This window comes from Oncorhynchus mykiss, chromosome 10, assembly GCF_057628025.1.
Source record: "Oncorhynchus mykiss isolate SJ-2025 chromosome 10, ASM5762802v1, whole genome shotgun sequence".
In the NCBI taxonomy this organism is placed as follows: Eukaryota; Metazoa; Chordata; class Actinopteri; order Salmoniformes; family Salmonidae; genus Oncorhynchus; species Oncorhynchus mykiss.
The window spans coordinates 26,258,147-26,329,345 of NC_143031.1; the positions used below are offsets into that span (position 1 = coordinate 26,258,147).

General features: G+C 42.7%; 5 protein-coding genes and 1 pseudogene across 10 annotated transcripts in view; 4 read left to right on the forward strand and 2 right to left on the reverse strand.

Moving 5' to 3' along the window:
* LOC110533547 (protein yippee-like 1) overlaps positions 1-8,312 on the forward strand; it is a 17,144-nt gene extending 8,832 nt beyond the window's left edge. The window contains exons 2-5 of one of the 2 annotated variants that reach the window (XM_021617875.3): positions 1,622-1,901; positions 4,242-4,285; positions 4,424-4,532; positions 5,057-8,312. In XM_021617875.3, coding sequence (XP_021473550.1) covers positions 1,794-1,901; positions 4,242-4,285; positions 4,424-4,532; positions 5,057-5,146 — 351 coding nt within the window. In that variant the 5' untranslated portion in view covers positions 1,622-1,793 and the 3' untranslated portion in view covers positions 5,147-8,312. Of the gene's footprint in view, positions 1-1,608; positions 1,902-4,241; positions 4,286-4,423; positions 4,533-5,056 lie in introns of both variants that reach the window. The other variant, XM_021617876.3, reaches the window with a different exon arrangement.
* Positions 8,313-23,211: 14,899 nt separating this feature from the next.
* LOC110533548 (nuclear envelope pore membrane protein POM 121) lies at positions 23,212-34,071 on the forward strand. 2 transcript variants are annotated; one of them, XM_090186220.1, is made up of 13 exons: positions 23,212-23,274; positions 25,393-25,608; positions 25,795-25,962; positions 26,096-26,176; positions 26,374-26,545; positions 26,793-26,884; positions 26,990-27,069; positions 27,215-27,327; positions 27,422-27,521; positions 27,607-27,882; positions 27,994-29,433; positions 29,614-29,721; positions 30,152-34,071. In XM_090186220.1, the coding sequence occupies exons 2-13, from the start codon at positions 25,406-25,408 to the stop codon at positions 30,250-30,252; spliced, it is 2,934 nt and encodes a 977-aa protein (XP_090042346.1). In that variant the 5' UTR covers positions 23,212-23,274; positions 25,393-25,405; the 3' UTR covers positions 30,253-34,071. The 2 variants fall into 2 exon arrangements, with proteins under 2 accessions (XP_090042346.1, XP_036845851.2); XM_036989956.2 differs by lacking the exon at positions 23,212-23,274 and adding an exon at positions 23,677-24,659.
* Positions 34,072-39,209: 5,138 nt separating this feature from the next.
* On the reverse strand, positions 39,210-40,539 carry LOC110533551 (28S rRNA (cytosine-C(5))-methyltransferase-like; annotated as a pseudogene). Its single transcript, XR_016484023.1, has 4 exons — positions 40,334-40,539; positions 40,068-40,203; positions 39,771-39,885; positions 39,210-39,513 (listed from the first exon to the last, which is right to left on the reverse strand). The product of XR_016484023.1 is annotated as a 28S rRNA (cytosine-C(5))-methyltransferase-like (transcript).
* Positions 40,540-41,930: 1,391 nt separating this feature from the next.
* LOC110533549 (transducin beta-like protein 2) lies at positions 41,931-47,607 on the forward strand. The gene is made up of 7 exons (XM_021617879.3): positions 41,931-42,404; positions 43,462-43,577; positions 45,589-45,773; positions 46,162-46,313; positions 46,476-46,602; positions 46,688-46,840; positions 46,970-47,607. Exons 1-7 carry the CDS (start codon positions 42,275-42,277, stop codon positions 47,427-47,429), a joined length of 1,323 nt encoding a protein of 440 aa, XP_021473554.2. The 5' UTR covers positions 41,931-42,274; the 3' UTR covers positions 47,430-47,607.
* A 2,084-nt stretch (positions 47,608-49,691) lies between these two features.
* Positions 49,692-61,654, forward strand: LOC110533552 (B-cell CLL/lymphoma 7 protein family member B-A). Its single transcript, XM_021617880.3, has 6 exons — positions 49,692-49,878; positions 50,354-50,429; positions 50,497-50,599; positions 52,467-52,631; positions 52,798-52,874; positions 58,478-61,654. Exons 1-6 carry the CDS (start codon positions 49,787-49,789, stop codon positions 58,565-58,567), a joined length of 603 nt encoding a protein of 200 aa, XP_021473555.1. The 5' UTR covers positions 49,692-49,786; the 3' UTR covers positions 58,568-61,654.
* A 1,053-nt stretch (positions 61,655-62,707) lies between these two features.
* LOC110533553 (uncharacterized) overlaps positions 62,708-71,199 on the reverse strand; it is an 83,076-nt gene continuing 74,584 nt past the window's right edge. For all 3 annotated transcript variants that reach the window (XR_016483628.1, XM_090186221.1, XM_021617881.3), the window contains 3 exons: positions 64,258-64,416; positions 63,883-64,042; positions 62,708-63,453 (listed from right to left, as the gene is read on the reverse strand). Coding sequence is in view for 2 of the 3 variants with exons in the window: in XM_090186221.1 (XP_090042347.1) it covers positions 63,353-63,453; positions 63,883-64,042; positions 64,258-64,416 (420 nt within the window). In the remaining variant the exon portion in view is untranslated. The remainder of the gene's footprint in view (positions 63,454-63,882; positions 64,043-64,257; positions 64,417-71,199) is intronic.

Below are 71,199 nucleotides of genomic sequence, written 5' to 3' on the forward strand. Positions count from 1 at the left end.
GAAGCAGACTACCTTTTTATCACGTTGTGTGTCAAAGCAGGCAGTCAGTGGTTGTGACAAAGGGTGTGATAAGTGGGTACAGTACAGCAGTAGTGTACCCTTCCTCCATTTCTGCTTGTCTGTTATCTCTTCAGCACTGGCTTTGCCACTTTAGCCTTTGTGGTGCTGATGTCACAACCCTCTGATCACAGCATCTAATCAATCGCCTGTGTGTGTGTGTACGCGAGCGAGGCTAACCACTCTGCCATATGTTTGATTAGCTCAACAAATCTTTCCTCTCATTCAATTAGCAAGGTAAAGATCTCTTCTTATCATGTTCTTTTTGCTTCACTAACAGTTCCTTCTCTCAATGTGCTTGGTATATTGACGTTGACCACTCAAAAACTATATTTTGGTATTTGTTTCATTAGTCCACTGATGATACAGTCCCAAAATGTTTTTAATGTCAGAAATTATGTTTTCAAGATAGAGAACATTCAAAATGCAGAAAGGTTCACATATGACGTGTGTATAGCAGGTTATGTTTTAATTAGGCCTGTTTTAGAATTCAAAGCCACTGCTAACATTGTACAGGTGGATATCATTCCAGAGCTATTAAAAAGTGCAATGTAAAAGTATTCTAAGAAAAACTATGTTGTGAGTACATAAAGTACTTACAAAAATATTTAAAAAACACGATAATGTACATCAATGTTGACCATTTTGGTGGTGGAACAGTAGCAGGCCACTGAGGCCAGTAGAAGTAGCATTTTACTAGCTCCGCCACTACTGCATACACATCCTGTCCTACACACCTTTCCTTCCCTCAGCTCCTCTTCGCCACTACTGCATACACATCCTGTCCTACACACCTTTCCTTCCCTCAGCTCCTCTTCGCCACTACTGCATACACATCCTGTCCTACACACCTTTCCTTCCCTCAGCTCCTTTTCGCCACTACTGCATACACATCCTGTCCTACACACCTTTCCTTCCCTCAGCTCCTCTTCGCCACTACTGCATACACATCCTGTCCAACACACCTTTCCTTCCCTCAGCTCCTCTTCGCCACTACTGCATACACATCCTGTCCTACACACCTTTCCTTCCCTCAGCTCCTCTTCGCCACTACTGCATACACATCCTGTCCTACACACCTTTCCTTCCCTCAGCTCCTCTTCGCCACTACTGCATACACATCCTGTCCTACACACCTTTCCTTCCCTCAGCTCCTCTTCGCCACTACTGCATACACATCCTGTCCTACACACCTTTCCTTCCCTCAGCTCCTCTTTGTGGGTGTTTGGTTGCCATAATCTATAGACCACACACATACATTTAGCTACACACTCCTGATGGAGAGCATTGTATTGAATTGGGTAAAAATTCACAAACACTTTCCACCATGCTTTAATAAGAGAGAGCCTCAAGTAAGACTTGTTGGAAAGATTGGGTCAATGAACTGGCGTTTTTCAAAATGATTTTCCCACTCCGTGGAGTGTAGGTCTGGATCATTGTGTCTGTGTGCGTTTATGCATGTGTGTAATATTCATATTTGGCATTCTCAACGCAAAATATTTCTGTGCCTTGACGATAAACATGATCTGTTATCGTGGATCCATATTAAAGTGTCCCTCCCCAGGTGTGTGCCTCCCACCCCACGCCCCACCACGGCCCTCACCTGTGTGTTGCGGTGCTTCCCCTGCGAGCCGTCCTGGGCCGGCAGCCCCTTCCTGCACCGCCCCCATACTTCGCCCAGCAACAGCAACGCCGTCGCCCCTGAAACCGCCGCTGTCTCCCAGGCAACTGTCATCATGACGCGCTCCAAGACCTTCCAGGCCTACCTGCCCAACTGCCACCGTACCTACAGCTGCATCCACTGTCGAGCTCACCTGGCCAACCATGACGAGCTCATCTCCAAGGTAGGCTTTTTCGACAAGGACAAAAAAGTTGAAGTACATTTGTGAACAGGGCAGCTATGTCATGTGTATGAAGCTGCATAGCTCTGCAGTTGTAGTTAAACCCCATATTTTAACAGCTGTAAATCCTTATGCTGGCGCACTTCCTAGCATCTACTGCAGGGCCTTAGTGTGTGTGTGTGTGTGTGCGGTTGCATTTGACCGAGACTAGATTCTGTCTCAACGCAATTGCTTCCATTTGCTCATTTGCTTACGATAACATTGGACATTCATCGTGTTCCACCAGGTTGACCCGGGTTCACTTTATTCCACCAGTTGTTGTGGTCATTAACACAGTAACAGCCCTGAATTACTGAACACATGTCAGGATCAAGGAAAAGCCCTTAATCCATTTAGCTTTGTGTGCAACTGCAACAGAGAAATAACGAAGGAAATGAGAGCGAGATCAAACCATAAAAGAGAGGGGCGAGAGAGGTCATCATATTACTGTCACCTCCTGGAACTCTCTAGACTAGAGCATCATGGGTAATATCCCCGGGTGGATGGAGAGTCCAGGCCACAAAGCTCCCTAATACACAGACACACACAGCTTTTCATAGACACTAGTGGGCTTTTAGTGTAAGCCAGCAGCACATCAAAGCAGATTGACTGTGTTCACTCTGCAAACACACCGTTTCCATGGAAGCAGCATGTTTTTATGTCAAACTAAAATAAAGAGGGCAATGATTGCATGTGTGTGTGGGTGGATGATTTTGTGTGTAATGTGTGTTTGTGTGAGAAAGCCAGAGAGAGAGAGAGCGAGTGAGAAAAAGAAAGGACAGTTTGTAGGAGAAAATGTGTGCATGTGTGTGTGTGTGTTAAACCATAGGGGCTTCATGTTTATCTACAATATATTAGATGGCATGGAACATAGCCACAACACAGCTCCACACCAAACACCACACATACAACACAGCTCCACACCACCCCATACATGACACTACACCACACGCCACAGTACCACATCAGCGCTGTCAAATCCAAAGCGACTTACAGTCATGCGTACGTACATTTTATGGGTGGTCCTGGCCTGGGAATCAAACCCACTATCCTGCCGTTGCAAAGCTCCATGCTCTAGCAACTGAGCTACATAGGACCACCCCATACCATATAGCTCCATCCCCCACACTACACCACAGAGATCCATCCCCCCACCATACACACCACAGAGATCCACCCCCCACACTACACACCACAGAGATCCATCCCCCACACTACACACCAGAGATCCATCCCCCACACTACACCACAGAGATCCATCCCCCACACTACACCACAGAGATCCATCCCCCACACTACACCACAGAGATCCATCCCCCACACTACACCACAGAGATCCATCCCCCACACTACACCACAGAGATCCATCCCCCCACCATACACACCACACAGATCCATCCCCCCACCATACACACCACAGAGATCCATCCCCCACACTACACACCAGAGATCCATCCCCCACACTACACCACAGAGATCCATCCCCCCACCATACACACCACACAGATCCACCCAGGCTCCTGGTGGCTACGGAGCTACACACATGTCACATTGCGACACACACTACCAGCTTGGCAAAAGCAGCCAATCGTAAAGCCTTCTCCCTCAGGGCTGTTTTTTCTATGGCCATATGGTAGGGCAGAACTCTGACTCAGCCTATCAAAAGGCTTCTATTATGTGTCTCCTGTGAACTCCTTTGTCGTTGTTGAAAATAAGTTGTCGTTAAAAGCTTGAAATTAATATAGGTTAAAGGTATGTACGGTACATACTATATAAGTGGCTAGGTAGGTATGTACGGTACATACCATATAAGTGGCTAGGTAGGTATGTACGGTACATACCATATAAGTGGCTAGGTAGGTATGTACGGTACATACTATATAAGTGGCTAGGTAGGTATGTACGGTACATACTATATAAGTGGCTAGGTAGGTATGTACGGTACATACCATATAAGTGGCTAGGTAGGTATGTACGGTACATACTATATAAGTGGCTAGGTAGGTATGTACGGTACATACCATATAAGTGGCTAGGTAGGTACGGTGTAGGTAAGTATGTACGGTACATACCATATAAGTGGAAAAACAATACCATGTTAGCATATCATTGAGATGTTTTTAATGGGATAGAGAATGGGATACCTTTGTTTTAGGAACGTGAGTGATGCCATGTGTCTGCCTTGATGCTAGCATCGCTGTGGAAAACAGGTGGAAAAAAACAACAGACCATTAATGTCTACTCCCGTGATTGGATTGTGACTTTTCTCATCCTGTTCTCCCTCTCTCTTTGTCTCTCATCCAGTCCTTCCAAGGAAGTCAAGGTCGAGCTTACCTCTTCAACTCAGTGTAAGTACCTGAGCCTATTTTTATTATTCTCCAAATCAAACCCCCATTTTATCACTTTGCCACCCCTCTCTATTTTTTACATTTTATTTTCTTCACCTTTCTCTCCATTTATCACACTCCTCTTGCTCTCCGTCTCAGGGTGAACGTGGGGTGTGGACCAGCAGAAGAGAGGGTTCTGTTGACAGGGCTTCACGCGGTGGCTGATATCTACTGTGAAAACTGTAAGACCACGCTGGGCTGGAAATACGTAAGTAGCTAATTACATAGGAATCCCCCACAAACAGATCTCTAGACATGCAGGTGTATAACACATCTATAGACATGATAAACAAAAGCTCCACATTGCTGGTGTCCCTGGCTTCGCTTTGTGGGGTAACTATGTGGGTGTGGAGGTCAGTGAGAGAGACCCGGGTGGTACGTGGCCTTGTAGTGTTTTATGGTGTTGCCATCTGTGTGATGTTATTAATATCCTCCACGAGGCCTAATGCTCCAGCACTGTCAAGGGGCCAAAAATGCTGCTGCCGACCTAGTACACCCATCAACAGGGGGATGATAAGCACACAAACACACACACTCTCACCCATGCTTACGCACATACAAGCACTCTACGTCACACACACAAACACACTACGTCACACACACAAACATGCACACTACGTATTTTATTAGGATTACGTATAAAATAACAAGAAAGGGAGATTACCCCAGATAGAAAATCACACTGTTCACATTCACGACAATGCTCCAGTGTGTCTCTCTTTCTCTCTGCAGGAGCATGCCTTTGAGAGCAGTCAGAAGTACAAGGAGGGGAAGTTCATTATCGAGCTGGCCCACATGATCAAGGACAATGGCTGGGACTGAGGGGGCTTACCTAACCCCTAAGGTTTACTGCTAGCTCATCCACATGGCCCTATTCACCTGAGACACAGCTCATGTACTCCCACAATACACAGGTGTAATGGTGTGTGTGCGCGAGTGTGCGTGCATGTGTGTTTACCAGTCTAAAGCATATACAGATATGCACAAACACACACACACAGTTGCACAGAGACGTGTGTTTGTATTCACTCTGCATGCTGAAGCTTTTCCAGGCCTCAGGGTGGACAGGAGCCCACAGGTTAAGGGTTATAGGTCATAGGTTATGGTCTCTCTGGGGGATGAATGAGATGAACAATGACCATGGTAATGGACAGACAAGAATGGACCCCTCCAACCCCCCAAGACCCACTAACCCTACAATGAGGTGAAATTCTGTTCAACATTCCGTTTTTTACCTGCAATCACCCTCACTACCCTACATGGATCCTTCCACATGAATGCATTTTTTGGTTACTATGTTTCAATGGACTCCATTGAATTAGGAATTAGAATCATTTTATAGGATCTCTATGATGGGCAGACTCATGGAAGACACCAACCAACCAGAATCACCAGACTTCTTGAAGCCTGAAATCGTCCAAAACTCCTTTCAACCAAATCAGCACCTTATTGTTCGGGATCGAGTTTGAAACAGATTGTCATAAATCTAATACTGCTTGATTGTTCATCTGAAAAAAAATTATTTGCTGTTCTTAATTTTTTTATTCGAGCATGTGTTTAAGCTATGGATATATTTGTTAATTTATTTGGTATTGTTTGGGGACAATCCCCTTTTCCCCCCTTGTTAAAAGGTAGCTTTGTTGGTTCCCCCCTCACTTCCAATGGTAGCAATCTTAAAAAGGAGGTGTCATTCAAGTTGTCATCCCTTTGCCGATCTGAGTGTGCTATTACCACCCTCTGTGAATGTTTTAGTAATGGCAGTGTGTGAGAGGAACCCAGATTGCACAAGGTTTACATGTCAACTGGGTAAAGGGACCGGGGGTAAAAATGTAGCACCCGTAGATCTTTTCAGTCTCAAAGCAATGCAGACATGAAGGTGGTGCAAACTGATGAGGAAATTAGGCATGTGAAGTGCCCCTTTCCTAGACGCTGATCTGAAGTCAGTGTTGTGTCACCCCCCATACCCCCAGAGGTTACGGTTAGAATATGGAGAGGGAAAGCTGATCCTAGAGCTGCAACTTCTAACACGCACCTCACAGAGACTGATGGTTGTGAACTGGTGGTTCTCTGTTTACCTGGGTCTGCATCCTCCACTGCCTCCTTGCTTTGTTTTGTTGTTGATTTTATAAGATTTGAGAATTACAACATTTAAAATGGACTTTCTACAGTCTGGAACAGGAGAACCAATCGAAAGCCACAGAATACCCAATCAGAGGGTGTCACTCATCCCAGCACAACAACCAAAGACTCCCATCAACAATAAGTTGACCAAACAATGGACCTTGCGATTGATTGCTAGTATCAGGAAGTTGCCGAATGAAAGATTGTGATTGGCCGAGAGCCACTGTCGAACCTTGGCCTTTCTCTGTGAGATAATGCATTGTTTGGTTGCGACAATTACAATGTTAATACCTGTATATTCACTATGAACATGTGCATTATTATGTAACGATAAACAGTATTACACCATGTAAATAGCCATATTCAATGTTTTATTTATTCAATTGATGATTATTTTAGTCTATGCTCTGCTGTCTGTCTTGGGGCCCCTTGGACAGTTAGATTTCCTACTTTTTTACTATTTGGAGAGAGAAAAAAAAAGAAAAAAAGTATTTTGCAAAGGAAGGAAAATTGATGGCAATATACAGTATGGAGACTCAATAAAGATTCTCATTTGATCGATCTGAAACAGAGGCCAAAGTATGTTTTATACTCGCTTGGTTGCTAGTCTTGTACTTTAGCCAACCCCTTTGGCTTTTGAGATGACAACAACCACAGGTAGCCAAGTGGTTAGAGCATGGGGCCAGTAGCTGAATGGTTGCTGGATGAAATCCCCCGAGCTGACAAGGTAAAAATCTGTCATTCGGCCCCTGAACAAGGCAGTTAACCCACTGTTCGCCGGTAGGCCGTCATTGTAAATAAGAATTAGTTCTTAACTGACTTGCCTAGTTAAATAAAATAAATAAAAACCACAAATGAGCTGGCTAAAACAGAAACAGATCTGGCAACCAGGGTCATTGTATTGTACATACAGTGCCTTCAGAAAGTATTCATACCCCTTGACTTATTGCACATTTTGTCGAACCTGGACTCAAAATAGACTCAATATTTATTTCTTACCCATATTCACACACACACACACACACACACACACTACCCCATCATGATAAATTGAAAACATGTTTTTAGAAATGTTTGCACATTTATTGAAAATGAAATACAGAAAGATCTAATTTACATAAGTGAGTCAATACATGTTAGAATCACCTTTGGCAGCGATTACAGCCGAGAGTTTTTTGGGGTAAGTCTCTAAGAGTCTCTAAGTCTCTAAGACACCTGGATTGTACAATATTTGCGCATTATTCTTTAAAAAAATGTTCAAGGTCTGTCAAGTTATTTGTTGATAATTGCTCAACAGCCATTTTCAAGTTTTGCCATAGATTTCCAAGTCGATTTAAGTCAAAACTGTAACTAGGCCACTCAGGTACATTCAATGTCGTCTTGGTAAGCAACTCCAGTATATACAGTATATGTGTTTTAGGTTACTGTCCTGCTGAAAGGTGAATTTGTCTTCCAGTGTCTGTTGGAAAGCAGACTGAAGAAGGTTTTCCTCTAGGATTTTACCTGTGTTTAGCTCTTTTCTGTTTATTTTTAAACAAAAAAACATCTTAATCCTTGTTGATGACAGGCATACCAATAACGTGATGCAGCCACCACCATGCTTGAAAATATGAAGTGATATTCAGTGATGTCTTGTTGGATTTGACACAAACATAAGGCTTTGTATTCAGAACATAAAGTTCCTTTCTTTGCCACTTTTTTTGCAGTTTTACTTTAGTGCCTTATTGCAAACAGGATGCATGTTTTGGAATATTTCTGTACACGCAAACTTCTTTTCACTCTGCCATTTAGGTTAGTATTGTGGAGTAACTACAATGTTGTTGATGCATCCTCACAGCCATTAAACTCTGTAACTGTTTTAAAGTCACCATTTGCCTCATGGTGAAATCCCAGAGCTGTTTCCTTCCTCTCCGGCAACTTAGTTAGGAAGGATGCCGGTATCTTTGTAGTGAAGGGGTTTATTGATACACCATCCAAAGCGTAATTAATAACTTCACCAAGCTAAAAGGGATATTCAATGTCTGCTTTTTTTCTTTTACCCACCTAACAATAGGTGCCCTTTGCGAGGCATTGGAACACTTCCCTGGTCTTTGTGGTTGAATCTGTCTTTGAAATGCAGTGCTCAACTATAATTGTATGTGTGGGGTACAGAGATGAGGTAGTCATTCAAAAATCATGGTAAAGACTATTATTGCACAAAGAGTGAGTCCATGCAACTTATGTGACTTGTTAAGCACATAAAATAAAAATAACAAAGGGGTTGAATACCTATTAACTGAAAACATTTCAGCTGTTAATTTTTAATTAATTTGTTAAAAAAATAAAACAGTGGGCCTCCCGAGTGCCACGGTGGTCTAAGACACTGCATCGCAGTGCTTGCTGTGCCACTAGAGATTCTGGGTTTGAGTCCAGGCTCTGTCGCAGCCGGCCGTGACCGGGAGACCCATGGGGAGGCGCACAATTGGCCCAGCATCGTCCGGGTTAGGGGAGGGTTTGGCCGGCAGGGATGACCTTATCCCATCGCACACTAGCGGCTCCTGTGGCGGGCCAGGCGCAGTGCACGCTGACAAGGTCGCCAAGTGTACGTTGTTTCCTCCGACACATTGGTGCGGCTGGCTTCCAGGTTAAATGGGCATTGTGTCAAGAAGCTGGTTGGGTTGTGTTTCGGAAGACTCACAGCTCTCGACCTTCGCCTCTCCCGAGTCCGTACGGGAGTTGCAGCGATGAGACAAGACTGTAACTACCAATTGGATACCACGAAATTGGGGAGAAAAAGGGATAAAAAAAAAAAATTATGAATCGAATGTAATAATATAAAAATAGAAAAGCATTATTCGACTTTGACATTATGGGGTATTGTGTGTAGGCCAGTTTTTAATGAATTAATTTAATCAATTTTAAATTCAGACTGTAACACAATGTTTTGGGGGAAAAGGGTGTGAATACTTTCTGAAGGCGCTGTAATGCTTTGACTTTCCAGCTGCTAGGATCGCACCATTAAGATGGATTTCAGAGAAACTTGCATAACTGACAACTGTTCATGCATGCATTTATTATCCCATGAGACAAAATAATTTGTCCCAACATCTGCTGGACTCTCTAAGGCTGGTACATAATGTGTAAAAATAGATGCAGTTAGACATTTTGTACATTGGATGTCTGAAGAGGGTATTAGCCTCAGCTGGTTATCATCACCGGGCTCTCGGATGTGCCTGGACCTCCTGCTCTATTTCAATAGCAGCAGATGGTGGGACAGGGTCTCCTAGCAACTGGGTTTCAGGGGCAACAGTATGAATGGTTGGCATTAGTGTTCCCTGACTGGTACTCTACATCATGGTACAATGTCACAGTAAAATTCTGGGTTGCCATCCCTCCCTAATATATTATTTTGCGTGGTTTTATTAGGGATAGAAACGCTTAGTTGGGATATGTGTGCATGACTTGTTCTTGAGCCAAGATAAGAGCATTGAAAGCAATGGAAGAGAAGCATTAAAGTTTGAGTTGCATGTGAATATTCAATTACAGGTCAGTTGCTGTAATGGGAGCATCACACATTCAAATAGAACTGATTTGATACTGTATTCAACGTTAAGCTATGTAGCAGTGGAACAGGGTTACTAAATGCCCGACCCCACTTGCTAACCACTACATCAACAAAAAATGTATATACACTGAACAAAAAGATAAAGGCAACATGTAAAGTGTTGGTTCCATGTTTCATGAGCTGAAAAAAAAAAGATGTAAAATGTTCACAGAAATGTTATAAAAAGCTTTATTTCTCTAAAAATGTTTTGCACTTGGCTCCTTTGCCAAGATAATCCATCCACCTGACAGGTGTGGCATATCAAGAAGCTGATTAAACGGCATGATCATTGCACAGGTGCACCTTGTGCTGGCGAAAATAAAAGGTAACTTTAAAATGTGCAGTTTTGTCACACAACACAATGCCACAGATGTCTTCAGTTTTGAGGGAGTGTGCAATTGGCATGATGCCTGCAGGAATGTCCACCAGAGCTGTTGCCAGAGAATTGAATGTTCATTTAACTACCATAAGCTTCGGTGCTGAGGAGTATTTCTGTCTGTAATACGCCCTTTTGTGGGGGAAAACTAATTCTGATTGAAACTGGGGAGCCAGGCCCAGCCAGTCTCTTAGTCCCAAAGCCATAACATTATTTGCTATAGATAGGGCCATTGTACATTACTCTGAATGCACAGTGCTGGCCTTGTCACATACTCCTCCTGTATGAGAGTCCTTCATGAACAGTGAGAGCAGCGTTTCCTCTCCTGCAGCTGCTGCTCCATTTTCTTTGGTCCTGGCCTCAGGAACCACATGCTCTATTTAGTCTGCGGGGCCAATGGGTGTGGAGTGGAGTTTTTGGAAAGAGTGAACATATGTATGAAAGGGATTTGCTTGGGGGACGGGGGTTAGAGGGGGGGATACACTTGTAATTCAGTACAGCCCAGTAGAGCCTTAAGGTGTCTGTGTGTCATCTTTAATTAGCAGTGGTGAGTGGTTTTGACATTGTGTACGTGTGTTTGTAAAGCTGTAATTAGACATGTGTGAGGCTGGATACTGGTTGAGGCTGGGTTGGGTGGTGGGTTAGGGCGGGACACCCATAGTGGTTGTGGATCGAAGAAAGAGTGGTTAGTGCTGGAAGACTCAGAGTTATTACTTTGACCCGCAGTTGCTAAAAATAACAGAGCCCTACACAGCTTTCCCTCCCAGCCACACACACTTCCTTGTGTGTTTAAACAGCAACTTAAAAGACACACAAACACCATACAAGACATACACTGGCACACACATGAAGACCGGGTTAAAAGACACACACAAAGACTGGGTTAAAAGACACACAAAGACTGGGTTAAAAGACACACATAAAGACTGGGTTAAAAGACACACAAAGACCGGGTTAAAAGAAACACATAAAGACTGGGTTAAAAGACACACATAAAGACTGGGTTAAAAGACACACATAAAGACCGGGTTAAAAGAAACACATAAAGACTGGGTTAAAAGACACACAAAGACTGGGTTAAAAGACACACATAAAGACTGGGTTAAAAGACACACACAAAGACTGGGTTAAAAGACACACAAAGACTGAGTTAAAAGACACACATAACGACTGGGTTAAAAGACACACAAAGACTGGGTTAAAAGACACACGTAAAGACCGGGTTAAAAGACACACGTAAAGACCGGGTTAAAAGACACACAAAGACCGGGTTAAAAGACACATAAAGACTGGGTTAAAAGACACACATAAAGACTGGGTTAAAAGACACATAAAGACCGGGTTAAAAGACACACATAAAGACTGGGTTAAAAGACACACACAAAGACTGGGTTAAAAGACACACATAAAGACTGGGTTAAAAGACACACATAAAGACTGGGTTAAAAGACACACAAAGACTGGGTTAAAAGACACATAAAGACCGGGTTAAAATACACACATAAAAACTGGGTTAAAAGACACACAAAGACTGGGTTAAAAGACACACAAAGACTGAGTTAAAAGACACATAAAGACCGGGTTAAAAGACACACATAAAGACTGGGTTAAAAGACACACATAAAGACTGGGTTAAAAGACACACAAAGACTGGGTTAAAAGACACATAAAGACTGGGTTAAAAGACACACATAAAGACTGGGTTAAAAGACACACACAAAGACTGGGTTAAAAGACACATATAAAGACTGGGTTAAAAGACACAAAGACTGGGTTAAAAGACACATAAAGACTGGGTTAAAAGACACATAAAGACCGGGTTAAAAGACACATAAAGACTGGGTTAAAAGACACATAAAGACCGGGTTAAAAGACACACATAAAGACTGGGTTAAAAGACACACAAAGACCGGGTTAAAAGACACATAAAGACTGGGTTAAAAGACACATAAAGACTGGGTTAAAAGACACATAAAGACCGGGTTAAAAGAAACACATAAAGACTGGGTTAAAAGACACACATAAAGACCGGGTTAAAAGACACACATAAAGACTGGGTTAAAAGACACACATAAAGACTGGGTTAAAAGACACACATAAAGACCGGGTTAAAAGACACACATAAAGACTGGGTTAAAAGACACACAAAGACTGGGTTAAAAGACACAGATGAATGAAATCAAATCCAGATCTCAATACAGTTGTCTGTTCCCAAAACTACGATATGTTATGAACAGAGTGCACTATGTTTTGTAGACATCACTCAAAGCCAAAGTTTCAAAAAATGTACTTGTTTACAATGAGTGCATGGCCAAATTGTGTTATTGCACACCCACACTTCACAGACCAGGCGTTCCTTAACGGAAATATGCAAATACATGCTAGAATGCACCAATAGAATCTCACTAGCTCATGCTTGGCTCTGCCCACCTCCTTGCTTGTTCTGCCCACTATGCTTCATTTGCTCCCATTGAAATGACAAAGGTGAACTATTTGGTTAGTTATAAATATCTTTGGTGCTGTATATGTGTTATTATAAGTGAACGAGCTGCTGATATTTTAGAGAATAATTCCTTTGTTCATACAGACTTACATCTAATGCTTTGCTTCTAATAACAGGGGTGGCAGGTAGCCTAGTGGTTAGAGTGTTGGGCCAGTAACCGTAAGGTTGTTAATTTGAATACCCGAGCTGACAAGGTAAAAATCTGCCATTCTGCCCCTGAACAAGGCAGTTAACCCACTGTTCCTAGGCTGTCGTTGTAAATCAGAATGTGTTCTTAACTGACTCGCCTAGTTAAATTAAGGTTAATAAATAAATAACACACACTGAAGAAATGGGGTTGTTGAATGTTAAACAATACATAAAGCCTGACTAACAATATGCTTCATTATAGCCTATAGTAAAGATGATTATCCTGGTTGAGGCTGTCAAAGTATGACAAAGAACATCCTGCTTTACTGTAACAAGTACCAAGGACATACAATAAGTCCTTTCATCGTGTTATCAACATCCGTTAATACAAACACATGGTGACTAAACCAGACTGTTATCACTGGCCCAACGCAAGTGAATGTCTATTTATTCAAAGATTTAATGCACTGTGAAACTGTCACCACAGTGGCTCAAGGTCTTCTACAATTATCATTGCTTGTCCCCATAATGGCTCCAACTGCACTGGCCAACATTAGGAGAATGGATCCACAGGACATAAACAAGTCTAATTACGATTGACACGGTTGACTCTGTTCACAGGAACTGGCCCTGGCCTACACTAAGCTGATCAGTGTGCTCAGGAGGCGCTCAGGCCATCTGCTGTCTGTAAGTACACACATACACAGAGAAATACCTACAGCACGCACAAACACAGTGAGAGAGAGAAAACACATACAGTGCACACACTCAGGGTGATTTGAGGTGTCCAGCTGGCAGATGACAAGTATGTCACTGTAAAGAGTGGCCTGTTCCATTTCAATGGCATTGATGCCAGGAAGGATGCATGGCCGTTATATGCACCTGCAAGTTACCAAGGCCAGTACAGAACAGGGTAGAATCAGACAAAATAGAAGGGGGCCTTGAGGTTTGGAGGGCTAGAATCGGGACCCATCAAGGCAAGAAAGGGGTAGCTGTTTGGGCTGGGGGTTGGGCTGGTCTGTGTTTTGTAATTACCCTGCACTCTGTAGCAGACAGGCAGTTCATGTAAGTACCAGAGCCACAGCTGGTAGAGGAGTGCAGGGCAACCCTGCATTTAGTTTACGACCCTCTTGAATATGAAACTTATGTATGAGAGACTCTTAGAACAGACAGTGACACAAATAATTTGACAGCAAGACAGACCAACAAAAAGAGAGAAACAACAGAATGTTGCCTACAATTCGCACATCCTCACATCTACATATACCTTCCAACACACAAAGAAACACACATAAAGACTGTTAAACTTTCAGACCCAAAACACCAGCACCATCCGATAAACCATACAAAAGACTCTTTGAAGATCACATGTGTTGACACAATCGTAATTGAGGAGTGAGACAAAAAGAGGGAGTAATCAGTGAAAGAGGTGGTTCCCTCACCCCCACCCCACCAGGCCCCTCCTTTAAGATTAGGATTGGTAATTGGTCTGGCCGACCCCTCCTGTGGGTGCTGGGTGGGTGTCTGGCAGCAGAATGTTAATCCAAGCAGCCATTAGCCTAGTGGTTAGCCCAGCGCCATCTGCACAGAGCTGATCATGGCTAATGAGTGAGAGCCTGGCCAATTGGGGTGGCTTTGTTCTCCGAAAGTACCAGACCAGGGGGAGAGGAAAGGGTTGTGTGTGACTGTGTGAGTGGGTGGTTGAGTGGATGAGGGGGGTTATAGGACAACAGAGTCTCGCTCAGAGGCATCATCACATGGGCCTACTGATTTAGGGGGTAACCTCTGACCCGTGACTAAATGGAGATGAGCTTTGGGGAGAGGAAAGTGATGGGAAGGGGGGGGGCGTTACACAACTGCCCCTAAAAACCTGTATTAGGACAGCTGGTACTCCATGAACCCCTAAATCAACCCTCTTCCCCCCACACACACACACACACACACTAAAATGGACAGAGAGAAAGAAAGATTAAAACATTTACTTCCTTGAAAATAATAGGCATGTCATGAACACTGCATACCGAGAGCTTGCTGAAATTCACCAAACTCTCCATATTTTCAACAAATTGTACCGGTGGTATTTTAAGATCCAACAACATTGAGAACGGGAAAGAGAGGGGATTTCATTCCCAAAGGGAAAAAAGTACATTTATCACAAAGAGGAGATTTTCAGTGAAGAATAAAATAAAAGGGTTGAGACTGACGTCTGCTGGACATATGTGGAAGTGCAGCTTTAAGAACAAAGCCCCCACTATCCATGGAAGTTGGTCTGAATGACACATGCACTAAAGGCAACCATACATGGAAGAAATAGTTTGACATGTTTTTAGGGTTGAATGGAAGACCATAAACAGTTGCATCACCCTGACTAGGAATCGTAGGAAATTCCTTTCCTTACGGAATGACTGGCGACTCTGGCATTGACTGACTGGCTTATTAAATAAAAGCACATTTTATTGGTCACATACACGTGTTTAGCAGATGTTATTCTGAGAAATGTGTCAGATTGTCGAAGGCCAAACATGCTCTGTTTATAGCTTTGGGAGACAAACTGTGTCAACCGTATATATATTTTCTATTTAACCAGGAAGAGCTCATTGAGATTTTAAATATTTTTCAAGAGCATCCTGGCCAAGATAGGCAGCACCAAGTCATTGCACAATTACAGACAGACAACATGAAAAACTACAGGCAATTTAGTCAAGAAACACAGAATTCACAGGAGTATAACAAAATCATAAAAGAGCAAATTAAAAACATTGACAGGTCAGGGAATCATCCTCAAAATCCTTCATCAATGATTTAAAAACACCAATCGGGTCAAGTTCTTCCAGTTTAAAAGCATGTTGTAAGGCGTTCCAAGCCGATGGCACAGAGCACATAAAATACCTTTTACCAAATTCCGTTTGGACATTTGGAACCTTGAGATCAGATTAAGATTGCCTAGTTAAATTAAGGTTACATTTTTTTACATTTAAAAGCTACATTGCAGTACCCGAAATCTGTACAAAATGTTGAATTCCAGAAGGATTGTGTCATCATGCTTGGGCTGTAGCCTTAGCTAAAATAAGGCCAAATAAAGCTGAATCACTGAAATAATAGCCTTTGGCGAAGACGTGAAAGGAAATTCCTGCGCAGCTCTGATGTCCTTCCTGGCTGGCATCGCCGTTTCCTCTGAATACATTCCACAATCTGCCTGGCAGAAAGAGAAACACCATAACAGGGTTAATTGGCTTTGTCTGGTTGGCAAACCTCAGCACTTTTCAAACTTCTTTGCATTGTAAAGACTTCTGGATTTTTATGTGACCTCCAAAACAAAAACAATCCAGCATTTCTTACCCACTATCTGGAGCTATAAGTCAACTATATTGTTGGGGATAAATAAATTATCATGGCAATATTTCTCTTCTCTCAGAACTGAGGTTAGCTTTAGTTAGATCAAATCAAATCAAATGTATTTATATAGCCCTTCGTACATCAGCTGATATCTCAAAGTGCTGTACAGAAACTCAGCCTAAAACCCCAAACAGCAAGAAATGCAGGTGTAGAAGCACGGTGGCTAGGAAAAACTCCCTAGAAAGGCCAAAACCTAGGAAGAAACCTAGTGAAGGAAACCAGGCTATGAGGGGTGGCCAGTCCTCTTCTGGCTGTGCCGGGTGGAGATTATAACAGAACATGGCCAAGATGTTCAAATGTTCATAAATGACCAGCATGGTCAAATAATAATAATCACAGGCAGAACAGTTGAAACTGGAGCAGCAGCATGGCCAGGTGGACTGGGGACAGCAAGGAGTCATCATGTCGGGTAGTCCTGAGGCATGGTCCTAGGGCTCAGGTCCTCCAAGAGAGAGAAAGAAAGAGAGAAAGAGAGAATTAGGTAAAGGTAAATACCACGCAGGGCTATGGGCCAGAAGGTTGAGAGTTCAACGACCAACATAGAGGAGCTTACTCTCCCTGCTTGTTTCATTACTTCAGGATCAGAGCCGGTTGCAGACAATGATCAGCTAAGGGGAAATCAGATTTTCAACATTTTAATGCTATATTTAAAATTATATGAAATATGTGCAACGAATTATCCACCAACAGATTTCTGTGCACCACACAACCAAAAAACAAAACATACTGAAGTTGGGCACTTCAATATCATGGTTTGTGATTTCAACACCAGAAAAAGAGACTACAGTATGCCAATCTTGAGAAATCTTGCTTATCCAGTATCAAAGGCTTGATTTGACAATCTCTGAATGTCATTAAAGTTGTTGGTGTTTTGTAACATTCAAATTGCCCGCAGCACAGTTTAGATTGATTGATTTTATTTGTCCCCAAAAAATACATATATACAGACACAAATCATTTAAAAAGTGATCAGGATTGCACAATAAAGTCGTGGAATTAATTCCAATGTGGTCCCTACATTTGTTGCAGCATATGCTATGGTAATATAAGGTTTGAATGAGTGTCCAATTTACACATCTCCTTCGGGGTCAGCTTATTTTTTTACATAGTTACATCTATAGGCTTTTATGTTTTTCTGTCATGCGTAATGTGCGTAATGTGTGGTAGCCTATATCATAGTATATTGGATCTCAATCAAATCAGCTTTTTTGGGCTTGGGCTCATAACATTTATTTAATGTAGGGCTCATTAAATTGACTTAATGTACTGTATGGCTCATCAGGCTCAGATAGCATCAGACTTGAATTTTCATGCCAATCAAAGCTAATAAAATCCAGACATAGGCTATTAATATGCTTTTTATGCTTTAGAATGACACTTCCGGTTTTGGGCAGGAAATACCGGATTACCTGGGAGAAAAGTTATTATTTTTGGGATGGAACATTTGTGAAATAGCTGGAAAATATTCAACCCTAGTCTGTAGTTTATTCATTAGATGTTTGTGGCTGCTGGTGAACCATGACGTGCTGACACTGAACTAGTGCACTTGCCAAGGTCTTTAGGGTGTATAGATTTCCATCCAATTGGCGATGGATTTCCATGCGAATATTCTAAAATCTGCATAAAAACAATGCACATTTCACGGTTTCCTTCAGGAAAATTTGGTAAAGGACACCGTGACCGGGAATATTTTAATTTACCGGACAAATGAGGAATTTACTGGACATCCATATGCTTTCAGAGCCAACTTGGCGCAGCCAGCGACATCAATAAACGATCGATATTGGCCAAATGAACCACATTTACATGTCCTTAAAAACAGATCAGAACAAATTACAAAAGCACTATTCCTTGTGTTTGATGTGTAGCATATGCAAAACTTTATAGTCTATTTTTTATTGTTTTTATGCTACTTTCCTAAAACAATAATTGTCCACATCATGGTTCAGCTGTCGGAGATTTGAGCACTAAATGCATCAGGGCATTGCATTTATAGGCCTATAGGCTTAGGTATCCACTATATAAATTGCAAATGATAAATTAATATAAAAAAACAAAATAAAGCCTATATAAAGGCCTAGCCCCAGAGAGATAGCGATATGCTATCGCTACCACACCGACAAGCATTTTTTAAATGTCAGATGGCTACTGCTTCTGCTATACAGATATAAGGAAAAGGAAAGGGGGATACCTAGTCAGTTGTACAACTGAATGCCTTCAACTGAAATGTGTCTTCCGCATTTAACCCAACCCCTCTGAATCATAGAGGTGCGGGGGGTTGCCTTAATCAACATCAACGTCTTCGGCGCCCGAGGAACAGTGGGCAGACCAACTGTACACAAGGAGGCTAATTCGTTAATTTTTTATCAGAATATTTTTTATGAAGATAAGCATTATATTGTTATATTACAGGAGTAATTCTGGTAGGCCTGAAATATCCTTCCTCACCTCAAATTCAACTGTCAGAGTCAGTTGGAGCTCTGGTGCACACTGCCTTCATATCATAGGCTTGCAGTAGCTAAAGTTTATTAGCTACCCACACCTTCACAAAAGTTTCTAAACTTTATTAGGGTAATATAAAAAGTAAGGCAAGCCATTGTTTATAGGGGAAATATGAGCAGGCTATTATATTACCCCAAACAAACAGCATTACAGTTGGAACTTAATTTGGCCAAGGAAAATGGCTCAAAGGAATGGAAAAAAAACACTTGCAAACTGGTTTAGACCTTCACAAATGTTTTGAACAAACTAGTGCTTACCATACCCAGCAAACTACAGAAATAGTTCAAGACCCTGGTTTACAGTTCAAGACCCTGGTGAGACCCCAGATGTCCTTCCCTGAGACCGTTTCTGAGTTTGTGCAGAAATTATTTGGTTGTGGAAACCCATAGTTTCATCAGCTGTCCAGGTGGCTGGTCTCAGACGATCCCGCAGGTGAAGAAGCCGGATGTGGAGGTCCTGGGCTGGCGTCGTTACACATGGTCTTGCGGTTGTGAGGCCGGTTGGATGTACTGCCAAATAATCTAAAACAACGTTGGAGGTGGCTTATAGTAGAGAAAATAACATTAAATTATTTGGCAACAGCTCTGGTGGACATTCCTGCAGACAGACAGCATGCCAATTGCACGCTCCCTCAACTTGAGATATCTGTGGCATTGTACTATGTGACAAAACTGCACATTTTCAAGAGGACTTTTGTCCCCAGCACAAGATGCACCTTTTTTAATGATCATGTTGTTTAATCAGCTTCTTGATATTCCACACTTGTCAGGTGGATGGATTATCTTGGCAAAGGAGAAATGCTCACTAACAGGGACATAATCAAATTTGTGCCCAAAATTTGAAAGAAATAAGCTTTTTGTGAGAATGTAAAATGTCTGGAACATTTTATTTAATGAAAAGATGGGACCTACACTTTACATGTTGCGTTTATATGTTTTCAGTATAAATTCCCATTGTAGGCTTTTTACTATAGGCCTACTCTTTTTTCTCTAACTTTTGTTTTACTTCAATGAAAAAGGCCTCCATCTTTGCAGTAGCCTTGATCAAGGCTCATCTGTCCCTCTTTTCTTAGCAGAAAGCGCAAGGTTCTGAAGAGCGAATTCGGGGAGTAGGCTATGATAGACAGTCTCTCCTGGACAATTTGGCCTAGTACAATTTTATTTAATCAGCTTTCATTTATTTTTTTGGGGCCAAATGCTGGCAATTTCCCATCAGAGTTGTTTCCCTCAAATTGACTTGTTGCAGATAAAAGTATGTGCTTTAATATGTAGTGCACATAAAAATAGATTGAGGTTAAATTCCCATGCAAATTCCCATCCCATCCCATAAAAAATACATGTTAAATGGGTTTCCATCACATTTTCAACTCTTGTCACTAAAAATGTTGCGTAGGTATAGCAAATGTGCCCACTCTGGTATTGGCACATGCGCTCTAGCCAACAGCTTGCAGATACAGTTCTACTACAGTACATTATGAAATTATTATGGACAAAAGTGCAAGATCATTTTTATTTGTCAAATGGCACCCAAACATTGATCATCATGTCACCAGAATAAGACCCTGAATATTTATTGAAAGGAGCATCAGCCTCATCACTATGCGCTTTCACCACCCTGTGAAGTTCAGATTAATTTAATCTGTATTTATTTATTTTTATTTCACCTTTATTTAACCAGGTAGGCTAGTTGAGAACAAGTTATAATTTACAACTGTGACCTGGCCAAGATAAAACAAAGCAGTGCGACACAAACAACAACACAGTTACACATGGAATAAACAAACATAGAGTCAATAATACAATAGAAAAAGTTTATATACAGTGTGTGCAAATGAGGTAGGATAAGGGGGGTGAGGCAATAAATAGGCAATAGTGGCAAAATTACTACATCATGACAAATTAAACACTGGGATGATAGATGTGCAGAAGATGAGTGTGCAAGTAGTACTGGGGTGCAAAGGAGTAAAATAAATAACAATATGGTGATGAGGTAGTTGGATGGGCTATTTACAGATGGGCTATGTACAGGTGCAGTGATCTGTGAGCTGCTCTGACAGCTGCTTAGGGTCATGTATAAAAATGCTGGGCAGGCCATTATTTTGCCAACCATGACCGTGCCCCCATAGAATGACAATACCCCCATCCACAGGGCACAAGTAGTCACTGAATGGTTTGATGAGCATGAAAACGATGCAAACCGTATGCCATGGCTCTCTCAGTCACTAGATCTCAACCCAATTTAACACTTATGGGAGATTCTGGAGTGGTGCTTGAGACAAGAGTTTTCCATCAACAAAACACCAAATTAAGGAATATATCATGGAAGAATGGTGTCACATCCCACTAATAAAGTTCCAGACACTTGTAGAATGTATGCCAAGGTGCAATAAAGCTGTTCTGGCTCATGGTGGCCCAACGCCCTAACAAGACGTTTTATGCTGGTGATTCCTTTATTTTGGCAGTTTCCCATTGTTAGCGAGGAGAGACACGTATCTTGTCAGTCTATCCATAATCTTTGATAACCTACAGTCGTGGCCAAAAGTTTTGAGAATGACACAAATATTAATTTTCAAAGTCTGCTGCCTCAGTTTGTATGATGGCAATTTGCATATACTTCAGAATGTTATGAAGAGTGATCAGCTGAATTGCAATTAATTGCAAAGTCCCTTTTTGCCATGCAAATGAACTGAATCCCACAAAAACATTTCCACTGCATTTCAGCCCTGCCACAAAAGGGACCAGCTGACATCATGACAGTGATTCTCTCGTTAACACAGGTGTGAGTGTTGACGAGGACAAGGCTGGAGATGACTGTCATGCTGATTGAGTTCGAATAACAGACTGGAAGCTTCTAAAGGAGGGTGGTGCTTGGAATCATTGTACTTCCTCTGTCAACCATGGTTACCTGCAAGGAAACACGTGCCGTCATCATTGCTTTGCACAAAAAGGGCTTCACAGGCAAGGATATTGCTGCCAGTAAGATTGCACTTAAATCAAGAACTTCAAGGAGAGCAGTTCAATTCTTGTAAAGAAGGCTTCAGGGCGCCCAAGAAAGTCCAGCAAGCGCCAGGACCGTCTCCTAAAGTTGATTCAGTTGCGCGATCACCAGTACAGAGCTTGTTCAGGAATGGCAGCAGGCAGGTGTGAGTGCATCTGCATGCACAGTGAGGTGAAGCCTTTTGGAGGATGGCCTGGTGTCAAGAAGGGCAGCAAAAAAGCTTGTCCAGACAAGACAAGTTGAGCGCTAGCATCAGTCCTGTGTCAAGCCAACAGTAAAGCATCCTGAGACCATTCATGTGTGGGGTTGCTTCTCAGCCAAGGGAGTGGGCTCACTCACAATTTTGCCTAAGAACACAGCCATGAATAAAGAATGGTACCAACACATCCTCCGAGAGCTACTTCTCCCAACCATCCAGGAAGTTTGGTGACGAACAATGCCTTTTCCAGCATGACGGAGCACCTTGCCATAAGGCAAAAGTGATAACTAAGTGGCTCGGGGAACAAAACATTAATATTTTGGGTCCATGGCCAGGAAACTCCCCAGACCTTAATCCCATTGAGAACTTGTGGTCAATCCTCAAGATGCAGGTAGACAAACAAAAACCTACAAATTCTGACAAATTCCAAGCATTGATTATGCACGAATGGGCTAACATCAGTGGCCCAGAAGTTAATTGACAGCATGCCAGGGCGGATTGCAGAGGTCTTGAAAAATAAGGGTCAACACTGCAAATATTGACTCTTTGCATCAACTACATTTAATTGTCAATAAAAGCCGGACACTTATGAAATGCTCGTAATTATACTTCAGTATTCCATAGTAACATCTGACAAAAATACCTAAAGACACTGAAGCAGCAAACTTTGTGAAAATTAATATTTGTGTCATTCTCAAAACTTTTGACCACGACTGTACAGGTGTCATTGTTCACAAAGCAGCATGGCGGGCTGTCTAGCTCCAACCTATCCTTTCTTTTGATTGGTGTTTACATCTCATTATTGTAATCCTTTTTTGAATATTCGATGAGGGTTGTTGACGTCAACTGCCTGTAGTCAATGAAGAGAGATGCTATGTTAACTAGCCTAATTTTCCCACCATTTATTTTTCCCCATAGGAAATTTTAGAAATACAAAATAAGGGCTGTGTTTTGTGTAGGTTTACCCTGGCATGATGTTTTGATAACCATGTAAATCTCCCTCGGACAAGGTGACTTTTATCAATATATTCAGCTCTATTTACTCAGATTCGAAAATGCTAATTAGCGTCAAAGTAGACAACATGCAAGACTACACATCTCTGCAAGCTCTTGAATGTCATCTCTAACTGACCTTTGCTAACAGGTATTTTGTTAATTTAAAAGTTGCACAGGACAGTTCACAGAATTGTCAATTTAAATAAATGTAGCCAATTTATTCATTACTACATTTAGTTAACATTATTAGGAGTCTCGTCTCGAAGATCATCATTGGATTTGTCGTTCTTTATGATAGCCACATTAGCAGCTATTTAGAATTTCTGTTTTAGGGGTAAATACAGTCCAATATATTGCTAAGTCATCTTGTCGTAGAGAGAAGTCATCTTGTCGTAGAGAGATTTACATGGTTATCAAAACGTCACGCCAGGGTAAGCGTACAAGAAACACAGTCCTTATTTGAAGTGTTGTTGTTTTTACTATGGGAAAAATGAATGGTGGAAAAACGATTGGAACCATTTCATTGTTTGACCGCTAGGTTTTGTGGGTATTATGACTCATACTGTGGTACTCCATAGGCCATTCATTTTTTTCCCCACACTCTCTCATTAGCCTCCAAAAACTCCTTGCTTGGTGGGAGAAACAACGTCACTTGCTGGAGGGAGACAGATTTTCCGCCGAGTTCAGCCTCTCTCTTCCTCTCTGAGTTTATTCAGTAATCATCTGTATGATTGGCTAAGTAATCATGATTTTTAAATCCCGGCCGGTGAAAAACCCAAGTTAGAGCAATTTAACTCGTATGATTATTTTAGGATTCGTTTATTTATTTTTGCAATAAAGTAATGTAAACAGTAAAACATTATTTTTGCACAGAATATGCGCTGATTGGGGTTTGCGAATAAATTATGGGAAATGTTGACGCGCGGCATTATGGGATATCAAAGTCCTCCGGCGGCGCGGTGCCGCCATGTCTCCAAGAGAGAAGCGGTTCATAGCGTTTAGCTCTCTCGTGTTTTGTTCTATCGTAATATTCTGTCTAGTTGTGTATTATATTCCAACCTTTTTTTATATAGCTTTCATTCTTGGAGTTTGTTGCGTTGCCTGTATTTATCACAGCGGAGAATCACTCAACGCTAGGTTAGGCCCTCATCCACGCCATGGTCTGACTATTCCACCCGTGCTGCGACGCTGGTTGCCAGAGATTGCGAACGGATTACCCACAGCGGGGAGAGTCAGAAGTCGCACGGTCAAGGGTGATGTTAGGGAACCGCTAGTATTTACCGACCAAAGACGTTCCGAGAGCGCTATTTATCGGAAAGTCGCGGGACAAAGCGACTCATTTCTGTTCAGTCCTCGAGATATACTAATGGGAAGTTACATTGGGAAGGCAGAAAGTCCTCCCTCAGTTGTTGGGAGGCCGCGAGCCGGTGCGAATTTGCGTGTTAACCCAAACGCACGAGAACAACTGCGCGAAATATTGGCGCGACCCAATCACGCTGTTTATACTCCGAACAAAAGACTGTCATTTGGGAGGTGAGTACTGAAATAATGTTTAACTAGCTAACTGTAGCATTAGTTATTAGGCAAGCTAACAATGACTAGGTAGTTAGCCTAGCATTGTCAGCTAACGTAGCTAGCTGGTTTGCAACTGTCAGTAGCCAATATGTTAACCGTAGTTAAATAAAATTGCGCCTACGGATCATGTTGCACACATGGTGCAGTTGTCACACGATTTTAAACGATTCCAATGTTGCTACGGTTCGTGTCCTAGTTAGTCATCATTAAATAGGAAAACAGTTGCTTGTTTTTAAATGTATTGAGAAGACGTGCTGCTTCGCCGCAACACATACTAGCATTCCCTCCAATATTTGAAAATGTGGGAGTTGCTATCGGCTCCATTCTCTACAAGGAAATGTTCATTCCCACCTCAGTTCGTGCTCTAGATATATAGTCGTTCGTTCTTTCGATGACAGTATGGCACGAGACAAGCGATAACAATGTTTTGAACATGCGTTTTAGGAAGTTTTACAGTAAAAATCTTTTCCACTGTAAAGATCACTGAATTTACAATAGTTTTTACTATCATTTTCAAAACATTGAAAGCTATCAAAGTAGCTATTTAAACAAATGCTTGGTCAGCTCTTGACAGATAAAATGTCCCCTATTATGTTTAAATTCCTGTTTGTGGATATAAAATCAGTTTATAAATGATCTACCTCAGTCAGTTTCCTGCAATGACCTAATCCTATGGTCACATTGTGTACAGGGAGCCCCTTGGCATGATGGGCAGGTTCACCATAACTCCCCAGCGCCACTACCCCCTCCAGCAGACCGGCACATCCTCTGTGGGCATCCTGCCCCCTGCCCAGTGGGACGGCTTCAGAAAGAAGAACATTCTCACCCCTCGAAACTCCCCAGCAGTCCACAGTCCAGTCACAGTGAAGATTGCTAGGCCAGATCGCAACACCTCTCAATCCCCTTTGTAAGTCATATTGGCCCTGTCTTGCTGCATCTCAACATTTTTGTAGATCTGTTGGTGATAATGCAAGCAACTTGTACTTCTGTGATCATTCTGTGGCACATTATTTGAGTGTCCATATGCAGTTTGAAAACATCCTTAGTAGTTGGGTGGCCCTTCTGACATTTCTGCAATTGATGTTGTCTGCAGCTTTGATCATTTGAACTCCCCGGGAATCCTTGGTTCTCCAGGCCTGGGGGCCCCTGCAGACCCTTGCTCCAAGGAGACTGTTCTGAGCGTGCTCAAAGAGAGCCGCAAGAGAGAGGTGGACAATGAAGATGACAGGAGCTTCACTGCAGGGCAAAGGAGCAAAAGGAGGTATGTGACTACCACAGGATGCAATCCCTTTCTTTGTATACAACATACTGTTCTTCTCACACTTCAGTGTCTCTTGGTATTGTGTGGCTCTTGAAGACTGTTTACAACGTACACCTGCTTTTTGTTCACTTAGGCGTCATGACAGCAGTGGGAGTGCTCACTCTGCATTTGAGCCACTGCTGCCCAATGGGGCTCCTACACAGCCGGTGCCCAAGTGAGTGTGAGCAATGCCAGTACAAAAAGTTTTTCCTCTGTAATTCAAGTTCTGATATTACATTTGAATGCGACTTTGCTTTCATTCAGTGTGTTATATAGATATGTTTAGTTATATCTAAATAATGAATTATTCAAATACTGTATCTCCTCTTCCAATCTCTCCTGAAATCCTGTTTCCACTCCCAACTCCTATAGGCCTGGTACGCTGAAGCGAGGACTGAACGCTATGATGGAGGAGTCAACGATGAAGAAGTCGCGCACCTCCTCCATCAGTTCTGTGAGCTGTGGCCTGACCCCCAGCGGCACCCTGGGCTCGGTCCGCAACTCCATCCGCAGCTCTCTCAGCTCCTCACAAGGCTTTGCTCAGGTACTTTTTATAATTTGGATGGACAGTAGTCCTCTGATTGGGTATTCCTCTTGTTGGGATCGACAGCCAGGAGTTCAGTTGACAGAGCTGACCTACACAGAGCAGTATTGTCAGAAAACTGAGTCAGTTGCTCAACTGAATGCATTGAACTGAAATGTGTCTTCCACATTCAACCCAACCCCTCTGAATCAGAGAGCTGTGTGTGATGCCCTTTAACCTAACCCTCACTTTCACGTTTGTTTTCAAGCGGAAAAAGGCCTCCACCCGCAGCCTCTCCCCTCTCTCCAGCCCTGGGTCATCCCGCTCCCAGACCCCAGAGAGAGCCTCTAAAAAGCCCAGGTATTCACCCTTCTAGACATTTCTAGGTTCACACCATGTCCCGTGATGAAATGAGAACTGCCATTGTTGCATGCATTTTATGACTTTGTTTTTTCTGTCTGCCAGGGAAGAGGATGCTCGCTCCCCCAGCTCTGTGTCCTCGACGAGGTCTGACAAGACGTTGATGGACCCAGCACCCACCACTGGTTAGAGCATGTTTATGATGTTCTTCCAGATCAGGCTCAGGGCTTTTGGTGTTGTCCCAAAATAGACTTATGTTTTGAGTTTAAGTAATTGAAAATAACTGGAGCCACCACATTAACGTTCAATGTACTATATTTCCTGTTACAGAAAAACTGACTCTAGCCCCCGAGGTCCATGTGGCGTCAGACTCTGCCGGTAGTGGGAAACGGAAACGCAAGATTCCGCTGGTGTCCAGTCGTAGAGGAGACCAAATCTCTCTAGTGAGAAATTCTGCGTAATAGAACATGTATTCAAATGGGACATGTAGCTAATCATCTGACAGGTGGAGTCTTAACATTGATGTTGTCTTTGCAGCCTCCACCTCCTGAGCTGGGCTACACCATCACTGTGAAAGACCTGGATCAGGAGAAAAAAGCTGCTCTCAGCCAGATCAACACAGTCCTTGAAGAGTGTGGTGCGTATTCCCAGATCACAACTTTTATAAAACAGTTTGTCAACAACAAAAAGTATGGGATATTGATGTTGTGGTCATTTTTTAGTACCAGAGAAATCTGTGCCAGCTCCAGTAGTGACCACATCTTCTCAACCTCCTGTGTCAAACGACCCCACACCCACCCTGGCCACCCTGCTGGCCAGCCCTCTTTCCATATCGACATCTGCCAGTGTGGTGGCTCCTATCTCTGTGATCAACCTGGATCCTGTCCCCTCAAGCACAGCTACACCTGTCACCACCACCCCTGCGGCCAACCCCCTCCTGGAGTCTCTTAAAATGATGAGGAACAACGCCCTCGCCAGTGCTGCTGCCACCACTGCAGGTCTGTTAATCACATATCAATCATTTAAAGTTGGAAGACACTTCTTTTTGGTGGTCTTTGAGTGAAGATGTTACTCAAAAGCATGTTTTTCTCTTTTTTTCTGCCCTCCAGCTCCGGCTGTCTCCTTGGGGAAAGTATTGATGACTCCTGCACCACTGGTGACTTCTGCTCTGCAGGCAGAGACCAGCTTGACTGCCCCTCAGCCCACACCAGCCTCCTCCTTCCAGCCTGCCCCAACCTCCCTCTCCCAGCCTGCCAGCACCATGTCCTCTGCTTTCATCCAGGTGCTGAGCCAAGTCACCAAGGCCCCCAGCAGTGTCCCCAGCCTGGGTGGAGCTAGCTTGTTTGGCCTGGCCAACACACTGACAGCCCCTTCCTCCTCATTGGCCCCCACTGCCACCACAGAAACAACCAGCAGTAATAATCCCCTCCTGGCCTCTGTGTTCAAGCCCATCTTCGGGCCTGCGACCCCAGCCTCCCCAGCCACAGAGAGCACACCTGCTGTCCCAACCTTTAAGCCCATATTTGGAAGTGCCACAGCCACCAGTGCTTTTGGACAGCCAGCCGCTACCTCAGCCCCCTCCACAGCCAGCGCATCTGCTTCATTGCTCAGCAGGCTCACCAACAGCAGTACAGTGGCCCCTGCTGCCTCCCTGTTCACTGGGGTGTCCAGCAGCACCGCTCCTGCCCCAGTCCCCTCCGCAGTCCCAGCCGCCCCGCCATCTGTCAAGTCTCTGTTTGGAAACTGGAGTGCACCGCCTGCAATGACCTCTGCCACGACCATTGCCCCTGCCACAGGAAGTACTTTCCAGTTCGGCTCCACCACAGCTCCTGCACCCACCCTCAGCTCCACTGCAGCCGCCACCACTAGCAACAACGGCTTTTTGTTTGGTGCCATGACCACCACCTCTGCTGCCACTCAACTCGCCCCCCCAGCCACCGCCCAGGGGGGATTTACCTTTGGCCAAGCTGCAGCCACCCAAAACTCTACCACCGCATCCTTCAGTGGCTTTGGCATGGCCACTGCAGTCACTACTACTGCTGCAGCACCTGCAATCCAGTCCACGTTCACGTTTGGGAAGTCGTCATTCGACGCCTCAGCAGCATCAGCGTTCCCTAGCGCGACTCAGGCCCCGGCTGCTGCTTCTGCAGCAGCTAATCCTTTCACATTTGGGTCAGCTGGGGCCACCCCTGCCCCCTTCGCTTTTGGTGCAGCTGCCACTACGGCAGCTTCTACATTTGGGACGCCCACTAAGCTGGCATTTGGAGCCAGCTCTACAGGTTTTGCATTTGGCAACACCGCGGCTGTCCCAGCAGCCCCTGCCTTTGGCTCTGCCACTCAGACTGCCGGCACACTCCCAGCCTCTGCCCCAACCTTCTCGTTTGGTGGTGTGTCTGCACAGCAGGCCCCCGCTACCCCTGTCCAGCCAACCACCGGAGGATTCAACTTCGGCGCAGCAATTTCAGGCACTCCGTTTGGAACACCCAACCTCACAACACAGACACCAGGCTTCAACTTCGGGGCTCCTGTTAGTGACAAGCCAGCCTTCGGTCAGTAGATTATCCACAACAGATTTTTATTATTTAAAATAAATCAGATGTTGGTCAATGTTGTATTTTGGTGGCAGTGAAATGTTACAGTATTGGCCAATTTTAAGTCCAGTTCAATCCAAAACCAAAGTTTAATAGATGTCTTTTATTCTAGTCTTTAATTGTTCATTTATTGTACAGGGACGTCTACCCCTACTTTTGGCCAGAGCACAGCTGCAGGTCCTATCGCCTTTGGAAGCCCAGGAACTCCAGTCCAAGGATTCAGTGCTTTGGCACCCTCAGCATTCGGTAAGAAAATAACTAGAGCTTGATTCTGATTCTCTAGCGTTCTGCCTGAAGCATGCAGCAAAAAGCATAGTATGTTTCTTCCTAATCAAATCAAATTCATTTATATTGCCCTTCGTACATCAGCTGATATCTCAAAGTGATGTACAGAAACCCAGCCTAAAACACCAAACCGCAAGCAATGCAGGTGTAGAAGCACGGTGGCTAGGAAAAACTCCCTAGAAAGGCCAAAACCTAGGAAGAAACCTAGAGAGGAACCAGATACTCCAGATATAACAAACTGACCCTAGCCCCCCGACACAAACTACTGCAGCATAAATACTGGAGGCTGAGACAGGAGGGGTCAGGAGACACTAAATCTGAGAAGCTGGAATGGTTATAGTCAACCGCCAGGTGCATCTTTATATTGACATGTTTTTTTGTTGTTGGCCAGGCTCTCCATCAACTCCCTCGTTCTCCATTGGTGCTGGCTCCAAAACGTCAGGCGCACGCCAGAGGCTACAGGCCCGAAGGCAGCACCCCAGGAAGAAATAGCCTAGCCAAGGCAGGTAGCGCATGGCTTGGAAGCCCTTACCCATTCAGCACTGCTATCGATGACGCCCATTACACCCTCCAGAGGAGCTGAACTGCTGCTATGGCTAACACAGCTTTCCATTGTAACCCCAGTCAGACCAACAGGCCTCCCCCCGCCCTGTTGTTCCCCTGGCCGGCCTGGGCTGGCCTGCTTTGTGGTACAAGGCTAGCAGAGGCGCACACGGCCCTCCTAGGATGCCTACTGCTCTGACAGTGTAGCCACTCTCCCAGGGAGGATCAGAAAGGGGGATAGGAGGCAGAACGAAACAATGTATTATACTTGAAAGACAAAAGACTATTGAAATCCATTTGACTTTAAGTGTAGCATATCCAATTCAAACAACCCCCCCCCCCCCCCCCCCGCTTTTTGGGTTTCCCCTACTAGACCTGTTTATGACCCGTTTTTGGTTTGCTAATAGAGCAGGATTTGTTCAGATCCGACGCGCTTCTCACTCATTTTGTTTTTGTATAAAATTCTAAGCAGGACTGTGTGTTAACGCCTATACAAGGGCTGAACTGTTTTTTTTGGAAGTATGCCCACGGTCAAAATATGGTTGACGTCAGTATGATCTGCATGGACATATCCAGTTGTACATGGCAACCATAATGTATAGGAGATGTTGACAGTTTTTAGATAATGAATTGTGTTTATTTTACATGTAAAGTTTCAATTTGGATTCCTAAAGGCTGTTTCACTCGGTTAATGAAGACTGGTATGTGGCATCTTGGCACATAAAAGGGCAAACTAATTCGGCCTACCTGTGTTTTGAATGAGTGCTTAGTGTAGTGCTCAGATATGCCCTTGTATTATTGTACAGTGTCACAGGCACTGGGAAGCATTCCTACAATGGAATTTGTTCTACTTGTTTGATCCTTATTGACAGAATAAGGTGAACAATAAAATCCTTTTGATATACATAATTTATGTTTAACTGATCTGGGGATGGCATTATGATCATGTGAAGTCCCAGGGTAGTAGTCATTCGTGTGTTGATATTGTGTTTGTGTAAATGGGCTACCCTGGACTTGCGCTAAAAACCAAAGGTCTGACCTACAAAATATTCTCTCTTCTACCACCGCTTAAGTCCTTTTCTCTACTCCTGCTATCGCCATAGTGAAGATGGGAGGTGGGGACATTCAAGACCGATCGGGGAACTGTTTGAGAACGTTAACAAAACCGTTTTGCGTTTTGAATGTGGTCAGAGCAGTTGTGTGCTATGGGAGGGATGGGTATGGTGGTCCTGGCGAGCCATAGGAGATGCAGGGTTTTCGCCCAGCACTGGAACACCAGATTCAACTAGTCACAGTCTTGATTAAAGACCCTGTTTGATCAATTAAATACAGCGTTGTAAGTGTTTCCCACCAACATGGCACAGAACAATGTATGTCTTGAAAGCCAGCCCCCACCTTCACACAGAGCCCCCATAAGATCTATCATAGAGTTCTGACTGGCCATGACAGAAACATCTGGGGACTGTACCACAATACCCCTGCATTTGTATACTACCAAGACAAAGCTGAGTGCATTTCTAAAATGAACTGAGCTTGGTGCTCACATGCTCCCCCCTCTTCTGCATTGAAGATGGACATACTTGCGCCTTCAGCAGTCAACCCGCTTTCCCCTCCCTTGTATGATTCCCTTCAAGTCTTTTCTGGTGTTTTTTTTTGCTTGTTACCGTTTTTGCCTCTGTGAGCCTGGTTTGGAGGAAGTAATGTGGTGAATGGCGGCATATTGGTAGTGCCGGACATGGGTTTTATCTGCACATTCAATGGGTGAGGTTAGGAGTTTTGTTGACTTTTTAACAATTTAATGATGAATGTGTTTGGGTGTGACTACAACTAGATTCACAAATGTGCACAGCAGGAGAGGTGTTCTTGTCATTAATGCTGGATTGAAACTCAGGACTAAAGGAACTGGAGGGGAATTGTCTTCTTTCATGTCAAACTTAACCTCTTTGTTGTGCGCAAAACATTTTACTAACGATGTAGGTTACAAAAATTACCTCGGGTGTTGAATCGGTTATTAATTGGTCCACCCCTCTTGAGACAGAACTAGGATTTTGAATACTCATTTTTAATCAGAACTTCTCCTGTTCGAGCCAGTTAGTGTTTGGAAGAGGTGTGTGTGTGTGTGGGGCATGATTTGACTAAATAGCGGCAATGAATGAACATTAAAAAAAAAACGCACAAACTTTATTTTTGTATTAAAGCAGGTTGCCTTTTAGAATTCCTTCAAGCTTGGCTCACTGGCGCAATTGGTCTAGTTATTGAATTTGTTAATCTTTCCTCAACCGTATTGCAATGGTGGAATAAAAGCGTCTAAAAGTTTCCATTTGGAAGAGTGCCACTTTTTTATATACAAGAGCGTACTGGGTCTGCTAGTGTATGTGAATGCTGTTTGTCTGATCATTGTGTACAGTACAAGCCTGACACGTGAATTGTCACTTTAGAGAGCGAGACTGGCTTTGCGTGTGGCTGACTGTATAGAAAAATACTGACGTTAATGTTTTTTGTGCTGGGACACTCAAGTACCCTGTTCATTTTTAAAAGCATAATCTATTTCAATATGCAGCATTATTCCAGTATGCCATTTATGTATGATACCCATGTTTTGTGTTATACCTAATCCCTTTAACAATTGATAGCACCCCACCTCAGTTATTTGGATGTGAAGTGAGAAATGAACAGTCTGCCCAGTGGTCATTTTGACTGACAGCTTTTGAAAAAAGACTGATGCATGCTTTGCTCATTTACCAGGCTTGTTTTTATATCTTGTGAGAAAATGTTATTTTATCTTGAAATATGCTTATGACATGGTTGGGAAATGTGGTGATGGCGTTAACTCAAACCACAAATGGCCTGGCCACCTTTTGTTGAAGTGTTTGTTCCCATAGATAGGGCTTCATTATTGTCTTATGTTTTTTTTTAACCCCTTTTTCTCCCCAATTTCGTGGTATTTAATTTGTTTTTTTAGTAGCTACTATCTTGCCTCATCGCTATAACTCCTGTACGGGCTCGGGAGAGACGAAGGTTGAAAGTCATGCGTCCTCCGATACACAACCCAACCAAGCCGCACTGCTTCTTAACACAGCGCACATCCAACCCGGAAGCCGCCAGCCGCACCAATGTGTCGGAGGAAACACCGTACACCTGGCAACCTTGGTTAGCGTGCTGGCGCTGCAGTACAGCGCCCTTAACCACTGCGCCACCCGGGAGGCTGTCTTGTGTTATTGTTAAGATTTCCGGTATGCACAATTGAAAAGCACAAACATTGAATGTAGTATAATATTTTGTACTATGATTTGTAATTTTTTTTCTGTTCATAATTTGACTTTTTGTGCTTTACCCATTTTAGTACAACATTGATGTCCTTCAGTAGATCACCAAATCCCCATACACTTAAGTCATTTGTAAATTGTACATCGTCATTCAGCCTTGTGCAGAGCTGTGTAAATAAGTATAGGTGTTTTAATTTGACTTATTGTGGCCATACTTAACCGTATGGATTTAACCAAGGGCTCAGGCTATTCTATGTGTTTTATTTTTGTTTTCGAGGAGGCACCAAATGACTTATCTGAAATGTAGACTTTTGATAATATGACAGTGTTTTTAGAGCGTTAGATGTCTTAACGGCTGCCTTGGACCTTTTTATCTCAATATCATTTCAGGGCAGGCCAAAATTCCATCCCACCCAAACAGACTGAAATTCCAGGTGGTCCTTTTGAAGATTCTGTGTTTAACCCATAAGTCTAAGACCTGTAAATAAAATGATTGAAGCAATTATTTTTGGCCTTACTGCTATAAGCCCATACAAATGCATTGAATAAGATTCACTACATGGAGCATAGACCCCCCCCCCCCCCCCCCAAAAAAAAGTTTCGTTCTGAAGTCCTTTATCTGAGCGATCTAAGATCAGGGGGGAAAAAACAAGTCACATGTATTACAGTCCTTATTTTTGGTACTATACAGTCCATTTATACTTCAATTAATTTTCCCAAATAGTATAGAGGGGACCCACAGATGAGGCCTGTGGGAGTCCTAAAGAAAAACATGTTCATGAGTCTCACCTTTTCATAGTAGTTTGTATGCCAAACCGTTCCAACGCTACAGACAATTTTGTGAGAACCGTTTTTTTAATTAGATTGATGTGGGGGTGTGGACATCAACCTTTGGGGGTTTAGTCACATGTACAGGGTTGCAGGTGTGAATGTAGGGTATAGTGAATCTTTTCACTGTACATTTATTTATTTAACATGCTAAGTAAGTGAAATAAAATTATGAAAATGGTAATAAAAAAACAATAGAAATAGCACTATATACATAACTCTGCCAGTGATGAATCAATAATGTATTTTGGGGTGGAGGCAGAGTAAAGACTCGGGGTGGAGGGGAATGTCAACTGGGAGAGCAGCAGGTAGGGTAAATGGTGGTGGGAGGGGTCCATAGGGGGATCAGCAGGGGAAGCAGGTGGTTATTCAGCTGCCTACTCCCCCTATGGACATTCCCCCCTCTTATAGCTCTTGCACTAAATAGACATTTTCACAGTATTATTCCCATCTCAGCGTGGAAATATAAAACACAGGAAAGTCACGTTTTTGACTGAGTTTAAGTTATGAGTGATGTGGCTATATCATCTACTGTATGGAGGGATGTTTGTGTGACAGTAACCACGTTTTTATCTGAGTAAAGTCACATAGGCATATATTAAAAACATGACTGCTGTGATGTAAACACACTTTCAGTACAATTACATAAATACTTAAGAAATATTGTAGGTTAAATTATAGCCTTAAGTTATTTTGCGCATTTTGATATTGTCTATAACATGCAACATTTCTGGTATTTGTATTATATTATACATTTTGAAAATGTAATATATTGTATATTTAGCTAATTCTGAACAAATAATACAACTTGTAATTTAGTAAAATATCATAAATGGATGATGGACATCCACAAATTAATACATACCATATGAAATGTAACATACTTAATGTTCAGAATGCTCTGAGACCATGTTAGAACATGGCACAGCCAAGCTTCGATGTTGACTTGCGATAGGGCGAAATATGGCTTGTCCAAATAACAGCCACAGTTGACTACCAAGGCACCCTAAACCAGTGTCCATTTGAAGGGTCATTCTCATTCCACTTTGGCAACATTGTTTTTCTTACTCCTCTTTCCTCCTGTTATCTGTCTGTTCCTTAGTGGTGTTAGGCTCCTCAGCCATATCCTCAGTCCCATATTTTTCTTCCTCCTTGCTCCTCCTGATGTTTGTCTTTTCCTCATTAGGGTTGGTTGGCTTTCTCAGCCACATCCTGAACCTCATCCTTATATTCTGTGATCTCAGCCTCATACTTGTCCTCACTGGCAGAAGGACTACTTGGACTCATCTCAGCAGCAACTGGATTGCTACACTAGTTAAGACGAGCATTAACAATGTTGCATTTTTGTTGGTGATTAAAACTTCATGCAGCAAACAGTATAATCTAGATGTTTTTTCTATAAATATCCTCTTTCAATTAATGAGTTTCATTGAATGTGATGTAATTCAAATGGGCTCTCGAGTGGCGCAGCGGTTTAAGGCACTGCATCTTAGGGCAAGAGGTGTCACTACTCGAGGTCGACCGATTATGATTTTAACGCCGATACCGATTATTGGAGGACAAAAAATAGATACCGATTAATCGGCCGATTTAAAAAAAAAAAAATGTTTTGTTGTAATAATGACAATTACAACAATACTGAATGAACACTTATTTTAACTTAATATAATACATAAAAATCAATTTGGTTTAAATAATGCAAAAACAAAGTGTTAGAGAAGAAAGTAAAAGTGCAATATGTTCCATGTAAGAAAGCTAACGTTTAAGTTCCTTGCTCAGAACATGAGAACATATCAAAGCTGGTGGTTCCTTTTAACATGAGTCTTCAATATTCCCAGGTAAGAAGTTTTAGGTTGTAGTTATTTGATGAATTATAGGACTATTTCTCTCTATACCGTTTGTATTTCATTTGACTATTGGATGTTCTTATAGGCACTTTAGTATTGCCAGTGTAACAGTATAGCTTCCGTACCTCTCCTCGCTCCTACCTGGGCTCGAACCAGGAACACAACGACAACAGCCACCCTCGAAGCAGCGTTACCCATGAAGAGCAAGGGGAACAACTACTCCAAGTCTCAGAGCGAGTGACATTTGAAATGCTATTAGCGCGCACCCCGCTAACTACCTAGCCATTTCACATCGTTACACCAGCCTAATCTCGGGAGTTGACAGGCTTGAAGTCATAAACAGCGTAGCTGCTGGCAAAACGCACGAAAGTGCTGTTTGAATGAATGCTTATGAGCCTGCTGGTGCCTACCATTCCTCAGTCAGACTGCTCTATCAAATCATAGACTTAATTATAACATAATAACACACAGAAATACGAGCCTTAGGTCATTAATATGGCCGAATCCGGAAACAATCATCTCGAAAACAAGACTATTATTCTTTCAGTGAAATACGGAACCGTTCTGTATTTTCTCTAACGGGTGGCATCCATAAGTCTAAATATTCCTGTTACATTGCACAACCTTCAATGTTATGTCATAATTACGTAAAATTCTGGAAAATTAGTTTGCAATGAGCCAGGCGGCCCAAACTGTTGCATATACACTGACTCTGCTTGCAATGAACGCAAGAGAAGTGACACATTTTCACCTGGTTAATATTGCCTGCTAACGTGGATTTATTTTAGCTAAATATGCAGGTTTAAAATATATACTTCTGTGTATTGATTTTAAGAAAGGCATTGGTGTTTATGGTTAGGTACACGTTGGAGCAACGACAGTCCTTTTTCGCAAATGCGCACTGCATCGATTATATGCAATGCAGGACACGCTAGATAAACTAGTAATATCATCAACCATGTGTAGTTATAACTAGTGAATATGATTGATTAAGTTTAATGCTAGCTAGCAACTTACCTTGGCTTCTTACTGCATTCGCGTAACAGGCAGGCTCCTCGTGAGGCAGGTGTTTAGAGCGTTGGACTAGTTAACCGTAAGGTTGCAAGATTGAACCCCCGAGCTGACAAGGTAAAAATCTGTCATTCTGCCCCTGAACAAGGCAGTTAACCCACCGTTCCTAGGCCGTCATTGAAAATAAGAATGTGTTCTTAACTGACTTGCCTGGTTAAATAAAGATTAAATAAAGGCGTAAAAAAAATAGGAAAACTTGAAATCGGCCCTAATTAATCGGCCATTCCAATTAATCAGTCGACCTCTAGTCACTACAGTCCCTGTTTCGAATCCAAGCTATATCACATCCGGCTGTGATTGGGAGTCCCATAGGGCGGTGCACAATTGGTCCTGCGTCGCCAGGTAGGCCGTCATTGTAAATAAGAATTTGTTCTTAACTGACTTGCCTAGTTAAATTTTTATAAATATGACTGCTACTCAAAGTGTTTGAGAGGCCGGCTGTTCTAGACTCTGTGCTGTTTGTCGCTCCAGCAGGGCCACAAATAAGCTGTGGGTGAGGGCTTTGGTGGTGCTGACTGTATTTCAAAGATAATTCGTAAAAATCCAAATAACTTCACATATCTTCATTGTAAAGGGTTTAAACACTGTTTCCCATGCTTTTTTAATGAACCCTAAACAATTAATGAACATGCACCTGTGGAATGGTCGTTAAGACACTAACAGCTTACAGACAGTAGGCAATTAAGGTCACAGTTATGAAAACTTAGGACACAAAAGCCTTTCTACTGACTCTGAAAAGCACCAAAAGAAAGATGCCCAGGATCCCTGCTCATCTGTGTGAACGTGCCTTAGGCATGCTGCAAGGAGGCGTGAGGACTGCAGATGTGGCCAGGGTATTAAATTGCAATGACAGTAGTGTGAGACACCTAAGACAGCGCTACAGGGAGACAGGACGTACAGCTGATGGGCCTCGCAGTGGCAGACCACGTGTGACAACACCTGCACAGGATCGGTACATCCGAACATCACAACTGCCCGAGTTACACCAGGAACGCACAATCCCTCCATCAGTGCTGAGACTGTCCACAATAGGCTGATAGAGGCTGGACTGAGGGCTTGTAGGCCTGTTGTAAGGCAGGTCCTCACCAGACATCACCGGCAACAACGTCGCCTATGGGCACAAACCCACCGTCGCTGTACCAGACAGGACTGGCAAAAAGTGCTCTTCACTGACGAGTCACGGTTTTGTCTCACCAGGGGTGATGGTCAGATTTGTGTTTATCGTCGAAGGAATGAGCGTCACACCGAGGCCTGTACTCTGGAGTGGGATCGATTTGGAGGTGGAGGGTCACAGCATCATCGGACTGAGCTTGTTGTCATTGCAGGAAATCTCAACGCTGTGCGTTACAGGGAAGAAATCCTCCTCCCTCATATGGTACCCTTCCTGCAGGCTCATCCTGACTTGACCCTCCAGCACGACAATGCCACCAGCCATACTGCTCGTACTGTGCGTGATTTCCTGCAAGACAGCAATGTCAGTGTTGTGCCATGGCCAGTGAAGAGCCCGGATCTCAATCCCATTGAGCACGCCTGGGACCTGTTGGATCGAAGGGTGAGGGCTAGGGCCATTCCCCCCAGAAATGTCTGGGAACTTGCAGGTACCTTGGTGGAAGAGTGGGGTAACATCTCACAGCAAGAACTGCCAAATCTGGTGCAGTCCATGAGGAGGAGATGCACTTCTGTACTTAATGCAGCTGGTGGCCACACCAGATACTGACTGTTACTTTTGATTTTGACCCCCCTTTTGTTCTGGGACATTATTCAATTTCTGTTAGTCACATGTCTGTGGAACTTGTTCAGTTTATGTCTCAGTTGTTGAATCTTGTTATGTTCATACAAATATTTACACATGTTAAGTTTGCTGAAAATAAACGCAGTTGACAGTGAGAGGACGTTTCTTTTTTTGCTGAGTTTACATCAGAAAATGTATGGTTGTTTCTGGTTGTTTATCAAAGTTAGCTGGCTAACTCATTGAACCTGCTTTGTAGTATACCCCTCAGAAAGACAGGTCATGTTGTTACCTGATCCGCTGCACGATGGGTCAAGTAGAATGTACTCCACATCTATACTGCGGCCCATCTGGGTCCACCTTTAGGATGTCCTGATTGGCCAGCTGCTGACATGTGAGTCTGGTACAGAGCAGGCGAGTGGACATTGTGGATAGATGCTTGGCGTCCAGGTCAAAGGCAAACCGTTTCCTTCAACACAGGCCAGAAAGGAGGTTTTGGTCAAAGGTGTGAGGTGAGACAAGTAACCCTTACAATGTGCTTTGAAATCTGATCAAAAGAGCTATCATTTTGTAACCTTAACTTTTTGCAGGATTAACATCACAGGACACAAGTTTCTCTGATCCAGAATAAGTCTATTTCTGGACTATTAAACATGGTATTTAGTCCAAGAGTATGCTTAGTCTGGGTCTGGGAAATTGACCTTCCATATTTCAATCAAGCTTTACCCTTTGTTATTCATGATGGTGGCGAGGTGGTTGGTTTTGTTCCCCGGCACTGTACAGGAGCCAGGACATGGCTGCCTGTAAGAGGGTTCACGAAGTACGCAGGGAGACAGCTGGCCTGTTGGGATATAAGGGAGACAGTAGTAGACATGCAAGTCCATGGGCCTTGTTTGAAATGCATCTTAGCTTCTTTCTTTTATCAGAATAGATCTTACAAGGTAACCTCATCCAATCATGTACAGATCAGTGATGACCTCAAGGAAGGAAGGAAGGAAGGAAGGACGCATTTAGAATCCATACCTTGTCTTGTAGAATGATGTGGCCAGCCTTGTAGAGATTGTGGCCATGGAAGTCTGTCTTCGCAGAGACAACCAGCAGGTCTGAAAGTTGCAGGTCACCCACAAAGGATTTCCCCTTCAGATTCAGGTCATTGAGCCTGGACATCAGAAACACACATTTTGGTTTTAATTTGCCTAATGTCAACCTCGATCACTAGAATGAGTCCATGCTCAGTCAATATAATTAACAGGGAATGAAGAAACATCCAAGGCTTGTCACTGACTGACTTTGTAGGCCTGTCCCAGGAAGGCGAAAGACCTCTCTCTTTAGGTAATCGATGGCGTCCTCCACTGTGGTCTTTAATATGTTCACACGCACATACCTTGGGAGCTGATAGCCTGAGGAAGTCATATTTAACATATTTCCAGTGAAGTATCCCAGACAGTGTGAATAATGCAAAAAAGTTGACCAGCTGTACAGACTTCAGAAGCATGTTACTAAGCCAGTAATATTAGTGTACATACATTTCCTATCTAAGACTACCATGCCACTCCATATTTTTGCAGCTAAAATAACATATTTTCTAAAATTTCTAACAAGAGTAATAAGGATCAATCAATCCAACCTTCAGGCTGCTGGAGACTGGAGGAGAGTAGGTCCTGGTTGCAGCTGACCTTCTGCTTGATTTTCATGCCGGCCAGGGCAGCCTGCAGTCTGGAGCAGTGCTTCATCATCAGAGCCTTCCAGGCCCCGCCACACTGCAGCCCCTTACCAACAACTAGGTCATACACCAGAACCTGTGCAATGGACAGGACCAAACAAGAGGTAAGTGACCAGCCATGGTGTTGGGGCAGTGTTCTTCAATCTTTGTCCATGGGGATCTGATCCACAGGGTGTGCAGCTTTTGTTCTATCCATGTTCTAGCACGCCTGAATCAATTACAGTACATAATCAGGTGTGTTCGTCTGGGTCGAAACAAATGCCTGCATATTCAATATCAGATTTGAAGAACTATATGTTGGAGGGACTGTGATTGGTAGTCCCATAGGGCAGCGCTCAATTGGTCACTACAAAAAATAATTTGTTCTTAACTTGTTGAGGACATGGCAGATTTACGCCCCCTTTGGAGAAATTGGGTACCCCTAGTAAACTGAAAAAAAAATTGTCAAAAATTGCTAATATATGCATGTAATAATTATTATTGGATAGAAAACACTCTAAAGCTTCTAAAACCGTTGGAATTATGTCTGTAACTCACTGACTTGCCTAGTTTTGAAAAAATAAGCTTTTTGTTCAAAAAGGCAGGATGGGGGAGAGAATTGTCCAATGTGTTTCACATTACCTGGTCCTTGGCAAGATTCATTTTTTATTTTAGTTTGTTTGAGGAGCTTTGTGGACTCAATGATCTCTTGGAGGATAGATGAAAACTTCTGTGTCTCACACCTGTGCAAACAGATGCTTGATATTCTGGTGAGGTGAGAGCATTATTGTTAACAATATTAACACCCACAGTACTGCTGTAAAGTTAATCTGCTGAAAATATCTTTAGCTTCTAGGCATGAACAGCAAGGTGTTGTCTGTGTTATTTGATATTTACTGGTTAGCTACGTGGTAAATGTTGACAGAGCAAGGCGTTAGCTAGCTAGCTACTGTACTCAGTACACTGTAGCAAATTACCTGAAATGTACTGTCGTAAACCAGTCTATAAAGCAGCCTGGTTCCTCTCCACTTTCTCGATGATCTCGGCAGCTTTCACGTACAAAGCCATTGTTAGAAAACAGATAATGTGTTATCATTATGTACAACTACATGAATATATCTCCACGACACCCACGTTTCTGCAAGTGGGCAATATGCTTTACTGCCAAAAAAATAAAAAACTTTACTGCCGGATGAAAAATGTAGGAATCGATTTACGTTAGAACTCAAAGTGCCTACGACTGTTACATACTGTACTGTCTTTGACCGTGCTCTGCTACTGACTTCAGAAACTGAATGAAGACGAATGTTTATGCATTTGTAAAGCAAGTTAGAGTAGTCGTTTTTGCATGTCATACAGTTAATAACTACAACATTATTTATATTTAAATACACCGATATTGCTAGCTGAGCAAAGCTGCATGCACAGCAAGTAGCTGACGTTACCTAGGCTAGCTTCTCAGAGTTTGCTAGCTAGCTTTAGTTAGCTATAATTTTAGCCAGTGCTAACGTGGCACAACTGTGCAAAGATGGAGTTTGCTGCTCTTATTGCCTTGACCGTATTAATAGGAATGCTGATAATTTTGGTCGCAATCGCTGTGGGAAAGCAGAAAGGAGAAATAAGTGATCAACTAGAGCAGAAAGAAGAGGACTCGGTTGGTAAGTTGCTCCTCTTGCTTGTTTGCATGTCTTGTTGCTATGGATTGCTATTGTACTAACGTTAGCTAGCTGTCTCAAACAGGTGCAAGTTACACAATGAAATATAAGCCAGTGGCCCTTGATGACAGTTCGAATAGATATATTCATTTATAAGTATTGGCACCAGGTCAAAATTCTCTACATGTCCCGAAGCCAGCCATAAACTTGTTGCTGGAAGAAAGATTGAATTAAATGGTGACCAATGCCATACAATTAGAATACTAGAAGGGACTTTAATCTTCTTATGATGGTATAAAGGGCAGTCCATAGAGATCCTATTAAATGTCTTTATTAAATTAATTAGAATTCTAATTCATACTTCTGTGGGTCAGGGAGTTGGTCAACCATGGTTTGCCAGTTCTGTGATAAGATATTGTGTAAAATAATGAATTTAAAGAATGTATCTGCACTGTTTGTTAGCTAACTAGGCAGCCAGTTTTAGAATTTTTCTAATTAACTGCCAATATGCCAACATTCCATTCAAACAATGCAGTCAATCATGCACCATAGACTGGCTGAAATCAGTTGATGATAAGACTTAGACAAGTTGTAAATGCAACAAATACCAATATTGTATCATATCACCCAAAGCTTTCCAAGGAAACAAAAATGTAGACATTTATGGTCTGTTTACATATATTTTAGAGGCTATTTGTACATTGGTATAAAACCCTTATAAACTGTATTTATAATTATTTGACTATTTTAGGTTGACAATCATTATATTACACAATTTCTAATATCAAACACCTTTTATTTTCCTGCATTAGTAATATAAGGATTATGCCTCTACTACCATTAATTCCAATTACACCAATATGGCTGCTGTTTTTGCCCGTCTAGCAATTTAATAGACCTAAACATTGTTTTGTTACAGAATTGTAAGATGTTGATTCAAAACATTTACCGCTTCCAGAGGAGAAAGCAACCAGAAGTTTGAACATTTTGATAATGGAAGTTACTAGAAAGTGTCATATTGAACGTCTTGTGTAACGAGATGCCAATTCATCCCCTGCAGCAGAGGAAAGTGCAGTGAAGGCTTCCACTGCCAAGAAACAGAAACAACAGCGTCCTCGCAAGGAGAAAGCCCAGCAGCAAACCTTCAGCCATCGTCTCCTGGCATCCTCCTTGAAGGTGGGCCATGCTTCACATACTGTGAAACCCATATTACGCCTTATCAAAGAGGATCTATTATATAGACAAGATAGTTGAGTGACCGCTCTAACAATGGAAATGCATGTTCTCGAAGATGGGAGGCAAATTCAGGTGGGACCATTCTAGCCAATGAGGGCAGATACATGTGTGAACAACAGTTTTTTTTCAAAGTTGCCAGAATGCCACATGTATCCACTTGTATCAGTACATTTTGTAAAAGCCTAAACATTACAAAACCTCTCTTCGGTCAAATAAGCCTCACGTAATTCAACACTTTCTCATAGTCCTCCATACAAAATATCCCAACTTGGTCTGCTTATCTCACGCTTTCAGATTTTGGGCAGAGTAATCCTCTCGTTTCACCTTTTCCTCTCTGGACATATTTAGGCATTTACTAGAGTGAATGATGTCATTGCCAAGGGTTGCTAAGAACCAACCCACAAGCCAGTTGTTTAATGCATGATAAGCTGCACCAACCAGGCACAAGTACTTGGGAGTATGGCTAGATGGTACACTGTCCTCTCAGCACACAAAGCACACAAAGCTGAAAGCTCTCTCAGCACACAAAGCTGCAGGCTAAAGTTAAATCTAGACTTGGTTTCCTCTATCGTAATCACTCCTCTTTCACCCCAGCTGCTAAACTAACCCTGATTCAGATGACCATCCTACCCATGCTAGATTATAAAGACTTAATTTATAGATCGGCAAGTAAGGGTGCTCTTGAGCGGCTAGATGTTCTCTACCATTCGGGCATCAGATTTACCACCAATGCTCCTTATAAGACACGTCACTGCACTCTATACTCTTATGTAAACTGGTAATCTCTGTGTACCCATCGCAAGACCCACAGGTTGATGCTTAATACCCTCTTAGCCCCCCCCCCCTATCTGAGATATCTACTGCAGCCCTCATCCTCCACATACAACACCCGTTCTGCCAGTCACATTCTGTTAAAGGTCCCCAAAGCACACATATCCCTGGGTCACTCGTCTTTTCAGTTCGCTGCAGCTAGCAACTGGAACGAGCTGCAACAAACACTCAAACTGGACAGTTTTATCTCAATTTCTTCATTCAAAGACTCAATAATGGACACTCTAACTGACAGTTGTGGCTGCTTTTTTGTGATGTATTTTTGTCTCTACCTTCTTACCCTTTTGTGCTGTTGTCTGGAAATGTGCTGTTGTCTGGACAATAATGTTTGTACCATGTTTTGTGCAGCTGCCATGTTGTGTTGCTACCGTGTTGTTGTCATGTTGTGTTGCTACCATGTTGTTGTTGTGTTGCTACCATGCTATGTTGTCATGTTGCTGCCATGCTATGTTGTCTTAGGTCTCTCTTTATGTAGTGTTGTATTGTCTCTCTTGTTGCGATGTGTGTTTTTGTTCTATATTTTTTTATCCCAGCCCCCGTCCCTGCAGAAGGCCTTTTGCCTTTTTTTAGGCCGTCATAGTTAAGAACAAATTCTTATTTACAAACTTGCCAAGTTAAATAATGGTAAAATAAAAAAATGATGTAATGACAGTGGTGTGTGACGAGGTTACAGAATTATCTGATGCTTGATCATCGATTGTGTAAAAACTGATCAGAGTTTAGGTTGCTGGTTTGAGTTGGGGCAATCATGGTGGTATCTATTAAAGCACAGAGATGGAGGTTGCAGTTTAAAAGGCTGATGCCCACTCATTCACAATGGTTGGAGATGATTAACTGGAAAAACAAGGAAGGGAAATAATAACAGTAAATGTTCTCCAATCAAATGATAATATAAATTAAGAAATAAGAACAAACTTATCTTAAACGCATCCAAACTGCAGACTGTAAAGTTTGGTCTGCACATTGATTAGTGACAGGTGAGTGTTTAACCTGGTGGATTGGCTGAAGTCCTTCCTTTGCTGGAGGGGGATTGGACAGGTGGTTGGAGGAGAGGACTGGCAGTCAGTGTAGGGGAAATTCAACAACAGCTTGGCTGACTCGTCTCTGTCTTTCTCCCCAGAGTCACAGTGGCAATGTGACGTCCCTGGACTTCAGCAGCAACGGGAAGTACCTAGCTACTTGTGCTGATGACCGCACTGTCAGGATATGGAGTACCAAGGACTTCCTGGACAGAGACCATAAATGTCTGAGGGCCAATGTAGAGCTGGACCACGCCACGCTGGTCCGCTTCAGCCCTGACTCAAAGTACACACACACCCACGCATGTCCAGAACAAAGGGTATAGATACAGTACATTCGGAAAGTATTCAGACCCCTTGACTTTTTCCACATTTTGTTACGTTACAGCCTTATTATAAAAGGGATTAAATGTTTTTTTTCCCACATCAATATACACAATACCCCATAATGACAAAGCAAAAATAGTTTTTTATAAACGTTTGCGAATGTATTAAATAAAAAATATTTACACAAGTATTCAGACCTTTTGCTATGAGACACCAAATTGAGCTCAGGTGCAACGTAACAAAATGTGGGAAAAGTCAAAGGGTCTGAATACTTTCCGAATGCACTGTAGATGGATAGAGAGCCTCTTGTCTTTCTATACCTATTTTCACTCTGTCTTGGTTTGCAGGGCCTTCATTACTTGGCTGGCTAACGGAGATACTATTCGCATCTTCAAGATGACCAAGAAGGATGATGGTAGCTTCACTTTCAAAGCTGCCCCTGAAGACTTCCCTCAGAAACACAAGACCAATGTCATCAACATCGGCATCGCAGAGACGGGTATGACTGCTAAATGTATTCAGACTGAATGGCTAAAAGGCAGGAAGATGTGAATGTGTGATATGCTAATTTTTATGATTATTGACTGTTAGAAGTTATGAAAGAGACCCTTGTTCCAGTCTAAAATCTCATCCGTCTCCCTTTTTGTTTTCTGTGTTCCAGGCAAGTTCATCATGAGTGCCTCCACTGACACCAACATCCTCATCTGGGACCTGAAAGGAGAGGTACTGGCCTCTGTCATCACCAACCAGATTACCAACTCCTACGCTGCCATCTCACCATGTGGCAGGTCAGTACCCTAAACGAGTCTGTGCGGGTTTTTATAGCTAATGTACTCTCAGTCAGATAATTTCTGGATGGTTTTCTGTCTTCAGGTTTGTTGCCTCCTGTGGCTTCACTCCTGACGTGAAGGTGTGGGAGGTGTGCTTCGGGAAGGGTGGCGAGTTCAAAGAGGTGGCCCGCGCCTTCGACCTGAAGGGCCATTCAGCTGGAGTCCATTCCTTTGCGTTCTCTAACGACTCACGCAGGTAAGGCATGCATTGTGTGGTATCCTTTCAAAACATTGATGCTTGATTTGCATGGATGACATTATGATAACATTCATAAGGAAGATTTCCCCCATTGAGGTATGTGAAACTGTCTTTCGTTTCCCCCAGAATGGCCACTGTGTCCAAGGATGGCACATGGCGACTGTGGGACACGGATGTGGAGTACAAGAAGCAACAGGACCCCTACCTACTGAAGTCAGTGCCTTGCCAGTCGTCGGAGGGAAGCCGTGTGGCCCTGTCGCCGGATGCCCGCGTGGTGGCCATCTCCAACAGCTGCAGCGTTGCCATGTACAGCACCTCCACGGGTCAGCTGGAGGAGGAGTTCCACGGAGTCCACAGCGAGGAGATCACTGATCTGAGGTTTGACATCAACAGCCGCTACCTGGTGTGCAGCGGGGACCGGGCGGTACGTGTGTTCCACAATGCGCCGGGCTACCGTGCGGCCATCCAGGACATGCAGGCCATGCTGAAGAAGGCCCAGAACGAGGGCATGAAACAAAGGCTAAAACAGCAGATACAGGAGGCGCAGAGTGCGCTGGACACTGTGCTCACAGCACCCAAGGATTAAAGAACTAAAGCCCCCCCCCACCCTAGGCTTGGTGTGTAGACCCCTATTTCGATCTCTCTCTTCCTCCCCTTCTCTCACACACTGCCTCCACAGAATGGCATGCAATTTGACTCCTGTCAGGGATGTGGCATTTGCATGCTGGTTTTAATAAATAAATCATGATATGTTTCTATAGAAATATGGCTCTGTTTTGTTTTGTGAATGCTCTGCCTGCCTCAAAGTCAGGAATACTATGTTCTCTGTCTTCTTGGACCAGTAATCCTACTACTATAGAAGAGCTTGCTTTGCTTTGGCAACACAAACATTTGTTGTATAATAGGACCAGAATTCAGCTGGGGTGCCTCGTGTTTCTACAGTTCCTCTGTAGAAACATACTAAACTAACAATAATTTCCATGACATCCTATCCAGGTGAAAGCTATGATCCCAATGTCATTGCATGTTAAATCCACTTCAATTAGTGTTGATGAAGGGGAGGAGACATGTTAAAGAAGGATCTTTAAGCCTTGAGACAATTGAGACATGGATTGTGTATGTGTGCCATTCAGAGGGTGAATGGGCAAGACAAAAGATTGAAGTGCCTTTGAATGGGGTATGGTAGTAGGTACCAGGTGCACCAGTTTGAATGTGTCAAGAACTGCAATCTTGCTGGGTTTTTCACGCTCAACAGTTTTTCATGTGTATAAAGAATGGTCCACCACCCAAAGTACATCCAGCCAGCTTGACAACTGTGGGAAGTATCCCTGTGGAACGCTTTTGCCACCTTGTAGTCTATGCCCGATGAATTTAGGTTATTGAGGGCAAAAGGGGTGCAACTCAATATTAAGAAAGTGTTCCTAATGTTTTGTACACTCGGTGTCTAGACTTGACAGTTCATGCAGCTTTTGTGTTCGGTCTGATGGAATACCGAACACATTGTGTCTACACCTACATTTAAATGTAGGTGTAGCGGTCTAAGGCACTGCATCTCAGGGTTCGAGGTGTCACTACAGACCCTGGTTCGATTCCAGGCTGTATCACAACCGGCTGTGATTGGGAGTCCCATAGGGCGGCGCACAATTGGCCCAGCGTCGTCCAGGTTAGGGTTTGGCCGGGGTAGGCCGTCATTGTAAATAAGAATTTGTTCTTAATTGATTTGCCTAGTTACATTTAAAAAAATGTATACTGGGCCCACATTGTGTCAGGATTCCCTTTTGCCTGCAACATATTCAAATGCCAGTATGCATTTGGCAAACGGTGGAAGCACCTAAATCTGATAACACAACAACTTGATGGCAGTAACCAACTACTGGTGGTCAGGGTTTCTCTTCACTCTGGATGCAAGACGTCGCATATAGTGGACGACGTCTTCAGCAATTCGCCTACAGCTCTCCATAAAACGTATGTTTTGGGAGCGAGAGGCTAGGAAATATCACTGGTGAGGAAATACGTTCCTGCTTTTAATGATTAAAAAAAAACGTAATTTTTTATGTTTTTTTTTATTGCAGTAATGTAAAATAATGTAAAATGGTATTAATGTACTGCTAGAATTCCTCATAGAAAACATGGAAGTTTTTTTTTATTAGTGAATGTACATTTATGAATATGAAAATGTTCGATTAGCACAATTAGATGAGGTAAAATTGTTTTTCCTCTATCCTTTTTATAGTTAAGGAAACCGAGCAGCAAATTCTCCCATAATAAACAAAGGTCATCAGGAATATAACAATTATAAAACTCATTTCTTTACATGTTGACAATGCCAAAATAAATGCAAAACTGTTTCTGGATGCTCAACACAAAAAGTACAGTTAATGTTAGTTTTTTTTTAGTTTCTTCAGGTAATGTTTCGCAGGGTAATACTTATGGATCATTTTGAAAGATGCCTCTTTTGATCTTGTTAACTAGCAGTTATTTGTGTGGGGAAAAAAACTGACTTTTTTCAAACAGATATTATTGACAAATGTATTCCTGTAAGTTGTGACATAAGGAATAGACACAATATCCCTTTGAAATAAAACACTTCTGTTGTCCTGAGGGAGCAAGGAGAAACATATGTTTCCTATTGGAGAGACACGGTAGATACATTTTAATGTAGGTGTAGACGTATGACGAGATCGGAATTCCATGATAAGAACAAGAAAGCTGCTTGAACTGTCAAGTCTAGGCACGGCCTTAGGGATGCCAGTGTAACTACAATGTAACAAGTGACCCCAGATGGTTTCTTCATGTAAACACATGCACATTTAGTGAGGGCGTTCTGTGAGAACAAGAAGTGAATGGGTCCCGAAAGCTCGCGAGATTCGGTGGGCAGGACGGAGAGCTAGCTAAAGCTAAACAGTCTGTCGGAGGCAAATAAAACTAAAACCAAGCACAAATATGTCTGGACGCTCGGTTCGCGCTGAGACACGAAGCCGCGCTAAAGATGACATGAAGAAGGTGATGGCGGCCATTGAGAGGGTCAGAAGATGGTAAGTACAACATTATTTATTTGTGTGAAAGATCATTAAAGATTGCCGATACAGAAAGTTCAGCGACATGGAGGCGTGGTTTGAGACAGAATGACAGTGAAAGACCGAGAGCACAACCAATGATTATCACTGTGAAGCTTTCTCCCTCGAGACAAGTGGCTTTTCAACAAGAGGCGGGACCCAAAAGTACACTTGTGTAAAGCTAGTTAGTTAGCTAGCTTGCTTATAATTGGGGAATGGACAGACAGGCTAGCAATCGAACTATGCAGTGACTGTCGTGTAGTAATCAATACGATTACCAGCCAACAATCCTCGCTTATTTGTAGCAGCTTCCACTAATAGCATTGCATTCATTTGGGGTATAATTCCACTACATGGAAGGGATATGTAAACGGTTTGTGCAATCTGGGATCCTTGGTGCACTTGACCCTTGAACTATCTGAATGTGAAGGAGCGCACTCATTGTTTTCCACAGGGAGAAGAAATGGGTCACTGTCGGAGACACATCTTTGAGGATATTCAAATGGGTACCAGTGGTGGATACAAAAGAAGTAAGTTATTTTCTTATTTATCAACCTAAGTAGCAATGTCAGTTTGTAATGCTTTGTCTTCTTGTAGGAGAAGAGTAAGGGGGTCCCGGCTGGAGCAGTCAGGGAGCTGAATAGCTTCTCCACAGATCCAGCCTCAGAAAACACACATTCAAGTCATCTGGATTTTCATGGTGAGGATGGAGGACTGTTTTGAGTGACATACAGTGCATTTGGAAAGTATTCCATCCCCTTCTCTTTTTCCACATTTGGTACGTTACAGCCGTATTCTAAAATGAGTTCAATTCTTTTCCCCTCCTCATCAATCTACACACAATACCCCACAATGACAAATAACAACAGATACCTTATTTACTTAAGTATTCATACCCTTTGCTATGAGACTCAAAATTGAGCTCAAGTGCATCCTGTTTCCATTGATCAGCCTTGATGTTTCTACTCAGGTAACCTAGTGGTTAGAGCGTTGGGCCAGTAACTGAAAGGTTGCTGGATGGAATCCCTAAGCCGACAAGGTAAACATCTGTTGTTCTGCCCCTGAACAAGGCAGTTAACCCACTGTTCCCCGGGCGCCGTGAATGTCGATTTAAGGCAGCACCCCACAGCTCTCTTGATTCAGAGGGGTTGGGTTAAATGCGGAAGACACATTTCAGTTGAATGCATTCAGTTGTACAACTGACTAGGTATTCCCCTTTCCTTTCCTTGATTGGAGTCCACCTGTGTTAATTCAATTGAATGGACATGATTTGGAAAGGCACACACCTGTGTATATAAGGTCCCACAGTTGACAGTGCTTGTCAGAGCAAAAACCAAGCCATGAGGTTGAATGAATTGTCCGTAGAGACAGGATTGTGTCGAAGCACAGATCTGGGGAATGGTATCAAAAAATGTCTGCAGCATTGAAGGTCCCAAAGAACACAGTGGCCTCCATCATTCTAAAATGGAAGAAGTTTGTAACCACCAAGACTCTTCCTAGAGCTGGCTGCCAGGCCAAACTGAGCAATCTGGGGAGAAGGGCCTTGGTCAGGGAGGTGATCAAGAACCCGATGGTCACTCTGACAGCTCCAGAGTTCCTCTGGAGATGGGAGAACCTTCCAGAAGGACATCTCTGCAGCACTCCACCAATCAGGGCTTTATGGTAGAGTGGCCAGACGGAAGCCACTCCTCAGTAAGAGGCTCATGACAGGCCACTTGGAGTTTGCCAAAAGGCACAAGATTCTCTGGTGTGATGAAACCAAGATTCAATTCTTTGGCCTAAATGCCAAGTGTCACGTCTGGAGGAAACCTGGCACCATCCCTACGGTGAAGCATGGTGGTGGCAGCATGCTATGGGGATGTTTTTCAGTGGCAGGGACTGGGAGACTAGTCAGGTATGAGCAGAAGATGAATGGAGCAAAGTACACAGAGATCCTTGATGATAACCTGCTACAGAGCGCTACCCTTCCAACTGGTTCACCTTCCAACAGGACAATGACCCTAAGCACAAAGCCAAGACAATGCAGGAGTGGCTTTGGGACAAGTCTCTGAATGTCCTTGAGTGGCCCATCCAGAGCCCGGACTTGTACCCGATTGAAGATATCTGGAGAGACCTGAAAATAGCTGTGCAGTGACGCTCCACATCCAACCTGACAGAGCTTGAGAGGATCTGCAGAGAAGAATGGGAGAAACGCCCCAAATATAGGTGTGTTAAGCTTGTAGCATCAAACCCAAGAAGACTCGTGGCTGTAATCGCTGCCAAAGGAGTAACAGGTCTGAATACTTATGTAAATGTGATATATATTTTTAATAAAATAAAAATGTAATTGATTTTTAATACATTTGCAAACATGTTTTTGCTTTGTCATTATGGGGTATTGTGTTTAGATTCATGAGTATTTTTAAAATGTATTTTTTTAATCCATTTTAGAATAAGGCTGTAATGTAACAAAATGTGAAAAAGTCAAGGGGTCTGAATACTTTCTGAATGCACTGTATGACCTCACTATATGCTGGCCTAGAGCTCTTTCCATTTCCTCATATTCCCTGTACTCTCTTCCTCCCCAGATGAGAACAGTAACCAGAGCTCTCTGTCTGATGCGTACCAGCCCAAAGTGGACAGCAGCAGTAACTCTAGCCCCCAGCCTAGTGAACCTCTGAGCCCCAAGAACCTGTGTGACTTCCGCACAGATGACTCACAGCCCCCGACTCTGGGCCAGGAGATCATGGAGGGTAAGACGGACAGACAGATGTACACACACACACTTACCTCTACACGGGAACATTAACTGAAGATCTTTTTCAATTATTCTGATGTCAACTAATAAGGTCAAATATATCTTCAGATTCTTTAAGAGGTTTTAAGTAAATGTTTATTTGACTCTTCTTTTTTTTCCAGAGCCGTCATTGCCAAGTGAACTAGCTGACGAACCTCCGTTGCTAATTAAAGAGGACTTGTTGCCCCTCACTACTCAGGTAAAGCGCATCTAACATCTCAATGATCATTCCACTTCGACACCACAGCTTTGTCACTCAACCGATTTACACTGAACAAAATTATAAATATAACAATTTCAAAGATTTTACTGAGTTACAGTTCATATAAGAAAATCAGTCAATTGAAATGAACTCTGCCCTAATCTATGGATTTCACATGACTGGGAATACATATATGCGTTTGTTGGTCACATATACCTTAACGATAGGGGCATTGATCAGAAAACTAGTCAGTATTTGTGGTGACCACCATTTGCCTCATGCAGCACGACACATCTCCTTCCCATAGAGTTGATCAGGCTGTTGATTGTGACCTGTGGAATGTTATCCTACTCCTCTTCAATGGCTGTGCAAAGTTGTTAGATATTGGTGGGAACTGGAACACGTCGATCCAGAGCATCCCAAACATGCTCAATGGGAGACATGTCTGGTGAGTATGCAGGCCATGGAAGAATTGGGACATTTTCAGCTTCCAGGAATTGTGTACAGATCCTTGCGACATGGGGCCGTGAATTATCGTGCTGAAACTTGAGGTGATGGCGGCGGATGATTGGCACGACAATGGGCCTCAGGATCGCGTCACGATATCTCTGTACATTCAAATTGCCATTGATAAAATGCAATTGTGTTTGTTGTCCGTAGCTTATGCCTGCTCATACCATAACCCCACTGCCACTATGGGGCTATCTGTTCACAACGTTGATATCACCAAACCGCTCGCCCACACAAAGCCGTACACGGTGTCTGCCATCTGCACGGTACAGTTGAAACAGGGATTAATCCGTGAAGAGCCCACTTCTCCAGCATGCCAGTGGCCATCGAAGGTGAACATTTGCCCACTGATGTCAGTTATGACGCCGAACCTCAGTCAGGTCAAGACCCTGGTGAGGAAAATGAGCACGCAGATGCTCTTCCCTGAGGTGGTTTCTGACAGTTTGTGCAGAAATTCTTTGGGTGTGCAAACACCGTTTCATCAGCTGTCCGGGTGGCTGGTCTCAGACCATCCAACAGGTGAAGAAGACTGATGTGGAGGTCCTGGGCTGGCATGGTTACATGTGGTCTGCGGTTGTAGGGCCTGTTGGATATACTGCCAAATTCTCTAAAATTACATTGGAGGCGGCTTATGGTAGAGAAATTAACATTCAATTCTTTGGTAACAGCTCTGGGACATGTTTTGTATTGCGTCAGACAACAACATTGACGAATACGCTGATTCGGTGTGCGAGTTCATTAGAACGTGCGTTGAAGATGTCGTTCCCATAGCAACGATTAAAACATTCCCTAACCAGAAACCGTGGATTGATGGCAGCATTCGCGTGAAACTGAAAGTGCGAACCACTGCTTTTAATCAGGGCAAGGTGTCTGGTAAAATGACCGAATACAAACAGTGCAGCTATTCCCTCTGCAAGGCTATCAAACAAGCTAAGCGTCAGTACAGAGACAAAGTAGAATCTCAATTCAACGGCTCAGACACAAGAGGCATGTGGCAGGGTCTACAGTCAATCACGGACTACAGGAAGAAATCCAGCCCAGTCACGGACCAGGATGTCCTGCTCCCAGGCAGACTAAATAACTTTTTTGCCCGCTTTGAGGACAATACAGTGCCACTGACACGGCCTGCAACGAAAACATGCGGTCTCTCCTTCACTGCAGCCGAGGTGAGTAAGACATTTAAACGTGTTAACCCTCGCAAGGCTGCAGGCCCAGACGGCATCCCCAGCCGCGCCCTCAGAGCATGCGCAGATTAGCTGGCCGGTGTGTTTACGGACATATTCAATCAATCCCTATACCAGTCTGCTGTTCCCACATGCTTCAAGAGGGCCACCATTGTTCCTGTTCCCAAGAAAGCTAAGGTAACTGAGCTAAACGACTACCGCCCCGTAGCACTCACTTCCGTCATCATGAAGTGCTTTGAGAGACTAGTCAAGGACCATATCACCTCCACCCTACCTGACACCCTAGACCCACTCCAATTTGCTTACCGCCCAAATAGGTCCACAGACGATGCAATCTCAACCACACTGCACACTGCCCTAACCCATCTGGACAAGAGGAATACCTATGTGAGAATGCTGTTCATTGACTACAGCTCGGCATTCAACACCATAGTACCCTCCAAGCTCGTCATCAAGCTCGAGACCCTGGGTCTCGACCCCGCCCTGTGCAACTGGGTACTGGAATTCCTGACGGGCCGCCCCCAGGTGGTGAGGGTAGGCAACAACATCTCCTCCCCGCTGATCCTCAACACTGGGGCCCCACAAGGGTGCGTTCTGAGCCCTCTCCTGTACTCCCTGTTCACCCACGACTGCGTGGCCACGCACGCCTCCAACTCAATCATCAAGTTTGCGGACGACACAACAGTGGTAGGCTTGATTACCAACAACGACGAGACGGCCTACAGGGAGGAGGTGAGGGCCCTCGGAGTGTGGTGTCAGGAAAATAACCTCACACTCAACGTCAACAAAACTAAGGAGATGATTGTGGACTTCAGGAAACAGCAGAGGGAACACCCCCCTATCCACATCGATGGAACAGTAGTGGAGAGGGTAGCAAGTTTTAAGTTCCTCGGCATACACATCACAGACAAACTGAATTGGTCCACTCACACAGACAGCATTGTGAAGAAGGCGCAGCAGCGCCTCTTCAACCTCAGGAGGCTGAAGAAATTTGGCTTGTCACCAAAAGCACTCACAAACTTCTACAGATGCACAATCGAGAGCATCCTGGCGGGCTGTATCACCGCCTGGTACGGCAACTGCTCCGCCCTCAACCGTAAGGCTCTCCAGAGGGTAGTGAGGTCTGCACAACGCATCACCGGGGGCAAACTACCTGCCCTCCAGGACACCTACACCACCCGATGTCACAGGAAGGCCATAAAGATCATCAAGGACATCAACCACCCGAGCCACTGCCTGTTCACCCCGCTATCATCCAGAAGGCGAGGTCAGTACAGGTGCATCAAAGCTAGGACCGAGAGACTGAAAAACAGCTTCTATCTCAAGGCCATCAGACTGTTAAACAGCCACCACTAACATTGAGTGGCTGCTGCCAACACACTGACACTGACTCAACTCCAGCCACTTTAATAATGGGAATTGATGGGAAATGATGCAAATATATCACTAGCCACTTTAAACAATGCTACCTTATATAATGTTACTTACCCTACATTATTCATCTCATATGCATACGTATATACTGTACTCTATACCATCGACTGTATCCTTATGTAATACATGTATCACTAGCCACTTTAACTATGCCACTTTGTTTACATACTCATCTCATATGTATATACTGTACTCGATACCATCTACTGTATCTTGCCTATGCTGCTCTGTACCATCACTCATTCATATATCCTTATGTACATATTCTTTATCCCCTTACACTGTGTACAAGACAGTAGTTTTGGAATTGTTAGTTAGATTACTTGTTGGTTATTACTGCATTGTCGGAACTAGAAGCACGAGCATTTCGCTACACTCGCATTAACATCTGCTAACCATGTGTATGTGACAAATAAAATTTGATTTGATTTGGTGGACAGTCCTGCAGGCAGCATGCCAATTGCACGCTCCATCAAAACTTGAGACGTCTGTGGCACATTTTAGAGGGGCCTTTTAAGGTGCACCTGTGCAATGATGATGCTGTTTAATCAGCTTCTTGATGTGCCCCACTTGTCAGGTGGATGGATTATCTCGGCAAATGAGAAATGCCCTCTAACAGGGGTGTAAATACATTTGTGCACAACATTTGAGAGGAACAAGCTTATTGTGCGGATGGAACAGTTCTGGGATCTTTTATTTCAGCTCATGGGACCAAAATTTTACATGTTGCGCTTTATATTTTTGTTCAATATACACTATACACATTCAAAAGTTTGAGGTCACTTAGAAATGTCCTTGTTTTTGAAAGAAAAGCAACTTATTTTGTCCATTTAAAATAACATCAAATTGATCAGAAATACAGTGTAGAAGTTGTTAATGTTGTAAATGACTTTTGGAGCCCGAAATGACTGATTAAAAAAAAAATGAATATCCACGGGTCTACAGAGGCCCATTATCAGCAACCATCACTCCTGTCTTCCAATGGAACATTGTGTTAGCTAATCCAAGTTTATAATTTTACAAGGCTAATTGGTCGTTAGAAAACCATGTTGCAATTATGTTAGCACAGCTGAAAACTGTTATTCTGATTAAAGAAGCAATAAAACGGGCCGCCTTTAGTTGAATATCTGGAGCATCAGCATTTGTGGGTTCAATTACAGGCTCAAAATGGCCAGAAAAAAAGCACTTTCTTCTGAAACTCGTCAGTCTATTCTTGTTCTGAGAAATGAAGGCTATTCCAAGCAAGAAATTGCCAAGAAAAATTGCCATGAAGATCTCGTACAGCGCTGTGTACTACTCCCATCACAGAACAGCGCAAACTGGTCCTAGCCAGAGTAGAAAGAGGATGGGAGGCCCCGGTGCTCAACTGAGCAAGAGGACAAGTACATTAGTGTCTCACAAGTCCTCAATTGGCAGCTTGATTAAATAGTATGCGCAAAACACCAGACTCGACGTCAACAGTGAAGAGGCGACTCCGGGATGCTGACCTTCCAGGCAGAGTTACTCTGTCCAGTGTCTGTGTTCTTTTGCCCATCTTAATCTTTTCATTTTATTGGCCAGTCTGAGATATCACTTTTTCTTTGCAACTCTGCCTAGATGGCCAGCATCCTGGCGTCGCCACTTCACTATTGTCGTTGAGACGGGTGTTTAGTGGGTACTATTTAATGAAGCTGCCAGTTGAGGACTTGTGAGGCGTCTGTTTCTCAAACTAGACACTAATGTACTTGTCCTCTTGCTCAGTTGTGCACTGGGGCCTCCTACTCCTTTCTATTCTGGTTAGAGACAGTTTGTGCTGTTCTGTGATGGGAGTAGTACACAGTGTTGTATGAGATCTTCAGTTTCTTGGCAATTTTTAGCATGGAATAGCCTTCATTTCTCAGAACAATAATAGACTGACGAGTTTCAGAAGAAAGGTCTTTGTTTCTGGCCATTTTGAGCCTGTAATCGAACCCACAAATGCTGATGCTCCAGATATTCAACTAGTCTAAAGAAGGTCAGTTTTATTGTTTCTTTAATCAGAACAATAGTTTTTAGCTTTGCTAACATAATTGCAAAACAGTTTTCTAATGATCAATTAGCCTTTTAAAATGATAAACTTGGATTAGCTAACACAACGTGCCATTGGAAGACAGGAATGATGGTTGCTGATAATGGGCCTATGTAGATATTCCATAAAAATAAATGAAATAAATCAGCCGTTTCCAACTACAGTAGTCATTTACAACATTAACAATGTCTACACTGTATTACTGATCAATTTTATGTTATTTTAATAGACAAAAATGTTGCTTTTCTTTCAAAAACAAGGACATCTCTAAGTGACCCCAAACCTTTGAACTCTAGTGCACTTACAAGACTATTTAAAACAGCACATCAAACTCCTAGTTTGTCCAACAATCTACTCATTATACATTATGCATAAAACTGATAAAACATGGATTGAAACAAACCTGGCTGTATTTCCCCACACAGGAGGAAGAGGAGTGTTCTGGAGCTCCACCACTGAAGAGGGTGTGTTCTGAGCAGAACTCTGTCCTGCAGAGCTCCTCAATGATGAGCTAACACACTGCATCAGACTCGGACCCAATTCACTTCAGGCACTTTGTTGAATCTTATTTTTTGATTTGGAAAAATTGTCTATCATTTTCAATGACAGACATTTCTGGTTCATACATTGAACAAAACATTTTAAACAAATTGAACTCTCAACTAATTTGCTGATTTTAAAATAAAAAATGCTTTGAACCAGGCCCTGCTTAGCTTTTAGTCAGCGAGTTGCACGACTGCAAGTCTATCCTCCGATGACTGCAATGGATACATTTTATGGACCAGACATACCTGTTATACCAGGACCACCATACTTGTTATGATTTTATATTGAATCTCTTTCAAAGTGACTTCATTTTTCCCTTAAAGCACCCATGAATATGTAGTTTAGTTGACACTATTTAGTTTCAATGGATTAACAGCGGAATACAAAACCAAAGCACTCTACCGCCACTCTCCCGAGGTAGTGCAGTCCGGTAGGTTACATGTATGCCCTTTTTAAATTTTCTTTGATTTGGGAGATAATGTTTTCTGTCTACAAAATATAACTTTTCACGTAAACTATTTATTGCAAGGCAATGACAGAAAATGTATGAATTAAGCTATGGTCAGTGTTGTAGGTTTTAAGTCTGATTGGCTCTATTTTGAATGCAGCTTCATATTGTGCCATTGACACTTGTTTACTCAATGCTAGCTGTCAGGATCTTTTGTCAGTTTTGACGATTTCTAAATCAAGTGTTATATCCGTCCATCCGGGACACGCTGGTGTGCAAATCAAACGCACTAAGTTTAACATTGAAGAATGTTTCAAAATTACAAGTATTGTATGTGATGTTTTTCAAGTTACTTAAATGATGCTACTAGGTCCTTATTTTTTTGTTATTTATCTCTTAAAGATGTTGTCTCAGTTATTTAAGAGTTCATTTGTAAAATGAACACAGATTGTTTCAGTCTAAAATCTGTCTTGCGTTATCGTCCTTAGTAACCCAAGGAAGCACTTGTCTTTCTCAGAGATATGTTTTATGTCATATTTTACTTGAGTGAAATTAGGAAATTTAATTGATCAGGTTAGCATGTACACTGACTATTTTATGTTATTTTGGAATGATTGTAATACTTAATAGTAACCATTTATTTACAGTACCAGTCAAAAGTTTGGACACCTACCCATTCAAGGGTTTTTCTTAATTTTTACTATTTTCTACATTGTAGAATAATAGTGAAGACATCAAAATTATGAAATAACACAAATGGAATCATGTAGTAACCAAAAAAGTGTTAAACAAGTTTAAATATATTTTAGATTCTTCAAAGTAGCCACCCTTTGCCTTGATAACAGCCTTGCTCACTCTTTGCATTCTCTCCACCAGCTTCATGAGGTAGTCACCTGGAATGCTTTTCTTGAAGGAGTTCCTACAAATGCTGAGCACTTGTTGGTTGCTTTTCCTTCTCTGCGGTCCAACTCATCCCAAACCATCTCAATTGGGTTGAGGTCGGGTGATTGTGGAGGCCAGGTCATCTGCTGCAGCACTCCATCACTCTCCTTGGTCAAATAGACCTTACACAGCCTAGAGGTGTGTTTTGGGTCATTGTCCTGTTGAAAAACAAATGATAGTCCCACTAAGCGCAAACGAGATGGAATGGCGTATCACTACAGAATGCTATGGTAGCCATGTTGGTTAAGCGTGCTTTGAATTCTAAATAAATCGCAGTGTCCCCAACAAAGCAACCCCACACCATCACACCACCTCCGTGCTTCACGTTGGGAACCAGATTTCCACCGGTTTAATGTCCATTGCTCGTGTTTCTTGGCCCAAGCAAGTCTCTTATTCTTATTGGTGTCATTTAGTAGTGGTTTCTTTGCAGCAGTTTGACCATGAAGGCCTGATTCACACAGTCTCCTCTGAACAGTTGAGATGTCTGTTACTTGAACTCTGTGAATCATTTATTTGGGCTGCAATCAGAGGTGTAGTTAATTGCCAATTTCTGAGACTGGTAACTAATGAACTTATCCTCTGCAGCAGAGGTAACTCTGGGTCTGCCTTTCCTGTTGTGGTCCTCATGAGAGCCAATTTCATCATAGCGGTTGATGGTTTTTGCGACTGCTTTGAACTTTGGAAGTTCTTGAAATTTTACGAATTAGCTGACCTTTATGGCTTAAAGTAATGATGGACTGTCATTTCTCTTTTGCTTATTTGAGCTGTTCTTTCCATTTAATATGGACTTAGCCCGATTTGGTAATAGACTATCTTCTGTATACCAACCCAACCTTGTCACAACAACTGATTGGCTCAAATGCATTAAGAAGGAAAGAGATTCCACAAATGTACTTTTAAGAAGGCACACTTGTTAATTGAAAGGCATTCCAGGTGACTACCCCATGTAGCTGGTTGAGAGAATGCAAAGCTGTCAAAGGCTGGCTACTTTAAAGAATCTAAAATAGAAAATGTTTTGATTTGTTTAACACTTTTTTTTGGTTACTAAATGATTCCATATGTGTTATTTCATAGTTTGTCTTAACTATTATTCTACAATGTAGAAAACAGTAAAAAATAAAGAAAAAGCCTGGAATGAGTAGGTGTGTCCAAACGTTTGACTGGTACTGTGTGTGTGTGTGTGTGTGTGTGTATATATATATTTTTTTTTTTCTCTCTCTGACAATCGACAGCAATTACACTCAAGTTTGGCAAATAGATCAGTGTGTTGCGTTGTGGTTCGCCATTTATGAAAAATGCTGTAATATTTGGGACTGGGCGACAAAAGTTAACTCCCGCAATATCGCTAGTTATTACCAATTTGTAACAGTTATCATTTTCAGTCTTATTACTTCATTGTACTGTACTGTTAGTCTCTTGATAAGACATGATTATTTCAAGTGATGCCAGTATGTTGAATGGGCCACTAAAATTAAGGCATTTACAATGTGATGACTTCTGTATGCATATTTAAATGACCACCTTGCAGATTAATTTTGGATGGTAGGCCTATTCTGCTAATGGATTATTTTATTTTTTAAGAAGAGTTTGTAAGGAGTACTTTGTATTTTATTGTAATTTTCCAAGTACAAATTATTTTATAAAGGAGTATGGATTTGGAAATCTGCAGATTCTATTGTTTGAATTTCTTTTTGAATACACATATACCATGTGTTATATGCCTTAAGAAATGTGTTGTACATCAGTTCTACATCGGGTAAACTAGGCCATAAAGGGATCTTTCCAATAGATGGAGCTAGAGTGCACACAACCAATTCCATCAGTTGACAGTCTACCCTGCTCTGGTGTGCTTACATTTTTGAAATTTAAACATTACACACACAAGCATGTACGGGTAATTAAGTAATCTTGGCAAACCAGAACCAAATATTGCGTGAGCGCTATGTTTTCGTCCGTCACGAGAGATGTGTGACAAATGACAATTGAATCTATGTTTACAGATTGGATAGTACTGTAAGGACTCTATTAAATCCGTATCGTGGAAGTTTAGCATTACATTTAAAGGTAATGTTCCCAGCGTTAGTGGAGACTGCATATGTCGGCTCAATCGGAAATTACCGTTACATTTCTAATGCTTCAGCGATACAGATTTAATCATGTCATATTTCATCAACTGGTGGCACTTCTCAAAATTGATTATGATACATGTGCCTGGCTGTACACAATTGATTAAATAAACACACTTAAGTTAGATGGCACATGGTTGGTCTGTGATACAGTATTCTTCCAGGACAGGACCTGCTATTGTTTCCCATGTGACGAGGACAATGAGGTGCACAGTAAGATCAGCCTAGCCAAATGTCTGTACTGTATTGTGACTACTGTGGAAGTTACTGTAGTCATCCAGGCCTATGGGAAAACCGCCTGACTACTGACTCACACTGGCAAATGATGAATCTCCATCAGAAACATAAAAAGCCTATGCACCATGAACTGAACTATGGACATTTTGATCATTGACAGGTACAGCGTTCATTATATTTTCAGAAGATGAATTCCAAAGTAATGCATGAAGAATTAAATAATTAAATTATCTTAATCTTGCATTACTTTGGAGTGTATCCTCTGAAAATGTACTGAATGCTGTACCTGTCAATCCTTTTCTCCCAATCAGCTCAATTTCTCAGAACCTTTTGAATAACAACCCACAGCAAGTGAACAGATATGACATTGACCTTTAATATTAATCACAGATTTAAAAAGAAACATCTTTATTAATATACCATCAGCTTGCCTGAACTGTACACTGTCATCTTATCTTTATGGACATCCATTTTTGTATTTGAATACAGCTATTCCTGAATATCATACATATATATTAAGGTTCTGTGTTTACTTCAGTGAAATAACCAGATGCTCATTTAAAACACTCCCACTGAACACATTTGTAGCGGGCCAGTGACTAACCTTGGGCTAGCGGCAGTTAGTGGTGACATGACATCATGATGTTTTAAGGACGAGGGTAGCTTACAGCAACATTTCTTGACATCAGCAACAAAAAAAACGTTCCTCTAATTTGACATTTAATTCTTCCTCTGAGTTCTCAACTGTCTACAAATTAAGTGCCACACTGACATGTTCAAGTAGATAAAGACAATTGGATTCTGTATCACTACTCCATATCAGCACTGCTGCAATGGTTTCTGGGTCCTGAGATCAAACAGAAAAAGACAGGAAATGAACACGATGCTTCTTGCTCTGTCGTCATGGACACGTGGGCCAGATGGCTGGGAGAAGTGCTCTGCCAGGATAGAAACAAACACTACATCTCCCATACTGTGCTGGGACACTTTGGCCTGACTTTTTATGAGTCTTTGAAATATTCTTCTATGTCCCAGAACTGTGTGGCCTGATCAGTGGCAAATTCATTGACGACCAGGTGGTCCCTCTTGAAACCCGTTCCACCTGAAAGACATTTCACAAATGGTTCCTTTTAGGCAACAATCTTTCTTCTACTGTGTCTTGGAGACAACTGTAAATAGGTTACAACCATGCTTTTTCCCCCTAATGTATTTGTATAACTGGAAATACAACATTTCATGGTTCTGGGAATAACCAATTATATACCAATACAATTTCTAGCTTTTTTCTGAGATGGCTCTGTGAATATGGTTGTTATGATCTCAAAATAGATCCTCCACTAAGTATAGCATATGGTAGTTGAGTTCAGCAGCAGTACACAACAGAAACCTGCTCTCCACTATTACAGTAGGCTCCTCTGTGTTTATCAAAGACCATACATTATAGTGGATCTCTATGGTCTCTCCACTATTACAGTAGGCTCCTCTGTGTTTATCAAAGACCATACATTATAGTGGATCTCTATGGTCTCACCTCTGAAGTCCAGTACTAGTTTGTGGTTGAGATGGGAAGAGATGGTTCCGTTGTGGTTCAGGCTCCATCTCTGGTGTGTGCGTCCATGCTCCGCCCACAGGGCCACTCTGGCCCCAACTGTTGCCTTCCCCCCAATCACTGAAAGACACGCCTTACTGGCCTACAGGCAACACACACCGTGTCAATATTACACACACACACACACACACACACACACACACACACACACACACACACACACACACAGATACTTACCATAGCATAACATAGGGAAGAGGATTGCATATTTCCCAGAATATTCCCACTCTAGTTTTGCTTAAATGTTGAGACTTTACCTTTTTCTCTCCCCTAATGCACGCACAGGCACACACACACCTTGCAGCGGAGCAGCCCTCCAGTGAAGAGCCAGCGCTGGGTGTCCAGAGAGCAGGCCGGGGACAGGATCACTCCGGCTGGGGAGAAGTCGTCCTTGACACTCTCAGAGGTCAGCAGTGAGCCCAGAGCACGGCTCTTCACCTGTACATACAGCCTGGGCTGGAGGGAGACCACACAAAAAGCACACCGTACAGACTGAATGAGGATCAACAACTTTCACAGTATTTTATATAAACCCTAGGCAATGCTGCAGGGAAACTACATTGTTCACAAAAGGGAAAAACTAACTTATAACTTAAAATAACTGAAGTGGTTACCTAGCATTGGTTGTGTAGGTTTCGCCATTTGTATTGTACTTAAACTACACTGAACAAAAATATAAAAGTTTGTATAAGGAAATCAGTCATTTGAAAAATTCATTAGGCCCTAATCTATGGATTTCACATGACTGGGAATACAGATATGCATCTGCACAATATCTCTGTGCATTCAAATTGCCATTGATAAAATGCAATTATGTTTGTTGTCCGTATCTTATGCCTGCTCATACCATAACCCCTCCACCATGCGGCACTCTGTTCACAACGTTGATATCAGCAAACCGCTCACCCACACAACGCCATACACAGTGTCTGCCATCTGCCCGGTACAGTTGAAACAGGGATTAATCCGTGAAGAGCCCACTTCTCCAGCATGCCAGTGGCCATCGAAGGTGAACATTTGCCCACTGATGTCGGTTGCGACGCCGAACTGCAGTCAGGTCAAGACCCTGGTAAGGACAATGAGCATGCAGATGCTCTTCCCTGAGACGGTTTCTAACAGTTTGTGCAGAAATTCTTCAGTTGTGCAAACCCACAGACTCATCAGCTGTCAGGGTGGCTGGTCTCAAACAATCCCGCAGGTGAAGCTAGATGTGGGGGTCCTGGGCTGGCATGGTTACACGTGGTCTGCGGTTGTGAGGTCGGAGAGGTGAGGACGTAATGCCAAATTCTCGAAAACAACATTGGAGGCAGCTTATGGTAGGAAATTAACATTCAATTCTGGCAACACGTCTGGTGGACATTCCTGCATTCAGCATGCCTACTGCACGTGGCATTGTGTTGTGTGACAAAACTGGTATTTTATTGTCCCCAGCACAAGGTGCACCTGTGGAATGATCATGCTGTTGAATCAGCTTCTTGATATGCCACAGCTGTCAGGTGGATGGATTATCTTGGCAAAGGGGAAATGCTCACTAACAGGGATGTGAACAAATTTGTGCACAACATTTGATAGAAATTAGCTTTTTGTCCACATGGAACATTTCTGGGATCTTTTATTTCACTTCATGAAAAATGGGACCAACATTTACACGTTGCATTTATATTTTTGTACAGTGTACTTACTTTTGCAACAAAGTAATAATAACAGGTGCTATCCTACTGGTGGTTCCTCTAAGGACTGTGTAATGTGAAAACCACCATGTAACACAAGAGAGACAGTTAAAGAAGACACCAAGGTCTACATACTGTAGAGCTACATCATCAGTAATATAGCACTGCCATCCATGTTACACCGCATAGATGCACGCATGCACACACACAGCTTCAATAATAATACTGTGCCAGTCACACAACCCACTAACACAGTTACACTACAACAGTGTTTCCCAACTCTAGTCCCCAAGTACCCCCAACAGTACAAAAACACACAAAAATCTGAGGTTGTTTTATTTGGCCCCCAACTTGCTAGAATCAATATTGTAAATAACCTTGGTCATTTGTCCACCAATGTAAAGCTTACGGCCAGAAACCATGGTGTCTTCTTTGACCCTGACCTAAACCTTGGTGTCTTCTTTAACCCTAACCTAAACCTTGGTGTCTTCTTTGACCCTGACCTAAACCTTGGTGTCTTATTTGACACTGACCTAAATCTTGGTCTCTTCTTTAACCCTGACCTAAACCTTGGTGTCTTCTTTAACCCTGACAAAACCTTGGTGTCTTCTTTAACCATGAACTAAACCTTGGTGTATTCTTTGACCCTGACCTAAACCTTGGTGTCTTCTTTGACCCTGACCTAAACCTTGGTGTCTTCTTTGACCCTGACCTAAACCTTGGTGTCTTCTTTGACCCTGACCTAAACCTTGGTGTCTTCTTTGACCCTGACCTAAACCTTGGTGTCTTCTTTGACCCTGACCTAAACCTTGGTGTCTTCTTTGACCCTGACCTAAACCTTGGTGTCCTCTTTGACCCTGACCTAAACCTTGGTGTCTTCTTTGACCCTGACCTAAACCTTGGTGTCTTCTTTGACCCTGACCTAAACCTTGGTGTCTTCTTTGACCCTGACCTAAACCTTGGTGTCTTCTTTGACCCTGACCTAAATCTTGGTGTCCTCTTTGACCCTGACCTAAACCTTGGTGTCTTCTTTGACCCTGACCTAAACCTTGGTGTCTTCTTTAACCCTGACCTAAACCTTGGTGTCTTCTTTGACCCTGACCTAAACCTTGGTGTCTTCTTTGACCCTGACCTAAGCCTTGGTGTCTTCTTTGACCCTGACCTAAACATTGAGCTGCATGTAAAGAAGGTTGTCCAGTCCTGCTTTTATCATCTTAGAAATATAGCTAAAATCAAGCATTTTATTTCATTCACTGATCTGGAGAAAGTTATATATGCTTTTATTTCCTCACATCTAGATTTCTGTAACTCTTTCTATACATGACTCAGTCAGAAATCCCTCCATCATCTACAGTAAGATCAAAATGGCACGGGCTACCAGTCACTTTTAGAATAGATTTTAAAATTGTATTAATCACGTTTAAGGCAAGGCATGGTTTAGCCCATCCTATATTTCTGATTTTTTATCTCCCTACGAGCCAGAACATAACCTGAGATCCTCTGGCAGGGCACTGTTGACCATTCCTAAGTCTAGGTATTTTATTAGGATCCCCATCAGCTGTTGCAAAAGCAGTAGCTACTCTTCCTGGGGTCCACACAAAACATGAAACATTACATAATACAGAACATTAGCAGACAAGAACAGCTCAAGGACAGAACTACATCAATTTTAAAATGGAACACGTGGCCTAGGTTGAAAACGAAGCCTAGGTTGAAAACGAAGCCTAGGTTGAAAACGAAGCCTAGGTTGAAAACGAAACCTAGGTTGAAAACAAAGCCTAGGTTGAAAACGAAGCCTAGGTTGAAAACGAAGCCTAGGTTGAAAACGAAGCCTAGGTTGAAAACGAAGCCTAGGTTGAAAACAAAGCCTAGGTTGAAAACGAAGCCTAGGTTGAAAACGAAGCCTAGGTTGAAAACTAAAGGAGACGGTGCATTTACCATTCCGTCCCTAGACTTTGGAATGGTCTGCCAGAGGAGATCAGGCTTGCAGATTCAGTGCCTCTTTTTAAATTCCTGCAGAAGATACAGCTTTATAAAGATGATTTCAATGTATGATTTTAATTAGCTATCTTTTTTCATTCTCCTTCCTCTTGTCATTGTTTTTCTGTTAGTACTTTATTATTTTATGATGTGAAGTACTTTCTTAATTGTATTGAATAGCACTATACAAATAAAGTTATTATTATTACTTCTTTTTTTTGTAGCCCCGGACAAGTTCACCTGATTCAACTCACCAAGGGTTTGACGATTAGTTGACAAGTTGAATCAGGTGTGTTTGTCCCGCACTACAATCAGAATGTGTACTGTTGGAGGTACTCGAGGACTGGAGTTGGGAAACACTGCACCACCACCTCCCACATGCACAAACCCCAATGGAATGTGAACATATAGATCTAGGGCAGTGTTACTCACTATTTTTGTAAGGGGGGCACTTTAGGTTGAGCCAATCATTCAGAGGGCCGCATAGATCTGTAATTTGTTGTACTTTTTCTTCCAATATTATCAATTGAGAGCAATAGAGCACATGCAATTGATTTTATGTATAGGACATCACAAATATATACTGAATATACACTACCGGTCAAAAGATTAGCACACCTACTCATTCAAGGGTTTTTCTTTATGTTGAGTATTTTCTACATTGTAGAATAATAGTGAATACATCAACACTATGAAATAACACATGGAATCATGTAGTAACCAAAAAAAGTGTTAAACAACTCAAAATATATTTTATATTTGAGATTCTTCAAATAGCCACCATTTGCCTTGATGACAGCTTTGCACATTCTTGGCATTCTCTCAACCAGCTTCATGAGGTAGTCACCTGGAATGCATTTCAATTAACGGGTGTGCCTTCTTAAAATACAATTTGTAGGGGGGTAAACAGAAGATATTTGGTAAAAGACCAAGTCCATATTATGGACCAAGCTCAAATAAGCAAAGAGAAATGTCAGTCCATCATTACTTTAAGACATGAAGGTCAGTCAATACGGAACATTTCAAGAACTTTGAAAGTTTCTTCAAGTGCAGTCGCAAAAACCATCAAGCGTTGTGATGAAAGCACGTACCACTGCATTTAATCATGGCAAGGCAACTGGGAATATGGCCGAATACAAACAGTCTAGATATTCCCTCCATAAGGCAATCAAATAAGCAAAGTGTCAGTATAAAAAATGTGGTTGTCACAATTCAACGGCTCAAACACGAGACTTATGTGGCAGGGTCTACAGACAATCACGGATTTCAAAAAGAAAACCAACTCCATCGCAGACATCGAAGTCTTGCTTCCAGACAAATTAAACAACATCTTTGCGAGCTTTGGGGACAATACAGTGCCACCAACGCGGCCGGCTACCAAAGACTGTGGGCTCTTCTTCTCCATGGCCGACGTGAGTAAAACATGTAAACTTGTTAACCCTAGCAAGGCTGCCGGCCCAGACGGCATCACTAGCCGCGTCCTCAGAGCATGTGCAGACCAGCTGGTTGGTGTGTTTACAGACATATTCAATCAATCCCTATCCCAGTCCTCTGTCCCCACATGCTTCAAGATGGCCACCACTGTTCCTGTTCCCAAGAAAGCCAAGGTAACTGAACTAAATGACTACGCCCCGTAGCACTCACTTCTGTCATCATGAAGTGCTTTGAGAGACGAGTCAAGGATTATATTATATTATATAATTTTATTATATTATACCCACTTCAATTTGCTTACCGCCCCAATAGGTCCACAGACGATGCAATCGCCATCACACTGCCCTATCCCATCTGGACAAGAGGAATACCTATGTAAGAATGCTGTTCATTGACTACAGCTCAGCATTTTTTTATATTTGTTTTATTTCACCTTTATTAAACCAGGTAGGCTAGTTGAGAACAAGTTCTCATTTACAACTGCGGCCTGGCCAAGATAAAGCAAAGCAGTGCGACACATACAACAACACAGAGTTACACATGGAATAAACACACATACAGTCAATAATACAATAGAAAAAGTCTACATAGAGGCAATAAATAGGCCATAGTGGCAAAATAATTACAATATAGCAATTAAACACTGGACTGATAGATCACGCTCAGCAGAAGATAAGTGTGCAAGTAGAGTTACTGGGGTGCAAAGGAGCAAAATGAATAACAGTATGGGGATGAGGTAGTTAGATGGGCTAAGTACAGGTGCAGTGATCTGTGAGCTGCTCTGACAGCTGGTGCTTAAAGTTAGTGAGGGATATATCTCCAGCTTCAGTGATTTTTTCAGTTTGTTCCAGTCATTGGCAGCAGAGAACTGGAAGGAAAGGCGGCCAAAGTAGGAATTGGTTTTGGGGGTGACCAGTGAGATATACCTGCTGGAGCGTGTGCTACGAGTGGGTGCTGCTATGGTGACCAGTGAGCTGAGATAAGGCGGTGCTTTACCTAGCAAAGACTTAGAGATGACCTGGACCCAGTGGGTTTGGCAACGAATATGTAATGAGGGCCAGCTGACGAGAGCATACAGGTCACAGTGGTGGGTGGTATATGGGGCTTTGGTGACAAAACGGATGGCACTGTGATAGACTGCATCCAATTTGCTGAGTAGAGTGTTGGAGGCTATTTTGTAAATGACATCGCCGAAGTCAAGGATCGGTAGGATAGTCAGTTTTACGAGGGTATGTTTGGCAGCATGAGTGAAGGATGCTTTGTTGAGAAATAGGAAGCCGATTCTAGATTTAATTCTGGATTGGAGATGCTTAATGTGCGTCTGGAAGGAGAGTTTACAGTATAACCAGACACCTAGGTATTTGTAGTCCACATATTCTAAGTCAGAACCGTCCAGAGTAGTGATGCTGGACGGGCGGGCAGGTGTGGGCAGCGATCGGTTGAAGAGCATGCATTTAGTTTTACTTGCATTTAAGAGCAGTTGCAGGCCACGGAAGGAGAGTTATATGGCATTGATGCTTGCTTGGAGGGTTGTTAACAGAGTGGCCAAGGAAGGGCCAGAAGTATACAGAATGGTGTCGTCTGCGTAGAGGTGGATCAGAGAATCACCAGCAGCAAGAGCGACATCATTGATGTATACAGAGAAAAGAGTCGGCCCGAGAATTGAACCCTGTGGCAGCCCCATAGAGACTGCCAGAGGTCAGGACAACAGGCCCTCCGATTTGACACACTGAACTCTGTTTGAGAAGTAGTTGGTGAACCAGGCGAGGGAGTCATTTGAGAAACCAAGGCTGTTGAGTCTGCGGATAAGAATGTGGTGATTGACAGAGTCGAAAGCCTTGGCCAGGTCAATGAATATAGCTGCACAGTGTTGTCTCTTATCGATGGCAGTTATGATATCGTTTAGGACCTTGAGCGTGGCTGAGATGCACCCATGACCAGCTAGGAAACCAGACTGCATAGCGGAGAAGGTACGGTGGGATTCTAAATGTTCGGTGATCTGTTTGTTAACTTGGCTTTCGAAGACCTTAGAAAGACAGGGTAGATATAGGTCTGTAGCAGTTTGGGTCTAGTGTCTCCTGAAGAGGGGGATGACCGTGGCAGCTTTTCAATCTTTAGGGATCTCAGACAATAAGAAAGAGAGGTTGAATAGGCT

What these genes read in the sequence shown, in the direction of transcription:
- LOC110533548 (XM_036989956.2), top strand. Translation starts at nt 24,094, where the DNA reads ATGTCTCCAAGAGAGAAGCGGTTCATAGCGTTTAGCTCTCTCGTGTTT. An exon ending in GGGCAAAGGAGCAAAAGGAG is followed by an intron (nt 25,963 to 26,095) that starts GTATGTGACTAC and finishes TTGTTCACTTAG; the next exon opens with GCGTCATGACAGCAGTGGGA. An exon ending in CACAGTCCTTGAAGAGTGTG is followed by an intron (nt 27,522 to 27,606) that starts GTGCGTATTCCC and finishes GTCATTTTTTAG; the next exon opens with TACCAGAGAAATCTGTGCCA.
- LOC110533549 (XM_021617879.3), top strand. Translation starts at nt 42,275, where the DNA reads ATGGAGTTTGCTGCTCTTATTGCCTTGACCGTATTAATAGGAATGCTG. An exon ending in GAAAGAAGAGGACTCGGTTG is followed by an intron (nt 42,405 to 43,461) that starts GTAAGTTGCTCC and finishes CATCCCCTGCAG; the next exon opens with CAGAGGAAAGTGCAGTGAAG. An exon ending in GCCATCTCACCATGTGGCAG is followed by an intron (nt 46,603 to 46,687) that starts GTCAGTACCCTA and finishes TTCTGTCTTCAG; the next exon opens with GTTTGTTGCCTCCTGTGGCT.
- LOC110533552 (XM_021617880.3), top strand. Translation starts at nt 49,787, where the DNA reads ATGTCTGGACGCTCGGTTCGCGCTGAGACACGAAGCCGCGCTAAAGAT. An exon ending in GGGCCAGGAGATCATGGAGG is followed by an intron (nt 52,632 to 52,797) that starts GTAAGACGGACA and finishes TTTTTTTTCCAG; the next exon opens with AGCCGTCATTGCCAAGTGAA. An exon ending in TGTTGCCCCTCACTACTCAG is followed by an intron (nt 52,875 to 58,477) that starts GTAAAGCGCATC and finishes TTCCCCACACAG; the next exon opens with GAGGAAGAGGAGTGTTCTGG.